Raw genomic sequence first — 72,089 nt, 5'->3', positions numbered from 1 at the left:
CCCACGGGTCCCTCTCCAGGCCATCGAGAAGGTCCTCATAGGCCTTCTCTTTAGCCTGCCTGATCGCAGACTGGAGAGCCCTCTTTCGGTCATAATATACCGTTCGAAGGCCCTCCATTACTTCAGGCGTATCGCCTCTCCGACGCCGACTCCGCAGATAGGCCCTACGGGCCCCTATGCTTTCGGTGCGTAGGACGGCTAGCTCCTGTGACCACCAGAAAACAGCCGTCCTGCGCGGGGCCCTCTTCCAACGTGGCATCGAAGAGTCCGAGAGGGACTTCATCGCCCTCTTAAAGTCAAGAGCCAGCGCTTCCACGTCGTCTGTCATAGCTGGGCCTCCGGGCCTCAGCCACGATCTTATGATCGCCGCCTCCTCGGCCAATTCCCGATCAAGGTGAGTAATCACCCATCTCGGGAAGGCCGAGTTCACCCCCTCCGGTGGGATCCCAGGAGCCGGGCAGCAGCTAGATGTGAGGACCCCCAGTCGGATGTACCTATGGTCCGACAGGGTCTCCACATCCTCCACCACCCGCCAGCCAGTGACCCTGCACGACGCCTCAGGGGAGGCGAGGGTAATGTCAACTATCGATGCCCCCTGAGGCCTCACGCACGTCGCTACTCCCCCGGTGTTAAGAACGACGAGACCCAGCTCAGCCGCCCATGCCACCAAGGGAGCACCCCGCACTCCGGTCATGGTGTCGCCCCAACTGCGTGAGCGACAGTTGAAGTCCCCCATGACCAATATGAGGCGGGACCTGGCCCTCCTGATGGCCGGCCCAAGGCAGCCCAGGAAGCCCTCAAACTCCCACAGAGGTCTGTTAGGGGAAAAATATACCCCCACCACTGTTAGAGGGCCCCAGTCTGCTACGACAAAGCCATCCCCCCTTTCCCGAGCTATCAGGGGCGGACCCCCTGACCGTGCAACAATTGCGACCAGGCCATGAGAGTCCGCCGCCCAATTACTTCTCTCGGGAGGACTATATGGCTCCGCCGCTACCGCCACATCCACACCCCACTCGGCCATTGACTGCAGGAATAAGTCCTGTGCCCCAGCCGAGTGATTGAGGTTCCCCTGAAGGAGCTCGAACAGTGTCGTACCGTCCATTACGACGACATTTGTTCAAGCTCCCCCTGAGGAGCAACCGTACCCTCCAAACTGGTGGGCGCGCTCGGTGCGCTCGGTTCCATGGACATGGCGGGGGCCGGCACCCCCGTTCTCGATGTGGACCTTTTAACTAGCGGGGGGTGGCACCTCCGTCCCCCCATGCGGTGTCCTGCGGGTGCTCCGGCATCGGCACAGACGTCGCACCTTGGCTCCTCGGTGCAACTTATAGCGAGGTGCCCTGCCTTACCACAGCGACAACATAGGCCGCTGCGGTCCTTAGCAGTACACGTTGCACTGCCATGTCCGATGCCGTAGCACCGGAAGCACCGTAAAGGCCTAGCCTCAAGGAGGGTGACCCGTACGGTGCTCCATCCGATGCAAAGGCGATCCTGCGTGATCGCCTTTGCTGCTGTGGTGGGGCACTTTACTATCGTGCTGCCCATGGAGATACGCCCCGCACGCACATGTTCGCGGGGAACATTCCCCCTGGCAGCAACGGCCCCCACCACGTCATCTGGCGTCACGCTGTCTTCCAGCCCGCTGATCCGTATATCCACGGATTTCACAGGCCGGTTGACAGTCGCGATCCCTGCTAGTACCCCCCGTATTTCCTCAGCAAGCCTATCAGCTTGCTGAGACCGCTCGGGCCCCCCGATTTCGAGAATTCGGCTCCCCAGGGCCGTTTTCCGCGTGCGGACCTCCTTCACCCCTATGTCCGCCAAGCTGACCCGCTGCTTAGCAGCGGTGAGTGCCCAAGCATACGTCGCGCCCCCTGCTACCGCATCCTTCGACAGGGTGATGACCACCGCAGCAGTTGAAGGCGGCTTGAGGCTCACCTTTGCTTTGGGTGGTCCTGTCAGCCCATCACCCTTGGTCGGCTTCACCGGCTTCACCGGCTCCACTGGCTTGGTGGACTCAGTCGCGCGTATCCGGCGGACACCAGCACGCGCACACGGAGCCGGATTAGCTGGCGCGGTCAACGTCGTGTTGGCCGTTGGCGGAGCAGGCTGCGTTACCTTCTTCTTCCCCCTAGCCGCCACCTTGGTCCAAGAATCGGCTTGAGCATTTGCCGCTGGGACTTTAGGGGGGCCCTGGGGAGCTTCCACTGAAATAAGCACTGAGGTGTCCGCTCTAGTGCTCCGCTCGACCTGCCTGAGGGCAGCTGCCAGGGGCGGCCGGACCACCGGTGCCGGCAGCAACCGGTCTTCGATACCGGCCAGCTTGGCGTCCATCATCTCGCCGATGGTTCGCGCCAGGTCACCCTTCAGACCTTCGACCACCTTTTTGATGATGGCTGCCTCCGAGGATGGAGCCTCCGCCACCACTGTGTCCTCCACAGCCTTGCGTTCCGAGAACTCCCTGCGCATGGCCTTCAGGTCATTCTCAAGGTCGGTGACCCGCGCTCTCAGGCGATTGTTGTCGTTTGACAACCGCCGCGCTTCATCGCGGAGCTGCCGCGACTCCTCTTCTGCGGTCCTTAAAGTCAGGACCTCAACCATCTCCGCCATATCTTTGGCGGCAATCTTAAGGTCGCGCACGTAACCACCCTTCAGGTTGCCCGACTTTAAGGCGATGTCCACAATCTTTTGGGACCGCTTATTCGCACGTTGCAGGATTTCAAACCCCGCCATCCTCTCCAGGTCCTTGCCTAGAATCTCATCTGAGATTCCAGGCTCGGCATCAAGCTCAACAGCAGCAGGCTTCCGGAAAGCCTGGCTCCTGAGCTTCTTCTCTAACTCGTCTTCTACTTCTTTCTCCCTACTTTGTTTTACCAATCGTTTGGCCTGAGCCAACCCTGCTGTATGACCAGCAGCCTTTTTTTTGGCCTTATTGGCCCTCCTCTCCACGGATTCCTCGGTCTCAGTAGCCGAGGCTTGGTCGGAATTACTCGACCGCTTATAAAACGACCGTTTCCGGCCAGCACCGTATTCAGAGCAACTCGACTCATTTAAGCTATCCGTGTCCATTGTTGCAGGTTTACAGATTACAAGCAACAACGGAAACAGATAAACACACAAAAAATTTTATAACATAACTTATACACTATCAAAATATTAATTAGTAAATAAACTATCTCTAAGCACTAACCTACAATAGAGTATCTAACCACACAGTTCTTAATAACTACTTATATCTATTACGCTAGTGTCCTCTAAGTCTTCGACCTGTCGGCGTCACTGCTCGGCGTCACAGAGAGAAGCGCGAGCCGCGCTCGCCGCGCTCGCCACGAGTCTCGCGCGGGCGCGCGACGCTCTGCGGAGCGTCACCCACAACTCGGAACAAAGGAAATGGCTATTTCCCTTTGTATGGGTCCGATATTAACAAACGATATATCGTTGGATTCGTCTTAAAACGGCGATCTCAACGATATATAACACTTAACTGATAAATTGATACACAGTGAAGTAAAAGCATATAAAATTTACTTCAAATTAAAAATTCTCACGGCCGTATATGTGGTCCGATTTCGAATTTGAAAGCACTCACGTGTCTACCAGAGCCTGGTGCACCACACAAACACTAAAAACAGGGGGGTTACCGCGACTCCCAGCGAGTAAACCACACCCAAACTATGTGTCACTATCACTTCAGATGTCGAGGTCGATAGATAATTTACCGAACACTCGAAAGAAAAACTAATAACACCACTGTATTCGCCGTAAAAAGGCGCGTCTTTTGATATATAGCAAGTATATACATACAAGCTATAATCACACCAAAAGCCGTCGTGAACGCGGAGCGAGGTGAAAACGATGTTGCCACTACAACCGCACAACGACTTCAACCTAACCTAACCTAACCTAACCTAACCTAACCTAACCTAACCTAACCTAACCTAACCTAACCTAACCTAACCTAACCTAACCTAACCTAACCTAACCTAACCTAACCTAACCTAACCTAACCTAACCTAACCTAACCTAACCTAACCTAACCTAACCTAACCTAACCTAACCTAACCTAACCTAACCTAACCTAACCTAACCTAACCTAACCTAACCTAACCTAACCTAACCTAACCTAACCTAACCTAACCTAACCTAACCTAACCTAACCTAACCTAACCTAACCTAACCTAACCTAACCTAACCTAACCTAACCTAACCTAACCTAACCTAACCCAGTCGCAGTCTGATCACGGTCGTGTTAACAGCTAAATCGGATCGCTCCGCAGTCGAAAAATCTTAGAGGTGGTATTTTTGATGCGTACATAGTGTTGCTGTATATCATTTGACGCGTTTCAAAGTGGTGAATCCAATGATATAATTTGTTTGAAGATCGCAGTGTAAGAAGTGAGAAAAAGTGTAAAAAATCTTGTTGTTTAGGTTACAATTAGTGAAAAAGTGAACCACACAAAAAGTAAAGGGGTAACGTACTTATTTAAATTTATTTATCGTTAGGTCTCATTTAAACAAAGATTTTGATACCACAAACAGAAATTTCCGGCCACGCGCGACAATATAATAAGGATTTTTCCTAAAACCACGTGGCACGTGATTAGTGTTCCCGGAGAAGTAGCGGATCGTGCAATACCTTTTCAGGAAGCGCTTAACAAAATAATTCTGAAGCCGTTTAAAGCGTGGAGATCGGAGCATCCCACGTGAAGTTATCCCACCCGGAAGAATTGAAGAAGAAAATTCTAGGTTGTTTTTGCAACAATTAAGTGTAGTACACACACATCGAATAATAACAGTGCAGTACACTCACATCACATAATAACAGTGCACGATTTAAATAAATTTCAAACATGTCGTCGCCGATGAAAGCTAGAGAACGCTACAACGCTGCAATGGAAGTGCTTGACAAGTCCAAGAGTATCACACCAACAACCAAGAAGGTAATTTCTGATGCCCTGGTATACATTTATGACTATATTAAGGAAATCAATAGTGAATATCTTGCAGCAAAGAGGGAATTAGAAAAAACGAAGGAAATAAATACGGAGCTCTTAGACGCCCGTCAAAGTGAAGAAGTAAAAGCCCTCAAAAATTTAGACCAGCTCCTGCAAGGTGTAAAGGCCCTGGAGACAAAGAGTAATACGATCCATGAAAATATCGAGCGCATCGCCGCAAAAACAGTGCAGATGTCGGATGCACCGCGGGCAGCCGCTGTACCGCTGACTTATGCGGGAGCAGTTGCCAGGGGCCTTAGAACACCCAGCCACTCATTGATTGTCAGTAGCACTTCAACATCTGATACGAGTGAAAACGTTCTGAACAAAATACGAACTGCAGTGGATCCCACCAAAACCGGAGCAAGGGTCGATGGCGTCCGCCGAGTTCGCAACCAGCGAGTTGTTCTGACATGTGCGTCGAGGGAAGAGGTGGAATTTGTAACTAGTAGGCTCAAGAGCAACCCGGAACTTACATTTCAGGAAGCTAAGGGGAGAAATCCACTTATCATTATTAAAGACGTACTGGCAGACCTCAAGGACGAAGACGTCCTTGGGGCATTAAAGGCCCAAAACAAAATGATATTTTCCGGGCTCTCCGAAGAAGAGCAGTCAATCGAGATTAAGTTCCGTCGAAGAAACCGAAACCCGAACATTAACCACATTGTGATGCGAGTTGCTCCAAAGCTGTGGCAGCGACTGACAGCCGAAGGTTCTGTCCACATTGACCTCAAGCGGTCAACCGTGGAGGACTTCTCGCCTGTCATCCAATGTACCCGATGTCTTGGCTTCGGGCACGGACGACGTAATTGCAAAGAGACTGCCAGCCTCTGCAGCCACTGTGGAGGCCCTCATCTACGACACGACTGCCCTCACTACCTTGTGGGAGAACAGCCGTGTTGCTCTAATTGTCGGGCCGCAGGTCTCGAAAGGACAGACCACGGGGCCTTCAGTGACGAATGTCCGGTCCGTCGCAAATGGGATTCGATTGCCCGCATGAGCGTGGCATATTGTTGAAAGTTTTTATTTTTAAAACAATCTAATAATTATTATGGGCTATTAATTATCAAACTTGTAAAAATTATAAATGTAAGTTCATCTTTTAAAATAATAATATAATATCTATGTCATTGCCTTGTAATAAATTTATAGTCACATTAATCAAATAAATCATATGGAAAATTTAGTGTAAAGCACTGATTATATCTAATTAATTATTATAACTATGTAATGAAATGGCATAAATTCACATACTATAGCAACCTACTGGAATTTTAGTATCATAATAATATTAGTAGTCGTTATTCACAGTAGTAATATTAATTTAATTAATTTAATTACTTATATTAAAAATATTGTGTAGAATAGATATTGAAATTGTTAATAGTATTGTATTTTAAATATTACAATACTTATTGTATATACTTATAAACAACCTTCTAAGTTGTAACTGTGAAATAATTTAATGCATAATGCAATAATAATAATGTATTTAATTAACTGTATCACATAAAACACTAAGTTGTAAGAACTGATTATATCCAATTAATGATTATTATTATTATTAAATAAATAACGTTAGCATAAATATTATAATAACTCAGTGAAAAGTGTTAGCATCATTAAAAGAATAATTGTTGTTCGTTGTATATTAAAGGCAATTCCTTAAAGAAATGAAACGTTTATATAGATCACAGTTCATGGAAGTAAAGGCAAAGTAAACCAATTTGTTAAATATACATTTAAATTTGTAATAGTAGTAAATATAGACACAAGTGATTGAATAGTTAATAGTACTGTATAAATAAATAATCAAAATTTAAATATATTAAAACAGCGAATCGTCGTAAATAGTCTTGTAAGATACGTGGGTAAGCTCTTTTGTGTTAGATATAAGTGAACTATGCTTTCACCATATGTATATATATATATATGCATATTAGTATAGAATATTTAAATATTATTACATATAGAATGTATTATATTATAATCGTACGTATAGGATTAACGGAAATGCTATCACATCTATGTTCATAGATGGACCAAGCATACCCATGCCGATGATATTAAGTGTTATGTACATAATTAATTTTTTTTAGACCTACGTAAAAATTAAATTGTGTATTTATACATAATCTTTATATTTTGTATTTCATTAGGGTAGCCGCAACGTATAAAAAAAAAACAATTAATAAAAGTAATCAAAAAAATAATAATAATAATAATAATAAAAAAAAAAAAAAAATAAGTCGAAATGGCACCCTTATTTTCAATTAATCATTTAGAAATTATTGTCATTGTCAATGTTCGTTACTAGTAAATGTATTATATCTTTTGTCTAAATATTTATATAGTGAAAACGTTACGTATATGTAAATATATTGTAATATTAATCATTGTCAAATTTCAGTATGAATGTATAAGTATCATGTAAGACACAAAGTTTGCAAGTTAGCGACTCTATTGTATAAAATTAATTGATCAGCAAGATCTTAAGGAATAAGGTATCATAAACATTAGCTATATTCTTAACGTGATCAGCACAAAAATGTAGGTAATTTCAAAAACAGGATCACAATTCCTTCCGCGTGATGGGAGGAGAGCACTGGGAGACATCATCCCTTGGTGGGTGCTTGTCTATTTAAAAAAAAAAAAAAAAAAAAAAAAAAACCTAACCTAACCTAACCTAACCTAACCTGACCTGACCTGACCTGACCTGACCTGACCTGACCTGACCTGACCTGACCTGACCTGACCTGACCTGACCTGACCTGACCTGACCTGACCTGACCTGACCTGACCTGACCTGACCTGACCTGACCTGACCTGACCTGACCTGACCTGACCTGACCTGACCTGACCTGACCTGACCTGACCTGACCTGACCTGACCTGACCTGACCTGACCTGACCTGACCTGACCTGACCTGACCTGACCTGACCTGACCTGACCTGACCTGACCTGACCTGACCTGACCTGACCTGACCTGACCTGACCTGACCTGACCTGACCTGACCTGACCTGACCTGACCTGACCTGACCTGACCTAACCTAACCTAACCTAACCTAACCTAAAATAACCTAACCTAAAATAACCTAACCTAACCTAACCTAACCTAACCTAACCTAACCTAACCTAACCTAACCTAACCTAACCTAACCTAACCTAACCTAACCTAACCTAACCTAACCTAACCTAACCTAACCTAACCTAACCTAACCTAACCTAACCTAACCTAACCTAACCTAACCTAACCTAACCTAACCTAACCTAACCTAACCTAACCTAACCTAACCTAACCTAACCTAACCCACTTTTCACCAAATCATTGCGTCGTCAACGTATCGCTCCGTTATAAAAATTAATAAAAGTGGTTAAAAGTGAACGTATCAGCCTGAAATTTGGTACAGTGTTGTGTTAGCCTACAATTCACCAGGATTAGTGTTTGTGGAAGTTTTGTGCAGCGCGCTCCAAAGATACGGGGCCTGGACTTTGTGTCAACTGCCCCGAGTCGCCGCTGCAACAATCAAGAAACGCAGCACTAATTCCTGTAGCGCTGAACAAAACCTAGCTATTGATCCAAGTTTGAATAAAATCGGCCGTTGGATTGCGGAGATATTGAAAGATTAAGGTGCATCCCATAACCTCGTCGGCATTGTATGGGAGAAGCAGCCACGCGGTGCCACGCGGTTTGGGAAAAATTCAGACAGCTCGAGCACCAGTGACAACTGACAGCCGTCAATTTCAATACTCCGCACCACTGAGAAGAAAACTAAATAGATCCGACGAACATCAGACATAGGAAGTCATCGAGGTGCAACATCGCGGCAAAACACCACAGGTATACGATATCCTCAGTAACCTTTAACCCCTGGTAATCGCCACAACTAACACACTAATTGCCATCTACCTTAGCTAACCCCCCCCCCCTCTAACAAAAAATATTTCCCTACCCTAATCATCTCCCCACGAAACTTCCCCCCCCCCTCCCCCCTCGGGTATACCTCACCCCCCTTGGTCATATCTTTGGAACCAAGGCACCTAGGGCAGTCGAGTTTGGGCTCGTCTGAACCGCGTTTGGAAGATCTCTCGATTGGCCCCTTCAGAATTTCAAAATTATTGTTTTTTTAATTAATTTATAGGGTTTTTTATATTTACAGAACTGTAATCGTCATAACTTCTTTGTTATTTAACCTAGAGCATCAGTGTTTGGGTTCGCCTTAATCGCAAAGCTGAGTTCTGTCGATTGGCACTAGTTAAAAGTTGTGTTTGTAAATTTTTATTTTTTTTGGTATTTTTTTTTTAATTTTGATACTTTATTGATTTTGTTTTATAATTATTGATTATTTAATAAACCTACGTGCTGCCGTTCCAGTAAGATGTCTTCAACATCGGCTAAGTCGTCACGCATTCTTAGAGCCGGAGACAAGGACTCTGTGACTTTAATGACAAAACGGCCATCATCAGACCCTGGAAAGGTACGGGCAGTAGTTAGCCGGAAAGTTGACGTGGAGGAGGGCTCCTTCACTGGAAGTGAGTTCGGCGCGGGCTCTGGAAGCAAACCAGGCAGTGGCACCCTCGCCCAAGCGTTCCAACGGGAAGCGGAGGTCGCTTTTCATACTCCGCCATCCGGAGGACGCCACAGCAATATAGGGGGACCCGAAAGCCCAACGGCTACAGTGCTCAAAACCGCCAACTCTGTGTACCAGCGAGCCAAAGAAGAATTGGAAAAATCTGGCAACCTGAAAGGCTCCATAAGAGCTACAGTGTTGGATGGCCTCAACTACCTGTATGGGGCCACCCTTGAAGTGAACAGTGCGCGGAGAGATGTCCTTTTACAGGTAGAACACCTGAAAAGGACACACGCAGAGGACATCTCCAGGAGGGAGTCCAGCCATGCGGAGCAGATCATGCTCCTCACGCAGAGGTTGGATAAGTCGGACGTCGGTGGACAGACTGCGGAGTTGAGAAAGGAGCTGGAGGCACTCCGCAGAATAGTCGAATTCGACCTAATCCAGCAGGTCAAACTGTTCCCTTCTCCACCCACTGCGGATCTGGGCTCCCTGCTGGGAGAACTTAAGTCAATGCGTCAAGAGGCAACCAACATGCTTGCTGAGGTGCGAGCTCTGGGGGCGAGAACAACGAAGCTCCTGGAGGAGCCTGTGCAGGTAAAAGCACCGCCTTCATATGCGGCGATGGCCGCTAAGGCGCCGGCAAAGTCCGGCCACTCAATCGTGGTGACAAGTAAGTCGCCCGATGATTCGAGCGACAACGTTGTCGCCAAAATAAGAGTGGCCGTCGACGCTACTAAAACTGGCGCCAAGGTGGACAGCGTCCGCAGAGTGCGCAATAGGAAGGTGGTGCTCACTTGCGGCACCAAAAGCGAGGTGGAGGCCGTGAAGACCCGGCTCGGGGCCAACTCGGGCCTCCAAGTTCAAGAGGCTAGGGGTAGGAACCCGATGATTATCATTAGGGACGTACTGGCTTGCCTCAAGGACGAGGAGGTCGTCGGAGCCCTAAGAGCTCAGAATAGGGAGCTATTCACAGGCCTCCAAAAAGACCACGAAACGGTGGAAACCTGTTTCCGCCGTAGGTGTCGCAACCCGCACCTCACTCATGTTGTCTTGCGTGTGGCGCCTCCGCTGTGGCGCCGTCTGACAGACGAGGGCTCCGTCCACCTAGACCTTAAGCGGTCAAAGGTGGACGACTTCTCACCATTAATACAGTGCTCAAAGTGCCTAGCCTTTGGGCACGGACGGCGCCACTGCAAAGAGTCCTCGGAACTTTGCAGCCATTGCGGGGGCCCACACGTGAGGGCCGAGTGCCCCGACTATGTCGTGGGGGAGCCGCCCAGCTGTGTCAACTGTCGACACGCCAAGCTGGACAAGACGGATCACGGTGCATTCAGCAGCGACTGTCCGGTGAGGCGGAAATGGGATGCCATTGCCTGCCTCGGCGTGAGTTACTGCTGAGGGCACCGCGGTCATAAATCCAGGTGGTCGCGGGCCCAGGGATGCTGCTTCGAGGCACATGATACAGGTAAACCTGCAGCGAAAGCGATTGGCAACCGATGAACTGATGGCAGAAGCTGTCAGTCAGAAGGTTAGCCTGGCACTGCTGCAGGAACCCTACACAGGTAATCAAGGTGCCTTGAAGCGGTATCCGGGGGTCCGCGTCTTTCAGATGGACCAGGGGATTAGTAAGACCAACCCCGCAAAGGCCGCAATAGCAGTCTTTGATAAAGATCTCCAGGTTAGGTGTGACCCGAGCCTCCAGTCGGAGAACATAGTGGCCATCACCATCGAGTTCTCCGACTGGACACTTGGAATAGTGTCCGCCTACCTGGAAGGGGACAAACCCCTGGATCCATACCTGGAACGTCTGTCCAGCGTCCGATCCAAGTTGGGAACCTTGAGTGTTGTGATCGGAGGGGATTTCAATGCGTGGAGCCCATGGTGGGGAAGCGCAGACGAGGACCACCGGGGAGCCGAATTGGCAGGATACTTCGACGACAACCAGCTGCACATCCTCAACACCGGTACCGAACCAACATTTCAAGTGGTTCGGGGAGGTCGGCTCTGTACAAGCAGAGTCAACATTACGGTGTGCAGCCGAAGTATCTTGTCAAGGATGGAGTCCTGGAAGGTGGACCCCGACATGGTCAGTTCCGATCACAACGCTCTAAGGATAGGACTCCGCGCTGGCCGTGCAAAAGCACCCGGCCCAGCACCAACCACTCGGATATATAATACACGCAAGGCAGACTGGGATAAGTTCCGAAAGGAACTTATCTTACAGCTCCAAAAGCGCCAGATCCGAGTGGAAAGAGTGACGGCCGCAACCGCCCCCGAGGACATCGAAAACGTTGTCCTCGAATACCAGGAGGCGGTTCGCCAAGCGTGTGAGGTCGCAATCCCAAAGCTGTCGCGAATGTTGAAATATGAACCTCCATGGATGACCTCCGAACTTCGGGCCCTGAAGCGTGATGCGGTTACTAAGAAGAATCCCATCCGCTGCGCGGCCCCAATTAGGAGGGAATTCGTCGTCCGCCAGTATCTCGACGCCCGGGAAAAGTATGAGTCTGCCGCACAAGCGGCACAGACCCATAGCTGGAAGGAGTACTGCACCGCGCAAACAGGCGAAAGCCTGTGGGACGGCATCTACAGAGTCCTCCGTCAAACCTCGAAAAAGCAAGAAGATAAACTTCTTGTGAGGGACGGAGTGACTCTTGATCCCAAACAAAGTGCAGAACTCCTTGCAGCTACGTTCTTCCCGGACGATAGAGTGGAGGACGACACTCCCGTACATTCCGCAATAAGGAGAGAGGTGGACCGCCCTCTGTGCGAGTTATCCTGCACAGAGGACGATCCGCCCTTCACCCTTGCGGAACTCAGGGAGGCGGTTCACGATTTCAGCGCTCGTAAAGCGCCTGGATCGGACGCGTTCACAGCTGACATCAGTGCCAAGAGCATTGAGGCAGATGAGCGGCTTTTCCTAGAGATAGCCAACAGGTGCCTCGCTGTGGGATACTTTCCGAGGCCGTGGAAGCGTGCGGCGGTCGTGACACTTCCCAAACCGGGAAAATCCGACTACCACCATCCAAAGTCTTACCGTCCGATTGGACTTCTGTCAGTCCACGGTAAGACTTTGGAAAAGATGATGGTACGCCGGATAAAGTGGCACGTACTGCCGACGATTAACCCAGGCCAATTCGGCTTTATGCCACAGCGGAGCACTGAAGATGCCCTCTTTGCCTTGATCGAGCACATCAGAGCTGAGGTCAAGGCAAAGAGGGTAGTATTGATGGTGTCTCTAGACATAGAGGGGGCATTCGACAGCGCCTGGTGGCCAGCTATTAAACATCAGCTGGCCGCCAGGAAATGCCCCCGAAATCTGTACTCCACCGTGTGCAGTTACCTCAATGACCGCGAGGTCCTTATTCGATACGCGGGCGCCGAGTGCGTGAGGCCCACGACCAAAGGGTGCGTTCAGGGATCGATTGGGGGGCCCATATTCTGGAACCTCCTGATCGATCCATTGCTGGGCGCCCTCGAGGAAGAGGGCCTACGCGTGCAAGCCTTCGCCGACGACGTAGTGCTCGTCTTCTCGGGCTCCTCTCCGGAGACTATCGCGCGGACCGCTAGCTCCGTCCTCCGTCGGGTCTACGACTGGGGCTTGGACAACAAGCTGCGATTTGCTCCACACAAGACCAACGCCATGGTGATTACCAAGAAACTGAAAGTAACACCTATTCAGATCACCATGGGCGGCGAAAGTATAAAGATGGTCACAGAAACCAAGATCCTGGGTCTTATTATTGACCACAGGTTGTCTTTTAAGCCGCACGTCGCTGACGTTTGCCGAAAGGCAACGGCCATTTATGGCCAATTGTCAAGGGCGGCTAAGACATCCTGGGGTCTGAACCCAGAGGTGGTCAGGACCATCTACATCGCCGCTGTGGAGCCAATCGTACTTTACGCTTCAAGCGTCTGGGTCCCAGCCGTAGATCAAGTCGGAGTGCGGAAGTTGCTGGACGCAGTTCAGCGAGGGTTCGCGCGGAAGATCAGCCGGGCCTACAAAACTGCCAGTTTGAGTGCGGCGCTGATCCTGTCAGGTATCTTGCCACTCGACCTGAGGGTCCGAGAGGCAGCAGAATTGTACCGATATAAAAGGGGTGAGGACATTGATGGTATGGCAGACAGGAAGGCTGAACAGCGGGTTAGCTTCCTGGATGCTCCCCATCCAGCCCTCGCTCCTGAGGTAGAGTTCTGTTGTCTCGAGGATACACAGGCCGAAACCGACGCGGTAGAGGTGCAGGATGACCCAAGAGAGGGAGAGGGTTACCTGCAAGTCTACACCGATGGAAGCAAGATACAGGGCAGGGTTGGAGCCGGAATATCATACAGGCGGCGAGGCTTGGAAGTCAGAGCAAGAAAACTCAAATTGGAGAATTATTGCTCTGTCTTCCAAGCCGAAATGTGCGCAATTTCGAAGGCTATCGAGGACATCTTGAAGATGCCCGACATGAAGGTCGAGATCCTTAGTGACTCCAGGTCGTCGCTGGAGCTGCTAAGGGATCGATCATCATTTAACCCGATAGCCTTCAAAATTAAAAACCTCATCCGGCGGGCCCGAAATATGGGTAAAACCATTCGGTTTCGCTGGGTTCGGGCGCATGTAGGCATTGAGGGGAATGAGAGGGCTGACCACTTGGCGAAGGATGCGGCGCTCCATTCGAAATTGAGGGCTGCATACGATGGAGTACCGATTTCAACTCTTCGTCGCATGCTTAGAGCCAAGACCCTCGAGGTCTGGCAGGAGCGCTACACCGCGGGTCAAACCGCGAGTGTTACGAAGGCGTTTCTGCCGGACGTCGCGGTGTCTTATAAGCTGGTCAGGGAGGAGCCTTTCTCCGCGTTGATGGCTCAGGTGATAACAGGCCATGGCGGGTTCTCAGCGTATCTCCACCGGTTCGGCCTGAAGGATAGCCCGGTGTGCATATGCGACGATCGTACAGATGAAAGCGCATTGCACCTGGTGCTCGAGTGCCCAAGGTTCGGCCGGTGGAGATGCGATCTTGAGACTGTAAGTGGAATGGCTGTCGTGGAGGTCAACCTTCCAACCTTTGTTGCAAAGCCATGGAGGACGGAATTTGAAAGATTCTGCCGAAGAATCCTCGCTGATGTTCTGCCGCGGAACGGTAGCACTTTTAAATTCTAAAATCATAATAATATGTACATAGTTCAAAAAGTAGAAATAAGAAATGAATAATTTTTTGAAAATTTTATAATATAGTTCCTTAGGTTATTAATCAAATTGTTTTAAGTACACTGTAGTTATCTAATGTATAGAAAGGTTCCCTATAATCAATTATAGGGACCTTATACAACCAGTAGAATATAAGATTGTGTGCCTAGTTTTAAGTAGCAGATAAGTACATAATATTATGTTAATAAATGGTAAAAAAAAAAAAAAAAAAAAAAAAAAAAAAAAAAAAAAAAAAAAAAAAATGTTAATGTAAGTATAAGACCTATAAAAATGTAACACCAAATTCCGGTTAGATTAAGTAAAATAATGTGGATTAAGTAACTAAAAATGTATTAAGTAATAAAAAATGTAGAATTAGTGTGATTAGTCGTAGGTGAAAAAAACTGTAATACGTTCTAAATAAATGATACGCCACCCCCAAACCCTGCAGCTCAATGGCAGGGAGGAAGTAGACTTAGCTAGCTCCTCGGCCCTGGGACGAAAGTTGCCAGGGATGTAGGCCACTAGTTAAAACAAAAAAAAAAAAAAAAACCTAACCTAACCTAACCTAACCTAACCTAACCTAACCTAACCGCATCTCATACAGGCGGCGAGGCTTGGAAGTCAGAGCAAGAAAACTCAAATTGGAGAATTTTTGCTCTGTCTTCCAAGCCGAAATGTGCGCAATTTCGAAAGCTATCGAGGACATCTTGAAGATGCCCGACATGAAGGTCGAGATCCTTAGTGACTCCAGGTCGTCGCTGGAGCTGCTAAGGGATCGATCTTCGTTCCACCCGATAGCCTTCGAAATTAAAAACTTGATCCGGCGGGCTCGAGAAATGGGTAAAACCATTCGGTTCCGCTGGGTTCGGGCGCATGTAGGTATTGAGGGGAACGAGAGGGCTGATCACTTGGCGAAGGACGCGGCGCTCCATTCGAAATTGAGGGCTGCATACGATGGAGTACCGATTTCTACTCTCCGCCGCAAAATTAGAGCCAAGACCCTCGACGTCTGGCAGGAGCGGTACACCGCGGGTCAAACCGCAAGTGTCACAAAGGCGTTTCTGCCGGACGTCGCGGCGTCTTACAAGCTGGTTAGGGAGGAGCCCTTCTCCGCATTGATGGCCCAGGTTATAACGGGCCACGGCGGCTTCGCGGCGTATCTCCACCGGTTCGGACTAAGGGATAGCCCAGTGTGCATTTGCGATGGTCAAACTGACGAAAGCGCAATGCACCTGGTGCTCGAATGCCCCAGGTTCGGCCGGTGGAGATGCGACCTAGAGGTGGAAAGCGGGGTGGCCGTTGCTGAGGCAAACCTCCCAGTTTTTGTCGAAAAGCCATTGAGGAAGTCCTTTGAAAGCTTCTGTTTAAAGATTCTGTCTGACGTGCTGCCGCGGAATGGCAGCAACACAAAATTTAAAACTTAATAGCTTAAGAATTGTAAATAATACGTGTCTCTTTAATCATAAAATATATTAGTTTAAAAATGTGTTGTAAACTTAATTAGAAAACTAAGTTATGGAAATTAAAATTAAATTTTATTGTAAATAATGTACAGAAAGGTTCCCTATATTAAGTATAGGGACCTTGATACAACACAGCGACTCTCTATAAAAATGTATGTGGACTTAGTTTAAGATAGATTGTAATAATAAATAATTAGTTGATTTGAGTAGGTTAATTGTAATTTTGCAGTAATTTGTAGTTAATAATAAAAATTGTGTATTTAGTCTTAGGTGTAAGGTAGTTGGGTGTAATTATATATAGTTCTTTACTTTTAAATAAAGCATAACCCACCTCCAAACCCTGCCGATCAATGGTAGGGAGGAAGTAGCCGTAGTAGCTCCTCGGCCCTGGGACGCGAGTTGCCAGGGAGGTAGGCCACTAGTTCGAAAAAAAAAAAAAAAAAAAAAAAAAAAAAAAAAAAAAAAAAAAAAAAAAAAAAACCTAACCTAACCTAACCTAACCTAACCTAACCTAACCTAACCCAGTTCCGCTGACGCCCCCTGAAGCTAGAACACACGTCCGTAGTTGCTCCGCATTCAAAGTGTTGAAAAAGTTCATAACGAAAATTCAAAGTGTGGTAAATTTTTCGCATACATAGGTGTACCATATATCAAAAGACGCAGAAAAGTGAGCTCTACACGGTTATTTAAATATTTTTAAAATCGGACAAAATTTGGAAGTACAGTGGGTGAAAAAGTGCAAAATTCAAAATTTTTAAATTTCAAAAAATTACGCTGCCGAAACCAGATCGGTAACATATACTTTTAAAAGTGGATTTGGAAGCGCTTCATTGAGATCTACATTGCTGATACCAAATTGGATTTTTATCGCTGAAAACCGAAGTAATATCAGCAAAAAAACAACTTCCACGTGGCCACGAGGTCATAGATCCACGTGTGCTAGATCGCTTCGGGTGACATCAAAAGGCGCGTCATTTGAAGAGAAGACACCAGCAATTTAGAAAAACAAAATCGCACCAGTAGTTTTTAAGTTATTAAATTTTAAAATTTTGGCAAATTTTCAAAAATTCATAACTCAGCAATACGATCGGCAACACCACTTTTTTAAAATTGCTTTATATAGATATTAATAAATTTAATACATATTCCAAATTTCAAAATTTTCTTTTTAAAAATAAAAAAGTTATGAATTTTTGAAATTTTGGGGTGAACACGAGGGGGTAGTTTCCCCTATAGCAGACACTTGGTTTGAATGTCATTAATTAAGTAAAAATAGTATTACTCGGTGTAAATATTTTCGGAATTTTTCATTGCGTTTTTGTATTTTTAAAATAATTTATTGTGTCAAAACTAAGGTTTTTTCAAAATTAAAAATCAGGGGGTAGAATTAAAAATCGTTCGTTCAAAAATTTTGAATCTCCTTAAAATTTCCTATAAAATAAGCCCAAACACGGACAATTTTGGAGTATTAATACAGAAGTTACTCAAAACCAGTTACTTGGTCGGCCATATTGGCCGCCATATTGGAAATTGAAAAATCGAAATATCTCGGCTCTCCGTGGTCGTACGGAACCGGGATTTTTTATAGTAATATTCCCCCCTTTAAATCTATATATCTAGGTTGTTTTTGACACAAAAAATTTGACAGCTCTACAAAGTAGAGTCAACATCATAGACACATAGAGCTAATCGAGCCGAGCTCGGGGAATTGTCGCACGGCCCTGTGCGGTGCCTGGAACGTGAGTTACAACCTATCTTGACTTATGGCCGCCATCTTGGCCGCCATATTGGATTATTAAAAGACGCGATATCTCGGCTTCCAGGTATCGTAGCGGGACGCGGTTTTCACCGTTGGACTTGGCATCGAATACTCTATATTTTAAGGGTATTAAATCGTCATATTATTATATTTGATTTCAAATAGCAGATTTGGAGATTTGTCTCAAGTTGTTATTATTATTGGTGTCTTATTGGGCTTCTTAATCACATATGACTATTGACATACTAGACAAACTCAGTATTTTATACCCATATTACTTATATTTATATATACTTTTAGTAACTCTCTCTTGACTGACTCAGTATACAGTATCTTTTGATCTTTATACTTAGACAATAAGACAGGTTTAATTCTAAACCAAGACAACAATTTTATAATATAACATTTACATTGACTGTAATCGCGACAAATAGCTGCAAGACTCTACAACTTATACAAACTGTGGCTATTTGTTGACTTGAATTGACGACTACCTCCAACGACACATATACAAAATGATCCGTACACCGGGAAAAACAAGGGAATCACTAGAAATAACCTCACCTAATGCCCCAACCGCATCGCAGAACTCGCTTTCGCCACCAAAGACTTCTCAAGTGAGAAAAAGCATTGGTGACTGGGAGACTAGACCCTTCGTATGTCAGGGTTCTTCCAAAATTACAGCGCCCCAAACCGTCCCAGAAGTTAAAACTACCACTAGTAAAATAAAATCCACTACACCAACGGCTGAAATAAAAAGACTGCAAAAACCTCAGTATAAAAACAAAACAGCCGAGGCTAAGGCTTACTTATCAAAAGCCAAATTGCACTTAAACAATAGTCGCAATTTAAAAAGTGAGATTAAGGCCGAAGTTACAGACGCCATAGAAAAGTTATATCTTATGGTAAAAGAACTCGAAGGGAAACTGGAATCACGAGAAACTCCAAAGAGCGACGAGACATCCAAGACTGAGAGATTGGAACAACATAGTATGCAGATATTGCAAGAAATTAGGGAAAACAGGAAACAAATTGAAAAGCTTACAGAAATTGTTATAGAAAAACGCGAAATACAAGAAGCATCTAATACTTATGCAAGCGTTACTGCTGCTGGGATCGCCAAACTTCACTCACCCAGAAAAACACTTCACTCAGTCGTGGTTACCTCAAAGGACGAGGGAGAAACCGGTGACCAGGTTCTCGATAGAGTTAGGAAAGCAGTAGATGCCAAGGAGGGTTGGGTCAGGGTTGAAAAAGTAAGAAAAGCCAAAGACAGAAAAATTATATTGGGTTTCAAAACAAAAGAGGAAAGAAAGAAAGTAAGAGACAGATTGGAAAGTAAAGGGATAAATCTCACAGTTGAAGAGGTAAAAAATAAGGACCCGCTTCTGATCCTCAAAGGCGTCCTAATGGCCAATACCGACGATGACGTCCTCAAAGCTATTAGGAACCAAAACCATCGCCTGTTCAAGGACCTAGGCGAGGACGAAGACAGGGTAGATATAAAGTATTCCCGTAAGGCAAGAAATCCTTATACTCGCCACATTGTAATAAGTGTCTCGCCGACCATCTGGCAAAGGGCAACTGAAAGCGGTTATCTGCATATAGATCTCCAAAGAATACGGGTAGAAGATCAAACCCCACTCATTCAATGTACGCGGTGCCTAGGGTACGGCCACAGCAAGCGGCACTGTAAGGATACAATCGACCTGTGTAGCCATTGCGGTGGTCCCCACCTAAGGACAACGTGTGCAGATTGGCTAGCAGGAGCGTTACCAAACTGCCGAAACTGTGTAAAGGCAAATCTGGGTCATGCAGAACATAACGCTTTCAGTACAGAATGCCCAATAAGGAGGAAATGGGACGAACTGGCCCGTTGCACTGTGGCATATTGCTAAAGGCACCCCAGGCAAACAAACTCGATTCGTAATCTTACAAGCCAACTTACAAAGAAAAAAACTGGCAACAAATGAATTACTTATCGAAGCCAAGAAACGTGGAGCGGCCATTGCACTCCTTCAGGAACCCTACGTGGGTGGGTTAAGAAGTATGAGATGCCACAAAGGCGTTCGTATCTTCCAATGTGCTGATGTAGGAAATGGCACGGTCAAGTCTGCCATAGCCATCTTTAATGCAGACTTGAACATAACACAGTATCCAAAGCTTACTACAAGCAACATCGTTGTGGTTGGGATTAAAACCAGCACTTGGGAGATGACACTCGCTTCTCTGTACTTTGAGCCGGACCAATCACTTGATCCCTTTTTAGCCCACTTAAAGAAAATAAAACGAGAGATTAAACCCCAAAAATGGTTAGTTGGCGGAGATATAAACGCGAAAAGCTTATGGTGGGGAAGCCAAACAACTGATAACAGAGGTGACGAAATATTGGGAGCGCTTACAGAGCTAGATCTGAACATAATGAACAAAGGGGAAACACTAACTTTTGATACAATCAGAGGAGGAAAGCGATTCAGTAGCTATGTCGATATTACGGCATGCTCGACAAACATTCTGGACCTGGTAGACGACTGGAAGGTAGTCGAGGGACTCACAAGCTCCGACCACAACGGCATCGCATTTCACATATACTTACAGAAACCACAAGATACACAGATAATTAGAACTACACGAATTTACAACACAAAAAAGGCGAATTGGACCCAATTTCATACGAAGCTGGGCCAGTTAAAAGCCGATAACCAAATGACTTTACACAAAATAGATCATATAAATAACACCAACCAACTAGAACAAATAATAAAAAACTACACAGATATTATAACACAAACATGTACACACATAATACCCAAAGTAAAACAAAAAACAACACTTGCGTTGCCGTGGTGGACGGAAGAACTAGCACAAATGAAAAGAGAAGTAGCTACCAGAAAACGAAGAATTAGATGTGCGGCTTCAGTTCGTAGAACAAAGGTCGTTGCCGAATATCTCGAACTAAAACAAAAATACGAATCGCTTGCAACCCGTTCCCAAATCGAAAGTTGGAAATCGTTTTGTGAGAAACAGGAGAGGGAGAGTGTCTGGGAGGGGATCTACAGAGTTATCGGGAGAACCACGCGCAGAGAGGAAGACTTGCCAATGGAAAGGGACGGAGAAATACTCGACGCAAAAGGATCTGTCGAGCTACTGGCAAATACTTTCTACCCCGATGACCTTGAAGATGGAGATAACCCTCATCATTCCCAGGTCCGTGAACAGGCCAACAGAGTAAACAGGGAAAGACAGGATAACTTTAACGATCCACCGTTTACAATGAGTGAACTGAAATGGTCGATGAAATCATTCAACCCCAAGAAGGCCCCAGGAGCTGATGGACTCACTGCAGATATATGCTGTCGGGCAATAGAAAATGATCCCGAATTATTCTTGCGGATCATAAATAGATGCCTCGAGCAGTGTTACTTCCCTGAAGCCTGGAAAGAAGCCGTAGTCATCGTGCTCAGGAAACCAGGGAAATCAAATTACTGCAACCCAAAGGCTTATCGGCCTATCGGCCTACTGCCACTGCTAGGTAAGATTTTTGAGAAGATGCTGGTGCGCCGCCTGAAGTTCCATTTATTGTCAAAAATGAGTACTCGCCAGTACGGATTCATGCCACAAAGGAGCACCGAGGACTCCCTCTATGACTTGATGCAATACATCCGCACCAAGCTGGATGAAAAGAAATTAGTAACACTCGTTTCCCTTGACATAGAGGGAGCCTTCGATAGCGCTTGGTGGCCAGCAATAAGGATCCGACTGGCTGAGGAAAATTGCCCCTTGAACCTGAGAAAAATTATAGATAGTTACCTTAGTAACAGAAAGGTAAGGGTCCGATACGCAGGAGAAGAGTTCTGTAAAGAAACAAAAAAGGGCTGCGTCCAAGGATCTATTAGCGGTCCACTATTATGGAACCTTCTATTAGACCCTTTACTCAAGGGCCTTGACAAAATTGGAATCTACTGTCAGGCCTTTGCAGATGATGTGTTGCTGGTATTCGACGGCAAAACAGCACTAGATATTGAAGTACAAGCGAATAGTGCTCTCAGGCTTGTTTGGGAGTGGGGTGTACAGAATAAGCTTAAATTTGCCCCACATAAGACCAATGCAATGACCATCACACGTAAACTTAAATACGACACCCCACGCCTGAACATGGGCGGGATCGATATTGCCATCTGCAACGAAATAAAAATTCTAGGTGTAACATTGGATGGCAAACTTACCTTTAACACGCATGTCTCCAATGTCTGCAGAAGGGCGATAGCCATATACAACCAACTATCCAGGGCAGCAAAAAGCACTTGGGGCCTTCACCCAGATATAATACGCATTATTTATCTCGCTACAGTGGAGCTAGTGGTTCTATACGCCGCTAGTGTATGGGCTCCTGCAGCTGCTAAATTGGGGGTAGTGAAGCATTTGGGTACGGTCCAACGGGGATTTGCCCAGAAGTGTCACGATTTTGAGTCGCTCCGCAGTCTTAAAATTCTATAAAAAGGTTTTTTCGCGAAAATATACGCGAGTGATATATCATCAGAAGCGCGCAAAAAATAGCCAGTGAATAGTGAAAGTGTGGTGACAATCGGTGCTTTTTTGGAGTTTTTTTTTTAGTAAAAAACCAAAAATCGAAACTATACAGTCAAATTGTGCCAAAACAAGATCTGTAACGTATTGTTTTAGATCTGTGGTTTTGTGCACCTTATCAGCCCTCATTCTTGGAGACCTTTTCCCAAATTTTCTGGAGAGGACCCGAGGAAGAGGAGGAAAAAATCTAATTTGCGGCTGAACAAGACTTGAAAAGTATCAAATTTTGATTGTGATCCTATGCACTACATCTGACTCCTTCGTTGGAGACCACTCCCAGACTTTTCTGGTGAGACATCGAAGTAGGAGAAGAAGAATACAAATTTGCGCTTAAACAGGATCGCCAATCCACAGTTAACAAAATACTATCCTGTGCCCCTCGTTAATACCTACCTTTTGAGACCCCTTACAGATTTTTGCGGCAAGGCCTCGAAGTAGGAGGGGCAAAAAAACATCATCCAGGTGTAAGCCATCTCAGCCATCTGAAGAGTCCCACTGGATCCAAAGGTATCAGAAGATCGGCCGTGACGAGCTCTCCACGAAGACATTTAAACTTTGAAATTTGAACAAAATTAACACTAAAAACAAGCTTTTTTGCGTTTTGAATACAAAAAACTTAAATTGGTAATTAATAAATTAACTGTAAAAATACATCAAAAAATTAAGTGCGGGATATTGTTGATAAGAGCTTTTTACACTCTTTTCAGCCATATCAATCAATCTGACGTATCTTTATAGACAAAGGTACAATTAGCATTACAAAGTTACAATTTGCAGTTTATAACAGCAGAATAGAACTTTGTAAAATTTTGTCCATCCCAGTTACCTGAAGAGTCCGACTAGATCAAAGGGTATCAAAAGATCGGCTGTGACGAGCTCTTCACGAACATATAAACCACCTGGAATTTAAACAAAATTTACACTGAAAACAACCCTTTTTGCGTTTTAATAATTGAAAACTTAAGTTTGTAATTGCTATATTAAGTGTAACATTAGTCTGGTGATCAATTGCTTGGTGTTGTTGAAAAGAACTTTTTACACTCTTTTTGGATACATCAAGCAATTTGACGTACCTTAATATACTTAGGTATAAACGGCTTTACAAAGTTACTATTTACAGTTTACAACAGCAAAATAGAACTTTGTAAAATTTTGATTAGATTATTTATAACGGGGGGTAATTTTGCGTTGACACTTCGAACTCTTTATTTTAGTGTTTTTTCTTTTTAATTACTTCAATTTAAAAATAGCAATAAGACATAATTAGTCTTTACCTTTTTTAGGTAAAACCAATTAGTTAGGTAAAGTTAGTTACATAAGTGTAAAACATTATATAGAATCATAGTTTTATGTTTTGCTGACTACAGCTATTGTCTGCAGTGCTTGTTTTTGTTTTTACTTTGTTATTTTTAGCGAACTAACTTTTGATGAGCACGGTGACGGACAAATATATATTTTAAATTTTTACATTTATTTGAATAAAACTATTGGACACACATTTAGACGACATAATTATACATACCTGGACGACATATTATTATAATATAATATTTATATTTAAACACTAAAACCTTATTTACAACTTTTACAAACTTATTTTATTAATATTTTTAAACAGTATTGACACTTACCTCCGGCATGTTTAGAACACCCAGCAAGCAATCTGGTAGCAATGACGAGGAGCAAAGGTCGCCCCCAAAGACAGTCACCTTAACATCAAAAGTGAGAAAAAGCATAGGACAATGGGAGGCGGCGGGCTCTGAACGATCCACGTCTCCTCCTATAAGTACCAATCAGGTAGAGTCTGCTAAAGCCAGGGCTTCCAGGACATTGTCTCTTGACGGCGAACCGAAAGCGAATAAAAAGACTGAATCCAGTATTACGCCAAAGACGAAGTTCACCGACAAGACATCGGAAGCCCGGGCCTACCTCAATAAGGCCAAGCTTCATTTAAGTAATTCAAGGAATTTGAAAGCAGAATTAAAGAATGGAGTTATTGAGGCGGTCGAAAAACTTTATCAAATAGTTAAGGAATTGGAAGCAAGATTAAAAGACGGTAAAAAGCAAGGAAAGGCTGATCAAAGTATAAATATAGAACATGAGATATCAACTGAGAGTACAACAACAATCTTGAAACAACTAGCGGATACGACCAAAAGCGTACAGGAAAATAATGAGAAACTGGATGAACTGCGTATCGTTATAGAAAGACAGACTACAAAGCAGACTCAACAAACGTACGCAAGTGTGACATCAAATGATATTAAGACAAGATACGAAAAGACAGCGTTGCACTCAATTATAGTAGCATCGGAGGACGTAAATGACACGGGGGAGACAGTCTTAAGTAAGATCAGAGATACCATAGATGCGAAGGATGGTTGGGTCAAGGTGGAAAGGATAAGGAAGGCAAAAGATAGAAAGATCATCATGAGCGTTGGGAGTAGAGAAGAGCGAGATCAAATAAAAGATAGACTAGAAAAAGCAGGCAACCACCTTACATGTGAAGAGGTGAAGAACAAAGATCCGCTCCTTATTTTGATGAACGTACTTTCGGTTCACAATGATTCCGATATTCTAAAAGCTCTTCGAAACCAGAATAGGAACATCTTTGGGACTCTGGAACAGACAGAGGACAGAATTGAAGTTAAGTATAGGAAGAGAGCAAGGAATCCCTTGACCAACCACGTTATCCTTAGGGTATCTTCAGCAATTTGGAAGCGGGCGACTGAAGCAGGGTCTATGCATATTGACCTGCAAAAGGTTAAGGTTGCAGACCAGTCCCCCTTGGTCCAATGCACGAGATGCCTGGGGTACGGTCACGGGAAACGTTACTGCAAAGAGACCATCGACTCTTGCAGTCACTGTGGAGGCCCGCACCTCAGAAATGAATGTGCTGACTGGTTGGCCGGGATAGAGCCCTCTTGTAAAAATTGTAAAACCGCGAGGCATGACCGCTCGGAGCACAATGCGTTCAGCCAGGACTGCCCAATTAGAAGGCGTTGGGATGGGTTGGCACGTTCATCGATAGCATATTGCTGAGGGCACCCAAAACAGAACAACTAAGTATCTTATTCTTCAGACAAATTTACAAAGAAAAAGGTTAGCAACGGACGAACTTGTAGTGGAAGCATGCAAGAGAGGGGCTGCACTTGCGCTACTACAGGAACCATATATAGGGGGATGCAAAAGATTAAAAAATTATAAAGGAGTACGAATTTTTCAGGACGCTGGCGAAGACACGGTTAAAGCAGCAATCGCCGTTTTCGACCCCAACATTCTAGTTACTCAACACCCACAATTAACAACACCTAATATTGTGGTGATAGGAGTACAAGCAGGTCCCTGGAAAGTCAAGTTCGTCTCCTTTTATTTCGAACCAGACAAATCTATTGACCCCTATTTGAAACACTTAAGGAAAATCAGAACACAAATCGGTGCGGACTTTCTCATCATCGGTGGAGACTCCAATGCCAAAAACCCCTGGTGGGGGGGAAATAGTATGGATATAAGAGGCGAAAATTTTTTAGGTACTCTAGACGAAATGGAATTACACGTACTAAACACTAACAACCAACCTACATTTGACACGATGCGAGGAGGACAGCGTTATACTAGCTTCATTGACGTGACAGCTTGCTCGACAAATCTAATAGATAAAATAGATGAGTGGAAAGTGGACGAAACCCTCACCAGCTCTGACCACAATGGTATATCTTTCGAAGCTAAGTTAATAAAATGTGATGCCGTTGGTGTTTCCAGGACAACGCGAATATTCAATACTAGAAAAGCCAATTGGAATCAGTTTCGTGAGAAAATGGTTCAATTGACGCAAAGCCGAAACTTAACTCCTGGAGGCATCAATGACATTAAAGCCACTGAACATCTAGATGGAATAGTAAAGACATACACGGATCTCATTACCATAGCGTGTAATGAAAACATTCCGAAAAAGAAAAATTACATTAAAGCGCACTTACCCTGGTGGTCTGAAGAGCTGAAAAGACTGAAGAGGGAGACAGCCACTCTGAAGAACAGGATTCCACGAGCAGCTCCTGTACGGCGAGCCAGAGTAGTCGAAGAGTACCTAAAAAAGAAAAAAGAATATGAGTCAGAAGTAATAGCAGCACAAATAACGAGTTGGAAGGAATTCTGCGGAAAACAAGATCGAGAAAGCGTCTGGGAAGGTATCTATAGGGTAATAAGTCGTACCAAAAAGCGTGAAGAGGATATCCCACTGGAGCTAGATGGACGCAGCCTAAACCCTGAAGAATCGGCACGGCTATTGGCCGATACCTTCTACCCGGAAGATAACGAGGAAGATGAAAATCAGGAACATCGACAAGTCAGATTCCTAGCGGACAGAATCAATGAGGTCAATAACAGCGGTGAAACAAAAGATCCACCTTTCACGCTAACAGAGTTAATAGCCGCAACGAATTCCTTCAACCCGAAGAAAGCACCTGGTTCAGATGGACTCACAGCTGACATCTGCAGGAATGCCATCAGCGCAAACCCAGAAATACTCTTGGCCATTATAAATAAGTCCCTTGAACTCGCCTACTTCCCAAAGAGCTGGAAAGACGCAGTAGTCATAATACTAAGAAAACCACAGCGGGGAAACTATAAAACACCAAAAGCATACCGACCTATAGGACTCTTACCGGTGCTAGGGAAAATATATGAGAAGATGGTCATGACAAGAATACGACATCACATAATACCCCACATGAGTACCCGCCAGTACGGCTTCATGCCCCAGAGGAGCACCGAGGATTCCCTCTATGACCTAATGAAATATATAAGAAAGCACTTGGAACTAAAGAAAATTATAAACATCGTATCATTGGACATAGAGGGAGCCTTCGACAGCGCATGGTGGCCGAAGATCAGAATTCGGCTGGCGGAAGAAATGTGCCCCATCAATATGAGACGTGTCATAGACAGCTATCTGAAGGACAGATACATCACAGTCAGATATGCAGACAAAGAGGACCGAAAGGCCACCCACAAGGGATGTGTTCAAGGTTCTATTGGAGGGCCACTGCTCTGGAATTTATTGCTTGACCCGCTTCTTAAAGGCTTGGAGAGTAGAGGGGATTATGGACAAGCGTTTGCGGACGACATAGTCCTAGCTTTTCACGGGGATACAGCTGCTGAAATACAAAAACAAGCCAACGACACTTTGGAATACGTCCGGACATGGGGTATCGCAAATAAGCTGAAATTTGCACCTCAAAAAACAAATTCGATGCTCATTACGAGAAAGCTAAAATACGATACCCCATGCCTGAGCATGGGAGGGAAACCTATAAATACTGTGAGGGAAATAAAAATTCTTGGGGTGATTATTGACGAGAAATTAACTTTCAATGAACATATAAATAAAGCATGTACAAAAGCAGTGGCTACTTACAAGCAATTAAATAGAGCGGCCAAAATATCTTGGGGGCTCCACACAGATGTTTTGAAAACAATATATAAAGCCACAGTAGAACCTATTTTATTATATGCCTCTAGTGTTTGGGCACCAGCAGTGAACAAGGCGTTCATAAAAAAGAAATTAAATAGTGTGCAAAGAGGTTTCGTTCAAAAAATTTGCAAGTCTTACAGAACCGTTTCCTTAAACTCTGCACTCGCATTAACCGGAATCCTACCCTTAGACATTAGAATAAAGGAATCAGCCACTCTTTATGAGGCAAAAAGAGGTCTACCAGTGGAGGAAATCGGTGACAGAGAGGTGGAAACCAGAGTTGCTGCAACCAGTCACCCGCACCCAGCCACACAGACAAGCCTGGAGTTCCGCACCCTTGAAGATCAGATCCAAGTAGATGAGAACAGCGATTTTGATGTGAGGATCTTCACAGACGGTAGTAAGATTGGCGGCAGGGTTGGAGCTGCCCTATCCTTATGGAATAGGGAATCTGAAATCAAAGCCGTCAAACTTAGTCTCGCACCGTACTGTACTGTGTACCAGGCGGAACTCCTTGCATTATGTGAGGCGACGAAACTAGCACTGCGAAGGACTGAAGGCAGCATTGCAATCTACAGCGACTCAATGGCAGCACTGCAAACCTTGACAAACCTAGATTCCACGCACCAACTCGCAGTCCAAGCCAGGAAGAACATGCAAACGTTATCTCAGGATAATAAAACTGTTGATTTATACTGGATAAAAGCGCATGCTGGCTAGGACGGCAATGAAAGGGCTGATCAACTCGCTAAGGAAGCAGCCCAAAAAATCAAAACGCGTCCTAACTACGATAAGTGCCCCACTTCCTACATAAAAAGGTGCATAAGAGGCAGGTCCCTAATAGAGTGGGACAATAGGTATAAACTAGAACACACTGCTCAAACCACAAAAATATTTTTTCCAGATACCTATATAGCTCATAAAATTGCGAGAAAAATCCAACCTACTGGAGTTCTGACACAAGTCCTTACTGGGCATGGTGGATTCTCAGCCTATCTGCACCGTTTTGGGTGCAAGGAGAGTCCATCATGCATCTGCCAACCCGATAGTGACGAGACCCCACTGCACGTGCTCATCGACTGTCCTGTTCACGACTTAGATCGATATAATATCGAACAAGAAATAGACAGCAAAATCACTCTAGAAAATATAAGTAATATAATGTTAGGAAATCATAGAGAAAAATTTATAAAATATTGTATTAATATAGTTATGAAAGTAATAAAACGCAATAAGACAGATTAAGTAATAGTATGTTAATAAAATATTATGTATATATTTTAAGATAACATATGAACAATATTAGAATAAGTAAAAATAAATGTAATATAGTTATAATCTAATAACGTAAGATAAAGAAAACTAGAAAGTATCCCTATTGAATTTCGATGGTTTACGAATGAACAACAACTGTAAAATAGTAATGTAAATAAAGAAAGTGTACCAATTATTATCCTAAAATAAATTAAGTATATATAGGAGCATAGGCGGCAATCCCAGCCGTAACAGTAAAAGTGATTGATGTATGAAAGAGTACGTATGAAGAATGAAAGTACGAGAGGTATAAAAGCGAGAACTTGTCTGAATGAGTCAAATAGATATAAAAAGACTGCGGCCTTCATTGCCGGAGGTATAAGAAAAAAAAAAAAAAAAAAAAAAAAAAAAAAAACTAACCTAACCTAACCTAACCTAACCTAACCTAACCTAACCTAACCTAACCTAACCTAACCTAACCTAACCTAACCTAACCTAACCTAACCTAACCTAACCTAACCTAACCTAACCTAACCTAACCTAACCTAACCTAACCTAACCTAACCTAACCTAACCTAACCTAACCTAACCTAACCTAACCGTCGCAGTCTGATCACGGTCGTGTTAACAGCTAAATCGGATCGCTCCGCAGTCGAAAAATCTTAGAGGTGGTATTTTTGGTGCGTACATAGTGTTGCTGTATATCATTTGACGCGTTTCAAAGTGGTGAATCCAGTGATATAATTTGTTTGAAGATCGCAGTGTAAGAAGTGAGAAAAAGTGTAAAAAATCTTGTTGTTTAGGTTACAATTAGTGAAAAAGTGAACCACACAAAAAGTAAAGGGGTAACGTACTTATTTAAATTTATTTATCGTTAGGTCTCATTTAAACAAAGATTTTGATACCACAAACAGAAATTTCCGGCCACGCGCGACAATATAATAAGGATTTTTCCTAAAACCACGTGGCACGTGATTAGTGTTCCCGGAGAAGTAGCGGATCGTGCAATACCTTTTCAGGAAGCGCTTAACAAAATAATTCTGAAGCCGTTTAAAGCGTGGAGATCGGAGCATCCCACGTGAAGTTATCCCACCCGGAAGAATTGAAGAAGAAAATTCTAGGTTGTTTTTGCAACAATTAAGTGTAGTACACACACATCGAATAATAACAGTGCAGTACACTCACATCACATAATAACAGTGCACGATTTAAATAAATTTCAAACATGTCGTCGCCGATGAAAGCTAGAGAACGCTACAACGCTGCAATGGAAGTGCTTGACAAGTCCAAGAGTATCACACCAACAACCAAGAAGGTAATTTCTGATGCCCTGGTATACATTTATGACTATATTAAGGAAATCAATAGTGAATATCTTGCAGCAAAGAGGGAATTAGAAAAAACGAAGGAAATAAATACGGAGCTCTTAGACGCCCGTCAAAGTGAAGAAGTAAAAGCCCTCAAAAATTTAGACCAGCTCCTGCAAGGTGTAAAGGCCCTGGAGACAAAGAGTAATACGATCCATGAAAATATCGAGCGCATCGCCGCAAAAACAGTGCAGATGTCGGATGCACCGCGGGCAGCCGCTGTACCGCTGACTTATGCGGGAGCAGTTGCCAGGGGCCTTAGAACACCCAGCCACTCATTGATTGTCAGTAGCACTTCAACATCTGATACGAGTGAAAACGTTCTGAACAAAATACGAACTGCAGTGGATCCCACCAAAACCGGAGCAAGGGTCGATGGCGTCCGCCGAGTTCGCAACCAGCGAGTTGTTCTGACATGTGCGTCGAGGGAAGAGGTGGAATTTGTAACTAGTAGGCTCAAGAGCAACCCGGAACTTACATTTCAGGAAGCTAAGGGGAGAAATCCACTTATCATTATTAAAGACGTACTGGCAGACCTCAAGGACGAAGACGTCCTTGGGGCATTAAAGGCCCAAAACAAAATGATATTTTCCGGGCTCTCCGAAGAAGAGCAGTCAATCGAGATTAAGTTCCGTCGAAGAAACCGAAACCCGAACATTAACCACATTGTGATGCGAGTTGCTCCAAAGCTGTGGCAGCGAATGACAGCCGAAGGTTCTGTCCACATTGACCTCAAGCGGTCAACCGTGGAGGACTTCTCGCCTGTCATCCAATGTACCCGATGTCTTGGCTTCGGGCACGGACGACGTAATTGCAAAGAGACTGCCAGCCTCTGCAGCCACTGTGGAGGCCCTCATCTACGACACGACTGCCCTCACTACCTTGTGGGAGAACAGCCGTGTTGCTCTAATTGTCGGGCCGCAGGTCTCGAAAGGACAGACCACGGGGCCTTCAGTGACGAATGTCCGGTCCGTCGCAAATGGGATTCGATTGCCCGCATGAGCGTGGCATATTGTTGAATGTTTTTATTTTTAAAACAATCTAATAATTATTATGGGCTATTAATTATCAAATAATATAAATAAATGTAAGTTCATCTTTTAAAATAATAATATAATATCTATGTCATTGCCTTGTAATAAATTTATAGTCACATTAATCAAATAAATCATATGGAAAATTTAGTGTAAAGCACTGATTATATCTAATTAATTATTATAACTATGTAATGAAATGGCATAAATTCACATACTATAGCAACCTACTGGAATTTTAGTATCATAATAATATTAGTAGTCGTTATTCACAGTAGTAATATTAATTTAATTAATTTAATTACTTATATTAAAAATATTGTGTAGAATAGATATTGAAATTGTTAATAGTATTGTATTTTAAATATTACAATACTTATTGTATATACTTATAAACAACCTTCTAAGTTGTAACTGTGAAATAATTTAATGCATAATGCAATAATAATAATGTATTTAATTAACTGTATCACATAAAACACTAAGTTGTAAGAACTGATTATATCCAATTAATGATTATTATTATTATTAAATAAATAACGTTAGCATAAATATTATAATAACTCAGTGAAAAGTGTTAGCATCATTAAAAGAATAATTGTTGTTCGTTGTATACTAAAGGCAATTCCTTAAAGAAATGAAACGTTTATATAGATCACAGTTCATGGAAGTAAAGGCAAAGTAAACCAATTTGTTAAATATACATTTAAATTTGTAATAGTAGTAAATATAGACACAAGTGATTGAATAGTTAATAGTACTGTATAAATAAATAATCAAAATTTAAATATATTAAAACAGCGAATCGTCGTAAATAGTCTTGTAAGATACGTGGGTAAGCTCTTTTGTGTTAGATATAAGTGAACTATGCTTTCACCATATGTATATATATATATATGCATATTAGTATAGAATATTTAAATATTATTACATATAGAATGTATTATATTATAATCGTACGTATAGGATTAACGGAAATGCTATCACATCTATGTTCATAGATGGACCAAGCATACCCATGCCGATGATATTAAGTGTTATGTACATAATTAATTTTTTTTTAGACCTACGTAAAAATTAAATTGTGTATTTATACATAATCTTTATATTTTGTATTTCATACGGGTAGCCGCAACGTATAAAAAAAAAAAAAAAAAAAAAAAAAAAAAAAAAAGTCGAAATGGCACCCTTATTTTCAATTAATCATTTAGAAATTATTGTCATTGTCAATATTCGTTACTAGTAAATGTATTATATCTTTTGTCTAAATATTTATATAGTGAAAACGTTACGTATATGTAAATATATTGTTAATATTAATCATTGTCAAATTTCAGTATGAATGTATAAGTATCATGTAAGAAACAAAGTTTGCAAGTTAGCGACTCTATTGTATAAAATTAATTGATCAGCAAGATCTTAAGGAATAAGGTATCATAAACATTAGCTATATTCTTAACGTGATCAGCACAAAAATGTAGGTAATTTCAAAAACAGGATCACAATTCCTTCCGCGTGATGGGAGGAGAGCACTGGGAGACATCATCCCTTGGTGGGTGCTTGTCTATTTTTATTAAAAAAAAAAAAAAAAAAAAAAAAAAAAAACCTAACCTAACCTAACCTAACTTTACGAATCCAAGATGGCCGCCGCTCAAAAGTATGATAACTACATTATGGGTATCGTATCCGAGGTTCTCGAGGGTGCAGAGAACGATTTTGTGATCATTTTTCAAATCCAATATGGCCGCCGCTCAAAAGTAAGATAACTAAATTATGGGTATCGTATCAGAGGTTTCGAGGGTGCTGAGAAAGATTTTGTGATCATTTTTCAAATCCAAGATGGCTGCCGCACAAAATTATGATTGTAGCAATATGGATATCGTGTCCGAAATTCTCGAGGGTGCAGAGAACAATTCTATGATCATTTTTGAAATCCAAGCCATCCTGGAATTGAAAAATGATCACAAAATCGTTCTCTGCACCCTCGATAACCTTGGACATGATATCCATATTGCTAAAATCATAATTTTTGCGGCGGCCATCTTGGATTTCAAAAATGATCACAGAATTGTTCTCTGCACCCTCGATAACCTTGGACACGATATCCATATTGCTAAAATCATAATTTTTTGCGGCGGCCATCTTGGATTTGAAAAATGATCACAAAATCGTTCTCAGCACCCTCGAGAACCTCTGATACGATACCTATAATGTAGTTATAACACTTTTGAGCGGCGGCCATCTTGGATTTGAAAAATGATCACAAAATCGTTCTCTGCACCCTCGAGAACCTCGGATACGATACCCATATTTTTGTACTCATAATCTTGCACGGCGGCCATCTTGGATTTAAAAATGATCCCAAAATTATTTTCTGCACCCTCGAGAACCTCGAACACGATATCCATATTGCTGAAAACATTATTGTATGCGGCAGCCCTCTTGGATTTCAAAAATGATCATAGAATTGTTCTCTGCACCCTCGAGAATTTCGGACACGATATCCATATTGCTACAATCATAATTTTGTGCGGCAGCCATCTTGGATTTGAAAAATGATCACAAAATCTTTCTCAGCACCCTCGAAACCTCTGATACGATACCCATAATGTAGTTATCTTACTTTTGAGCGGCGGCCATATTGGATTTGAAAAATGATCACAAAATCGTTCTCTGCACCCTCGAGAACCTCGGATACGATACCCATAATGTAGTTATCATACTTATAAGCGGCGGCCATCTTGGAATTGGTAAAATGATCACAAAATCGTTCTCTGCACCCTCGAGAACCTCGGATACGAAACCCATAATGTAGTTATCATAATTTTGAGCGGCGGCCATCTTGGATTTCAAAAATGATCACAAAATCGTTCTGTGCACTCTCGAGAACCTCGGATACGATACCCATAATTTTGTGATCATAATCTTGCACGGCGGCCATCTTGGATATGAAAAATGATCAGAAGATCGTTCTCAGCACCCTCGAGAACCTCGGATACGATACCCATATTTTTGTGATCATAATATTGTACGGCGGCCATCTTGGATTTGAAAAATGATCACGAAATCGTATTCAGCACCCCCGAGAACCTCTGATACGATACCCATAATGTAGATATCTTAATTTTGAGCGGCGGCCATCTCGGATTTCAAAATGATCCCAAAATTGTTTTCTGCACCCTCGACAACCTCGGACACGATATCAATATTGCTGAAAACATTATTATTTGCGGCAGCCCTCTTGGATTTCAAAAATGATCACAGAATTATTCTCTGCACCCTCGAGAACCTCGGACACGATATCCATATTGCTAAATTCATAAATTTGTGCGGCGGCCATCTTGGATTTGAAAAATGATCACCAAATCGTTCTCTGCACCCTCGAGAACCTCAGATACGATATCCATATTGCTGAAATCATAATTTTGTGCGGCGGCCATCTTGGATTTGAAAAATGATCACAAAATCGTTCTCAGCACCCGCGAGAACCTCGGATACGATACCCATAATGTAGTTATCATAATTTTGAGCGGCGGCCATCTCGGATTTAAAAATGATCCCAAAATTGTTTTCTGCACCCTCGAGAACCTCGGACACGATATCAATATTGCTGAAAACATTATTATTTGCGGCAGCCCTCTTGGATTTCAAAAATGATCACAGAATTATTCTCTGCACCCTCGAGAACCTCGAACACGATATTCGTATTGCTAAAATCATAAATTTGTGCGGCGGCCATATTGGATTTTAAAAATGATCACCAAATCGTTCTCTGCACCCTCGAGAACCTCAGGTACGATATCCATAATGCTGAAATCATAATTTTGTGCGGCGGCCATCTTGGATTTGAATAATGATCACCAAATCGTTCTCTGCACCCTCGAGAACCTCGGGTACGATACCCATATTGCTGAAAACATAATTTGGTGCGGCGGCCATCTTGGATTTGAAAAATGATCACAAAATCGTTCTCAGCACCCTCGAGAACCTCGGATACGATACCAATAATGTAGTTATAATTCTTTTGAGCGGCGGCCATCTTGGATTAGTAAAATGATCACAAAATCGTTCTCTGCACCCTCGAGAACCTCGGATACGAAACCCATAATGAAGTTATCATAATTTTGAGCGGCGGCCATCTTGGATTTCAAAAATGATCACAAAATCGTTCTGTGCACTCTCGAGAACCTCGGATACGATACCCATAATTTTGTGATCATAATCTTGCACGGCGGCCATCTTGGATATGAAAAATGATCAGAAAATCGTTCTCAGCACCCTCGAGAACCTCGGATACGATACCCATATTTTTGTGATCATAATATTGTACGGCGGCCATCTTGGATTTGAAAAATGATCACGAAATCGTATTCAGCACCCCCGAGAACCTCTGATACGATACCCATAATGTAGTTATCATAATTTTGAGCGGCGGCCATCTCGGATTTAAAAATGATCCCAAAATTGTTTTCTGCACCCTCGACAACCTCGGACACGATATCAATATTGCTGAAAACATTATTATTTGCGGCAGCCCTCTTGGATTTCAAAAATGATCACAGAATTATTCTCTGCACCCTCGAGAACCTCGGACACGATATCCATATTGCTAAATTCATAATTTTGTGCGGCGGCCATCTTGGATTTGAAAAATGATCACCAAATCGTTCTCTGCACCCTCGAGAACCTCAGGTACGATATCCATATTGCTGAAATCATAATTTTGTGCGGCGGCCATCTTGGATTTGAAAAATGATCACAAAATCGTTCTCTGCACCCTCGAGAACCTCGGATACGATACCCATAATGTAGTTATCATAATTTTTAACGGCGGCCATCTCGGATTTAAAAATGATCCCAAAATTGTTTTCTGCACCCTCGAGAACCTCGGACACGATATCAATATTGCTGAAAACATTATTATTTGCGGCAGCCCTCTTGGATTTCAAAAATGATCACAGAATTGTTCTCTGCACCCTCGAGAACCTCGGACACGATATTCATATTGCTAAAATCATAAATTTGTGCGGCGGCCATCTTGGATTTGATAAATGATCACCAAATCGTTCTCTGCACCCTCGTGAACTTCGAATATGATACCCATAATGTAGTTATCATAATTTTGAGCGGCGGCCATCTCGGATTCAAAAATGATCCCAAAATCATTCTCTGCACCCTCGAGAATCTCGGACACGATATCCATTTTGCTGAAATCATTATTGTTTGCGGCAGCCCTCTTGGATTTCAAAAATGATCATAGAATCGTTCTGTGCACTCTCGAGAACCTCGGATACGATTCCCATGTTGCTGAAAACATAATTGTTTGCGGCAGCCCTCTTGGATTTCAAAAATTATCACAGAATTGTTCTGAGCACCCTCGAGAACCTCGGATACGATACCCATAATGTTGTTATCATAATTTTGAGCGGCGGCCATCTCGGATTCAAAAATGATCCCAAAATCATTCTCTGCACCCTCGAGAATCTCGGACACGATATCCATATTGCTGAAATCATTATTGTTTGCGGCAGCCCTCTTGGATTTCAAAAATGATCATAGAATTGTTCTGAGCACTCTCGAGAACCTCGGATACGATACCCATAATGTAGTTATCATAATTTTGAGCGGCGGCCATCTCGGATTTAAAAATGATCCCAAAATTGTTTTCTGCACCCTCGAGAACCTCGGACACGATATCAATATTGCTGAAAACATTATTATTTGCGGCAGCCCTCTTGGATTTCAAAAATGATCACAGAATTGTTCTCTGCACCCTCGAGAACCTCGGACACGATATTCATATTGCTAAAATCATAATTTTGTGCGGCGGCCATATTGGATTTGAAAAATGATCACCAAATAGTTCTCTGCACCCTCGAGAACCTCAGGTACGATATCCATATTGCTGAAATCATAATTTTGTGCGGCGGCCATCTTGGATTTGAATAATGATCACCAAATCGTTCTCTGCACCCTCGAGAACCTCGGGTACGATATCCATATTGCTGAAATCATAATTTGGTGCGGCGGCCATCTTGGATTTGAAAAATGATCACAAAATCGTTCTCAGCACCCTCGAGAACCTCGGATACGATACCAATAATGTAGTTATAATTCTTTTGAGCGGCGGCCATCTTGGATTAGTAAAATGATCACAAAATCGTTCTCTGCACCCTCGAGAACCTCGGATACGAAACCCATAATGTAGTTATCATAATTTTGAGCGGCGGCCATCTTGGATTTCAAAAATGATCACAAAATCGTTCTGTGCACTCTCGAGAACCTCGGATACGATACCCATAATTTTGTGATCATAATCTTGCACGGCGGCCATCTTGGATTTGAAAAATGATCACAAAATCGTTCTCAGCACCCTCGAGAACCTCGGATACGATACCCATATTTTTGTGATCATAATATTGTACGGCGGCCATCTTGGATTTGAAAAATGATCACGAAATCGTATTCAGCACCCCCGAGAACCTCAGATACGATACCCATAATGTAGTTATCATAATTTTGAGCGGCGGCCATCTCGGATTTAAAAATGATCCCAAAATTGTTTTCTGCACCCTCGACAACCTCGGACACGATATCAATATTGCTGAAAACATTATTATTTGCGGCAGCCCTCTTGGATTTCAAAAATGATCACAGAATTATTCTCTGCACCCTCGAGAACCTCGGACACGATATCCATATTGCTAAATTCATAAATTTGTGCGGCGGCCATCTTGGATTTGAAAAATGATCACCATATCGTTCTCTGCACCCTCGAGAACCTCAGGTACGATATCCATATTGCTGAAATCATAATTTTGTGCGGCGGCCATCTTGGATTTGAAAAATGATCACAAAATCGTTCTCAGCACCCGCGAGAACCTCGGATACGATACCCATAATGTAGTTATCATAATTTTGAGCGGCGGCCATCTCGGATTTAAAAATGATCCCAAAATTGTTTTCTGCACCCTCGAGAACCTCGGACACGATTTCAATATTGCTGAAAACATTATTATTTGCGGCAGCCCTCTTGGATTTCAAAAATGATCACAGAATTGTTCTCTGCACCCTCGAGAACCTCGGACACGATATTCATATTGCTAAAATCATAAATTTGTGCGGCGGCCATCTTGGATTTGATAAATGATCACCAAATCGTTCTCTGCACCCTCGTGAACTTCGAATATGATACCCATAATGTAGTTATCATAATTTTGAGCGGCGGCCATCTCGGATTCAAAAATGATCCCAAAATCATTCTCTGCACCCTCGAGAATCTCGGACACGATATCCATATTGCTGAAATCATTATTGATTGCGGCAGCCCTCTTGGATTTCAAAAATGATCATAGAATCGTTCTGTGCACTCTCGAGAACCTCGGATACGATACCCATGTTGCTGAAAACATAATTGTTTGCGGCAGCCCTCTTGGATTTCAAAAATTATCACAGAATTGTTCTGAGCACCCTCGAGAACCTCGGATACGATACCCATAATGTAGTTATCATAATTTTGAGCGGCGGCCATCTCGGATTCAAAAATGATCCCAAAATCATTCTCTGCACCCTCGAGAATCTGGGACACGATATCCATATTGCTGAAATCATTATTGTTTGCGGCAGCCCTCTTGGATTTCAAAAATGATCATAGAATTGTTCTGAGCACTCTCGAGAACCTCGGATACGATACCCATAATGAAGTTATCATGCTTTTAAGGGCCAGCCATCTTGGATTTGAAAAATGATCCCGAAATCTTTCTCAGCACCCTCGAGAACCTCGGTTACGATACCCATAATGTAGTTATCAAGCTTTTAAGGGCCGGCCATCTTTGATTTGAAAAATGATCCCAAAATCTTTCTCTGCACCCTCGTGAACCTCTGATACGATACCCATAATGTAGTTATCATTATTTTGAGCGGCGGCCATCTTGGATTTAAATATGATCCCAAAATTGTTTTCTGCACCCTCTAGAACCTCGGACACGATATCCATATTGCTGAAAACATTATTGTTTGCGGCAGCCCTCTTGGAATTCAAAAATGATCACAAAGTCGTTCTCAGCACCATCGAGAACCTCTGATACGATACCCATAATGTAGCTATCATACTATTGAGCGACGGCCATCTTGGATTTGAAAAATGATCACAAAATCGTTCTCTGCACCCTCAAGAACCTCGGATACGACACCCATAATGTAGTTATCATAATTTTGAGCGGCGGCCATCTTGGATTTCAAAAATGATTCAGAATTGTTCTCTGCACCCTCGAGAACCTCGGACACGATTTCCACATTGCTAAAATCATAATTTTTTGCGGCGGCCATCTTGGATTTGAAAAATGATCACCAAATCGTTCTCTGCACCCTCGAGAACATCGGATACGATACCCATAATGTATTTATCATACTTTTGAGCGGCGGCCATCTTGGATTTGAAAAGTGATCACCAAATCGTTCTCTGCACCCTTGAGAATCTCGGACACGATATCCATATTCCTGAAATCATAATTTTGTGCGGCGGCCATCTTAGATTTGAAAAATGTTCACAAAAACGTTCTCAGCACCTTCGAGAACCTCAGATACGATACCCATAATGTAGTTAGAATACTTTTGAGCGGCGGCCATCTTGTATTTCAAAAATGATCACAAAATGGTTCTGTGCACTCTCGAGAACCTCGGATACGATACCCATATTGCTGAAAACATAATTGTTTGCGGCAACCCTCTTGGATTTCAAAAATTATCACAGAATTGTTCTCAGCACCCTCGAGAATCTCGGATACGATACCCATAATGTAGTTATCATTATTTTGAGCGGCGGCCATCTCGGATTCAAAAATGATCCCAAAAGCATTCTCTGCACCCTCGAGAATCTCGGACACGATATCCATATCGCTGAAATCATTATTGTTTGCGGCAGCCCTCTTGGAATTCAAAAATGATCACAAAGTCGTTCTCAGCACCATCGAGAACCTCGGTTACGATACCCATAATGTAGTTATGATGCTTTTGAGAGGCGGCCATCTCGAAATTGAAAAATGATCACATAATCGTTCTCTGCACCCTCGAGAACCTCGGATACGATACCCAAAATGTAGTTATCATAATTTTGAGCGGCGGCCATCTTGAATTTCAAAAATGATCACCAAATCGTTCTCTGCACCCTCGAGAACCTCAGGTACGATACCCAAAATGTAGTTATCATAATTTTGTGCGGCAGCCATCTTGGATTTCAAAAATGATCACAGAATTGTTCTCTGCACCCTCGAGAACCTCGGGCACGATATCCATATTGCTAAAATCATAATTTTGTGCGGCGGCCATCTTGGATTTGAAAAATTCTCACTAAATCGTTCTCTGCACCCTCGAGAAACTCGGTTACGATATCCATATTGCTGAAATCATACTTTTGGGCGGCGGCCATCTTGGATTTGAAAAATGATCACAAAATCGTTCTCTACACCCTCAAGAACCTCGGATACGATACCCATAATGTAGTTATCATAATTTTGAGCGGCGGCCATCTTGGATTTCAAAAATGATCACAGAATTGTTCTCTGCACCCTCGAGAACCTCGGACACGATTTCCACATTGCTAAAATCATAATTTTTTGCGGCGGCCATCTTGGATTTGAAAAATGATCACCAAATCGTTCTCTGCACCCTCGAGAACCTCGGATACGATACCCATAATGTAGTTATCATACTTTTGAGCGGTGTCCATCTTGGATTTGAATAATGATCACAAAATCGTTCTCAGCACCCTCGAGAACTTCGGTTACGAGACTCATAATGTAGTTATCATGCTTTTAAGGGCCGGCCAACTTGGATTTGAAAAATGATCCCAAAATCGTTCTATGCACCCTCGAAACCTCTGATACGATACCCATAATGTAGTTATCTTACTTTTGAGCGGCGGCCATATTGGATTTGAAAAATGATCACAAAATCGTTCTCTGCACCCTCGAGAACCTTTGATACGATACCCATAATGTAGTTATAATACTTTTGAGCGGCGGCCATCTTGGATTTTCAAAATGATCACAAAATAGTTCTGTCCACTCTCGAGAACCTCGGATACAATACCCATATTTTTGTGATCATAATCTTGCACGGCGGCTATCTTGGATATGAAAAATGATCACAAAATCGTTCTCAGCACGCTCGAGAACCTCGGATACGATGCCCATATTTTTGTGATCATAATATTGTACGGCGGCTATCTTGGATTTGAAAAATGATCACAAAATCGTTCTGTCCAATCTCGAGAACCTCGGATACGATACCCATATTTTTGTGATCATAATCTTGCACGGCGGCCATCTTGGATATGAAAAATGATCAGAAAATCGTTCGCAGCACCCGCGAGAACCTCGGAAGCGATACCCAAATTTTTGTGATCATAATCTTGTACGGCGGCCATCTTGGATTTGAAAAATGATCACATAATCGTAATCAGCACCCTCTAGAACCTCGGATACGATACCCATAATGTAGTTATCATACTTTTGAGCGGCGGCCATCTTGGATTTTAAAACTAATCACAAAATCGTTCTCTGCACCTTCGAGAACCTCTGATACGATACCCATAATGTAGTTATCATAATTTTGAACGGCGGCCATCTCGGATCCAAAAATGACCCCAAAATTGTTTTCTGCACCCTCGAGAACCTCGGACACGATATCAATATTGCTGAAAACATTATTATTTGCGGCAGCCCTCTTGGATTTCAAAAATGATCACAGAATTGTTCTCTGCACCCTCGAGAACCTCGGACACGATATCCATATTGCTAAAATCATACTATTGTGCGGCAGCCATCTTGGATTTGAAAAATGATCACCAAATCGTTCTCTGCCATCTTGGATTTGAAAAATGTTCACAAAATCGTTCTCTGCACCCTCGAGAACCTCGGATACGATACCCATAATGTAGTTATCATACTTTTGAGCGGCGGCCATATTGGATTTTAAAAATGATCACCAAATCGTTCTCTGCACCCTCGAGAACCTCAGGTACGATATCCATATTGCTGAAATCATAATTTTGTGAGGCGGCCATCTTGGATTTGAATAATGATCACCAAATCGTTCTCTGCACCCTCGAGAACCTCGGGTACGATATCCATATTGCTGAAATCATAATTATGTGCGGCGGCCATCTTGGATTTGAAAAATGATCACCAAATCGTTCTCAGCACCCTCGAGAACCTCGGATACGATACCAATAATGTAGTTATAATTCTTTTGAGCGGCGGCCATCTTGGATTAGTAAAATGATCACAAAATCGTTCTCTGCACCCTCTAGAACCTCGGATACGAAACCCATAATGTAGTTATCATAATTTTGAGCGGCGGCCATCTCGGATTCAAAAATGATCCCAAAATCATTCTCTGCACCCTCGAGAATCTCGGACACGATATCCATATTGCTGAAATCATTATTGTTTGCGGCAGCCCTCTTGGATTTCAAAAATGATCATAGAATTGTTCTGAGCACTCTCGAGAACCTCGGATACGATACCCATAATGAAGTTATCATGCTTTTAAGGGCCAGCCATCTTGGATTTGAAAAATGATCCCAAAATCTTTCTCAGCACCCTCGAGAACCTCGGTTACGATACCCATAATGTAGTTATCAAGCTTTTAAGGGCCGGCCATCTTTGATTTGAAAAATGATCCCAAAATCTTTCTCTGAACCCACGTGAACCTCTGATACGATACCCATAATGAAGTTATCATTATTTTGAGCGGCGGCCATCTTGGATTTAAATATGATCCCAAAATTGTTTTCTGCACCCTCTAGAACCTCGGACTCGATATCCATATTGCTGAAAACATTATTGTTTGCGGCAGCCCTCTTGGAATTCAAAAATGATCACAAAGTCGTTCTCAGCACCATCGAGAACCTCGGATACGATACCCATAATATAGTAATCATACTTTTAAGCGGCGGCCATCTTGGATTTGAAAAATGATCACAAAATCGTTCTCTGCACCCTCAAGAACCTCGGATACGATACCCATAATGTAGTTATCATAATTTTGAGCGGCGGCCATCTTGGATTTCAAAAATGATCACAGAATTGTTCTCTGCACCCTCGAGAACCTCGGACACGATTTCCACATTGCTAAAATCATAATTTTTTGCGGCGGCCATCTTGGATTTGAAAAATGATCACCAAATCGTTCTCTGCACCCTCGAGAACCTCGGATACGATACCCATAATGTAGTTATCATACTTTTGAGCGGCGGCCATCTTGTATTTGAAAAGTGATCACCAAATCGTTCTCTGCACCCTCGAGAATCTCGGACACGATATCCATATTCCTGAAATCATAATTTTGTGCGGCGGCCATCTTAGATTTGAAAAATGTTCACAAAAACGTTCTCAGCACCCTCGAGAACCTCTGATACGATACCCATAATGTAGTTAGAATACTTTTGAGCGGCGGCTATCTTGGATTTTAAAAATGATCACAAAATAGTTCTGTCCACTCTCGAGAACCTCGGATACAATACCCATATTTTTGTGATCATAATCTTGCACGGCGGCTATCTTGGATATGAAAAATGATCACAAAATCGTTCTCAGCACCCTCGAGAACCTCGGATACGATACCCATATTTTTGTGATCATAATTTTGTGCGGCGGCCATCTTGGATTTGAAAAATGATCACAAAATCGTTCTGTGCACTCTCGAGAACCTCGGATACGATACCCATATTTTTGTGATCATAATCTTGCACGGCGGCCATCTTGGATATGAAAAATGATCAGAAAATCGTTCGCAGCACCCGCGAGAACCTCGGATGCGATACCCAAATTTTTGTGATCATAATCTTGTACGGCGGCCATCTTGGATTTGAAAAATGATCACATAATCGTATTCAGCACCCTCTAGAACCTCGGATACGATACCCATAATGTAGTTATCATACTTTTGAGCGGCGGCCATCTTGGATTTTAAAACTGATCACAAAATCGTTCTCTGCACCTTCGAGAACCTCTGATACGATACCCATAATGTAGTTATCATAATTTTGAACGGCGGCCATCTCGGATCCAAAAATGATCCCAAAATTGTTTTCTGCACCCTCGAGAACCTCGGACACGATATCAATATTGCTGAAAACATTATTATTTGCGGCAGCCCTCTTGGATTTCAAAAATGATCACAGAATTGTTCTCTGCACCCTCGAGAACCTCGGACACGATATCCATATTGCTAAAATCATACTATTGTGCGGCAGCCATCTTGGATTTGAAAAATGATTACCAAATCGTTCTCTGCCATCTTTGATTTGAAAAATGTTCACAAAATCGTTCTCTGCACCCTCGAGAACCTCGGATACGATACCCATAATGTAGTTATCATACTTTTGAGCGGCGGCCATATTGGATTTTAAAAACGATCACCAAATCGTTCTCTGCACCCTCGAGAACCTCAGGTACGATATCCATATTGCTGAAATCATAATTTTGTGCGGCGGCCATCTTGGATTTGAATAATGATCACCAAATCGTTCTCTGCACCCTCGAGAACCTCGGGTACGATATCCATATTGCAGAAATCATAATTATGTGCGGCGGCCATCTTGGATTTGAAAAATGATCACAAAATCGTTCTCAGCACCCTCGAGAACCTCGGATACGATACCAATAATGTAGTTATAATTCTTTTGAGCGGCGGCCATCTTGGATTAGTAAAATGATCACAAAATCGTTCTCTGCACCCTCGAGAACCTCGGATACGAAACCCATGACACAACCGGTGACCAGGTTCTCGATAGAGTTAGGAAAGCAGTAGATGCCAAGGAGGGTTGGGTCAGGGTTGAAAAAGTAAGAAAAGCCAAAGACAGAAAAATTATATTGGGTTTCAAAACAAAAGAGGAAAGAAAGAAAGTAAGAGACAGATTGGAAAGTAAAGGGATAAATCTCACAGTTGAAGAGGTAAAAAATAAGGACCCGCTTCTGATCCTCAAAGGCGTCCTAATGGCCAATACCGACGATGACGTCCTCAAAGCTATTAGGAACCAAAACCATCGCCTGTTCAAGGACCTAGGCGAGGACGAAGACAGGGTAGATATAAAGTATTCCCGTAAGGCAAGAAATCCTTATACTCGCCACATTGTAATAAGTGTCTCGCCGACCATCTGGCAAAGGGCAACTGAAAGCGGTTATCTGCATATAGATCTCCAAAGAATACGGGTAGAAGATCAAACCCCACTCATTCAATGTACGCGGTGCCTAGGGTACGGCCACAGCAAGCGGCACTGTAAGGATACAATCGACCTGTGTAGCCATTGCGGTGGTCCCCACCTAAGGACAACGTGTGCAGATTGGCTAGCAGGAGCGTTACCAAACTGCCGAAACTGTGTAAAGGCAAATCTGGGTCATGCAGAACATAACGCTTTCAGTACAGAATGCCCAATAAGGAGGAAATGGGACGAACTGGCCCGTTGCACTGTGGCATATTGCTAAAGGCACCCCAGGCAAACAAACTCGATTCGTAATCTTACAAGCCAACTTACAAAGAAAAAAACTGGCAACAAATGAATTACTTATCGAAGCCAAGAAACGTGGAGCGGCCATTGCACTCCTTCAGGAACCCTACGTGGGTGGGTTAAGAAGTATGAGATGCCACAAAGGCGTTCGTATCTTCCAATGTGCTGATGTAGGAAATGGCACGGTCAAGTCTGCCATAGCCATCTTTAATGCAGACTTGAACATAACACAGTATCCAAAGCTTACTACAAGCAACATCGTTGTGGTTGGGATTAAAACCAGCACTTGGGAGATGACACTCGCTTCTCTGTACTTTGAGCCGGACCAATCACTTGATCCCTTTTTAGCCCACTTAAAGAAAATAAAACGAGAGATTAAACCCCAAAAATGGTTAGTTGGCGGAGATATAAACGCGAAAAGCTTATGGTGGGGAAGCCAAACAACTGATAACAGAGGTGACGAAATATTGGGAGCGCTTACAGAGCTAGATCTGAACATAATGAACAAAGGGGAAACACTAACTTTTGATACAATCAGAGGAGGAAAGCGATTCAGTAGCTATGTCGATATTACGGCATGCTCGACAAACATTCTGGACCTGGTAGACGACTGGAAGGTAGTCGAGGGACTCACAAGCTCCGACCACAACGGCATCGCATTTCACATATACTTACAGAAACCACAAGATACACAGATAATTAGAACTACACGAATTTACAACACAAAAAAGGCGAATTGGACCCAATTTCATACGAAGCTGGGCCAGTTAAAAGCCGATAACCAAATGACTTTACACAAAATAGATCATATAAATAACACCAACCAACTAGAACAAATAATAAAAAACTACACAGATATTATAACACAAACATGTACACACATAATACCCAAAGTAAAACAAAAAACAACACTTGCGTTGCCGTGGTGGACGGAAGAACTAGCACAAATGAAAAGAGAAGTAGCTACCAGAAAACGAAGAATTAGATGTGCGGCTTCAGTTCGTAGAACAAAGGTCGTTGCCGAATATCTCGAACTAAAACAAAAATACGAATCGCTTGCAACCCGTTCCCAAATCGAAAGTTGGAAATCGTTTTGTGAGAAACAGGAGAGGGAGAGTGTCTGGGAGGGGATCTACAGAGTTATCGGGAGAACCACGCGCAGAGAGGAAGACTTGCCAATGGAAAGGGACGGAGAAATACTCGACGCAAAAGGATCTGTCGAGCTACTGGCAAATACTTTCTACCCCGATGACCTTGAAGATGGAGATAACCCTCATCATTCCCAGGTCCGTGAACAGGCCAACAGAGTAAACAGGGAAAGACAGGATAACTTTAACGATCCACCGTTTACAATGAGTGAACTGAAATGGTCGATGAAATCATTCAACCCCAAGAAGGCCCCAGGAGCTGATGGACTCACTGCAGATATATGCTGTCGGGCAATAGAAAATGATCCCGAATTATTCTTGCGGATCATAAATAGATGCCTCGAGCAGTGTTACTTCCCTGAAGCCTGGAAAGAAGCCGTAGTCATCGTGCTCAGGAAACCAGGGAAATCAAATTACTGCAACCCAAAGGCTTATCGGCCTATCGGCCTACTGCCACTGCTAGGTAAGATTTTTGAGAAGATGCTGGTGCGCCGCCTGAAGTTCCATTTATTGTCAAAAATGAGTACTCGCCAGTACGGATTCATGCCACAAAGGAGCACCGAGGACTCCCTCTATGACTTGATGCAATACATCCGCACCAAGCTGGATGAAAAGAAATTAGTAACACTCGTTTCCCTTGACATAGAGGGAGCCTTCGATAGCGCTTGGTGGCCAGCAATAAGGATCCGACTGGCTGAGGAAAATTGCCCCTTGAACCTGAGAAAAATTATAGATAGTTACCTTAGTAACAGAAAGGTAAGGGTCCGATACGCAGGAGAAGAGTTCTGTAAAGAAACAAAAAAGGGCTGCGTCCAAGGATCTATTAGCGGTCCACTATTATGGAACCTTCTATTAGACCCTTTACTCAAGGGCCTTGACAAAATTGGAATCTACTGTCAGGCCTTTGCAGATGATGTGTTGCTGGTATTCGACGGCAAAACAGCACTAGATATTGAAGTACAAGCGAATAGTGCTCTCAGGCTTGTTTGGGAGTGGGGTGTACAGAATAAGCTTAAATTTGCCCCACATAAGACCAATGCAATGACCATCACACGTAAACTTAAATACGACACCCCACGCCTGAACATGGGCGGGATCGATATTGCCATCTGCAACGAAATAAAAATTCTAGGTGTAACATTGGATGGCAAACTTACCTTTAACACGCATGTCTCCAATGTCTGCAGAAGGGCGATAGCCATATACAACCAACTATCCAGGGCAGCAAAAAGCACTTGGGGCCTTCACCCAGATATAATACGCATTATTTATCTCGCTACAGTGGAGCTAGTGGTTCTATACGCCGCTAGTGTATGGGCTCCTGCAGCTGCTAAATTGGGGGTAGTGAAGCATTTGGGTACGGTCCAACGGGGATTTGCCCAGAAGTGTCACGATTTTGAGTCGCTCCGCAGTCTTAAAATTCTATAAAAAGGTTTTTTCGCGAAAATATACGCGAGTGATATATCATCAGAAGCGCGCAAAAAATAGCCAGTGAATAGTGAAAGTGTGGTGACAATCGGTGCTTTTTTGGAGTTTTTTTTTTAGTAAAAAACCAAAAATCGAAACTATACAGTCAAATTGTGCCAAAACAAGATCTGTAACGTATTGTTTTAGATCTGTGGTTTTGTGCACCTTATCAGCCCTCATTCTTGGAGACCTTTTCCCAAATTTTCTGGAGAGGACCCGAGGAAGAGGAGGAAAAAATCTAATTTGCGGCTGAACAAGACTTGAAAAGTATCAAATTTTGATTGTGATCCTATGCACTACATCTGACTCCTTCGTTGGAGACCACTCCCAGACTTTTCTGGTGAGACATCGAAGTAGGAGAAGAAGAATACAAATTTGCGCTTAAACAGGATCGCCAATCCACAGTTAACAAAATACTATCCTGTGCCCCTCGTTAATACCTACCTTTTGAGACCCCTTACAGATTTTTGCGGCAAGGCCTCGAAGTAGGAGGGGCAAAAAAACATCATCCAGGTGTAAGCCATCTCAGCCATCTGAAGAGTCCCACTGGATCCAAAGGTATCAGAAGATCGGCCGTGACGAGCTCTCCACGAAGACATTTAAACTTTGAAATTTGAACAAAATTAACACTAAAAACAAGCTTTTTTGCGTTTTGAATACAAAAAACTTAAATTGGTAATTAATAAATTAACTGTAAAAATACATCAAAAAATTAAGTGCGGGATATTGTTGATAAGAGCTTTTTACACTCTTTTCAGCCATATCAATCAATCTGACGTATCTTTATAGACAAAGGTACAATTAGCATTACAAAGTTACAATTTGCAGTTTATAACAGCAGAATAGAACTTTGTAAAATTTTGTCCATCCCAGTTACCTGAAGAGTCCGACTAGATCAAAGGGTATCAAAAGATCGGCTGTGACGAGCTCTTCACGAACATATAAACCACCTGGAATTTAAACAAAATTTACACTGAAAACAACCCTTTTTGCGTTTTAATAATTGAAAACTTAAGTTTGTAATTGCTATATTAAGTGTAACATTAGTCTGGTGATCAATTGCTTGGTGTTGTTGAAAAGAACTTTTTACACTCTTTTTGGATACATCAAGCAATTTGACGTACCTTAATATACTTAGGTATAAACGGCTTTACAAAGTTACTATTTACAGTTTACAACAGCAAAATAGAACTTTGTAAAATTTTGATTAGATTATTTATAACGGGGGGTAATTTTGCGTTGACACTTCGAACTCTTTATTTTAGTGTTTTTTCTTTTTAATTACTTCAATTTAAAAATAGCAATAAGACATAATTAGTCTTTACCTTTTTTAGGTAAAACCAATTAGTTAGGTAAAGTTAGTTACATAAGTGTAAAACATTATATAGAATCATAGTTTTATGTTTTGCTGACTACAGCTATTGTCTGCAGTGCTTGTTTTTGTTTTTACTTTGTTATTTTTAGCGAACTAACTTTTGATGAGCACGGTGACGGACAAATATATATTTTAAATTTTTACATTTATTTGAATAAAACTATTGGACACACATTTAGACGACATAATTATACATACCTGGACGACATATTATTATAATATAATATTTATATTTAAACACTAAAACCTTATTTACAACTTTTACAAACTTATTTTATTAATATTTTTAAACAGTATTGACACTTACCTCCGGCATGTTTAGAACACCCAGCAAGCAATCTGGTAGCAATGACGAGGAGCAAAGGTCGCCCCCAAAGACAGTCACCTTAACATCAAAAGTGAGAAAAAGCATAGGACAATGGGAGGCGGCGGGCTCTGAACGATCCACGTCTCCTCCTATAAGTACCAATCAGGTAGAGTCTGCTAAAGCCAGGGCTTCCAGGACATTGTCTCTTGACGGCGAACCGAAAGCGAATAAAAAGACTGAATCCAGTATTACGCCAAAGACGAAGTTCACCGACAAGACATCGGAAGCCCGGGCCTACCTCAATAAGGCCAAGCTTCATTTAAGTAATTCAAGGAATTTGAAAGCAGAATTAAAGAATGGAGTTATTGAGGCGGTCGAAAAACTTTATCAAATAGTTAAGGAATTGGAAGCAAGATTAAAAGACGGTAAAAAGCAAGGAAAGGCTGATCAAAGTATAAATATAGAACATGAGATATCAACTGAGAGTACAACAACAATCTTGAAACAACTAGCGGATACGACCAAAAGCGTACAGGAAAATAATGAGAAACTGGATGAACTGCGTATCGTTATAGAAAGACAGACTACAAAGCAGACTCAACAAACGTACGCAAGTGTGACATCAAATGATATTAAGACAAGATACGAAAAGACAGCGTTGCACTCAATTATAGTAGCATCGGAGGACGTAAATGACACGGGGGAGACAGTCTTAAGTAAGATCAGAGATACCATAGATGCGAAGGATGGTTGGGTCAAGGTGGAAAGGATAAGGAAGGCAAAAGATAGAAAGATCATCATGAGCGTTGGGAGTAGAGAAGAGCGAGATCAAATAAAAGATAGACTAGAAAAAGCAGGCAACCACCTTACATGTGAAGAGGTGAAGAACAAAGATCCGCTCCTTATTTTGATGAACGTACTTTCGGTTCACAATGATTCCGATATTCTAAAAGCTCTTCGAAACCAGAATAGGAACATCTTTGGGACTCTGGAACAGACAGAGGACAGAATTGAAGTTAAGTATAGGAAGAGAGCAAGGAATCCCTTGACCAACCACGTTATCCTTAGGGTATCTTCAGCAATTTGGAAGCGGGCGACTGAAGCAGGGTCTATGCATATTGACCTGCAAAAGGTTAAGGTTGCAGACCAGTCCCCCTTGGTCCAATGCACGAGATGCCTGGGGTACGGTCACGGGAAACGTTACTGCAAAGAGACCATCGACTCTTGCAGTCACTGTGGAGGCCCGCACCTCAGAAATGAATGTGCTGACTGGTTGGCCGGGATAGAGCCCTCTTGTAAAAATTGTAAAACCGCGAGGCATGACCGCTCGGAGCACAATGCGTTCAGCCAGGACTGCCCAATTAGAAGGCGTTGGGATGGGTTGGCACGTTCATCGATAGCATATTGCTGAGGGCACCCAAAACAGAACAACTAAGTATCTTATTCTTCAGACAAATTTACAAAGAAAAAGGTTAGCAACGGACGAACTTGTAGTGGAAGCATGCAAGAGAGGGGCTGCACTTGCGCTACTACAGGAACCATATATAGGGGGATGCAAAAGATTAAAAAATTATAAAGGAGTACGAATTTTTCAGGACGCTGGCGAAGACACGGTTAAAGCAGCAATCGCCGTTTTCGACCCCAACATTCTAGTTACTCAACACCCACAATTAACAACACCTAATATTGTGGTGATAGGAGTACAAGCAGGTCCCTGGAAAGTCAAGTTCGTCTCCTTTTATTTCGAACCAGACAAATCTATTGACCCCTATTTGAAACACTTAAGGAAAATCAGAACACAAATCGGTGCGGACTTTCTCATCATCGGTGGAGACTCCAATGCCAAAAACCCCTGGTGGGGGGGAAATAGTATGGATATAAGAGGCGAAAATTTTTTAGGTACTCTAGACGAAATGGAATTACACGTACTAAACACTAACAACCAACCTACATTTGACACGATGCGAGGAGGACAGCGTTATACTAGCTTCATTGACGTGACAGCTTGCTCGACAAATCTAATAGATAAAATAGATGAGTGGAAAGTGGACGAAACCCTCACCAGCTCTGACCACAATGGTATATCTTTCGAAGCTAAGTTAATAAAATGTGATGCCGTTGGTGTTTCCAGGACAACGCGAATATTCAATACTAGAAAAGCCAATTGGAATCAGTTTCGTGAGAAAATGGTTCAATTGACGCAAAGCCGAAACTTAACTCCTGGAGGCATCAATGACATTAAAGCCACTGAACATCTAGATGGAATAGTAAAGACATACACGGATCTCATTACCATAGCGTGTAATGAAAACATTCCGAAAAAGAAAAATTACATTAAAGCGCACTTACCCTGGTGGTCTGAAGAGCTGAAAAGACTGAAGAGGGAGACAGCCACTCTGAAGAACAGGATTCCACGAGCAGCTCCTGTACGGCGAGCCAGAGTAGTCGAAGAGTACCTAAAAAAGAAAAAAGAATATGAGTCAGAAGTAATAGCAGCACAAATAACGAGTTGGAAGGAATTCTGCGGAAAACAAGATCGAGAAAGCGTCTGGGAAGGTATCTATAGGGTAATAAGTCGTACCAAAAAGCGTGAAGAGGATATCCCACTGGAGCTAGATGGACGCAGCCTAAACCCTGAAGAATCGGCACGGCTATTGGCCGATACCTTCTACCCGGAAGATAACGAGGAAGATGAAAATCAGGAACATCGACAAGTCAGATTCCTAGCGGACAGAATCAATGAGGTCAATAACAGCGGTGAAACAAAAGATCCACCTTTCACGCTAACAGAGTTAATAGCCGCAACGAATTCCTTCAACCCGAAGAAAGCACCTGGTTCAGATGGACTCACAGCTGACATCTGCAGGAATGCCATCAGCGCAAACCCAGAAATACTCTTGGCCATTATAAATAAGTCCCTTGAACTCGCCTACTTCCCAAAGAGCTGGAAAGACGCAGTAGTCATAATACTAAGAAAACCACAGCGGGGAAACTATAAAACACCAAAAGCATACCGACCTATAGGACTCTTACCGGTGCTAGGGAAAATATATGAGAAGATGGTCATGACAAGAATACGACATCACATAATACCCCACATGAGTACCCGCCAGTACGGCTTCATGCCCCAGAGGAGCACCGAGGATTCCCTCTATGACCTAATGAAATATATAAGAAAGCACTTGGAACTAAAGAAAATTATAAACATCGTATCATTGGACATAGAGGGAGCCTTCGACAGCGCATGGTGGCCGAAGATCAGAATTCGGCTGGCGGAAGAAATGTGCCCCATCAATATGAGACGTGTCATAGACAGCTATCTGAAGGACAGATACATCACAGTCAGATATGCAGACAAAGAGGACCGAAAGGCCACCCACAAGGGATGTGTTCAAGGTTCTATTGGAGGGCCACTGCTCTGGAATTTATTGCTTGACCCGCTTCTTAAAGGCTTGGAGAGTAGAGGGGATTATGGACAAGCGTTTGCGGACGACATAGTCCTAGCTTTTCACGGGGATACAGCTGCTGAAATACAAAAACAAGCCAACGACACTTTGGAATACGTCCGGACATGGGGTATCGCAAATAAGCTGAAATTTGCACCTCAAAAAACAAATTCGATGCTCATTACGAGAAAGCTAAAATACGATACCCCATGCCTGAGCATGGGAGGGAAACCTATAAATACTGTGAGGGAAATAAAAATTCTTGGGGTGATTATTGACGAGAAATTAACTTTCAATGAACATATAAATAAAGCATGTACAAAAGCAGTGGCTACTTACAAGCAATTAAATAGAGCGGCCAAAATATCTTGGGGGCTCCACACAGATGTTTTGAAAACAATATATAAAGCCACAGTAGAACCTATTTTATTATATGCCTCTAGTGTTTGGGCACCAGCAGTGAACAAGGCGTTCATAAAAAAGAAATTAAATAGTGTGCAAAGAGGTTTCGTTCAAAAAATTTGCAAGTCTTACAGAACCGTTTCCTTAAACTCTGCACTCGCATTAACCGGAATCCTACCCTTAGACATTAGAATAAAGGAATCAGCCACTCTTTATGAGGCAAAAAGAGGTCTACCAGTGGAGGAAATCGGTGACAGAGAGGTGGAAACCAGAGTTGCTGCAACCAGTCACCCGCACCCAGCCACACAGACAAGCCTGGAGTTCCGCACCCTTGAAGATCAGATCCAAGTAGATGAGAACAGCGATTTTGATGTGAGGATCTTCACAGACGGTAGTAAGATTGGCGGCAGGGTTGGAGCTGCCCTATCCTTATGGAATAGGGAATCTGAAATCAAAGCCGTCAAACTTAGTCTCGCACCGTACTGTACTGTGTACCAGGCGGAACTCCTTGCATTATGTGAGGCGACGAAACTAGCACTGCGAAGGACTGAAGGCAGCATTGCAATCTACAGCGACTCAATGGCAGCACTGCAAACCTTGACAAACCTAGATTCCACGCACCAACTCGCAGTCCAAGCCAGGAAGAACATGCAAACGTTATCTCAGGATAATAAAACTGTTGATTTATACTGGATAAAAGCGCATGCTGGCTTGGACGGCAATGAAAGGGCTGATCAACTCGCTAAGGAAGCAGCCCAAAAAATCAAAACGCGTCCTAACTACGATAAGTGCCCCACTTCCTACATAAAAAGGTGCATAAGAGGCAGGTCCCTAATAGAGTGGGACAATAGGTATAAACTAGAACACACTGCTCAAACCACAAAAATATTTTTTCCAGATACCTATATAGCTCATAAAATTGCGAGAAAAATCCAACCTACTGGAGTTCTGACACAAGTCCTTACTGGGCATGGTGGATTCTCAGCCTATCTGCACCGTTTTGGGTGCAAGGAGAGTCCATCATGCATCTGCCAACCCGATAGTGACGAGACCCCACTGCACGTGCTCATCGACTGTCCTGTTCACGACTTAGATCGATATAATATCGAACAAGAAATAGACAGCAAAATCACTCTAGAAAATATAAGTAATATAATGTTAGGAAATCATAGAGAAAAATTTATAAAATATTGTATTAATATAGTTATGAAAGTAATAAAACGCAATAAGACAGATTAAGTAATAGTATGTTAATAAAATATTATGTATATATTTTAAGATAACATATGAACAATATTAGAATAAGTAAAAATAAATGTAATATAGTTATAATCTAATAACGTAAGATAAAGAAAACTAGAAAGTATCCCTATTGAATTTCGATGGTTTACGAATGAACAACAACTGTAAAATAGTAATGTAAATAAAGAAAGTGTACCAATTATTATCCTAAAATAAATTAAGTATATATAGGAGCATAGGCGGCAATCCCAGCCGTAACAGTAAAAGTGATTGATGTATGAAAGAGTACGTATGAAGAATGAAAGTACGAGAGGTATAAAAGCGAGAACTTGTCTGAATGAGTCAAATAGATATAAAAAGACTGCGGCCTTCATTGCCGGAGGTATAAGAAAAAAAAAAAAAAAAAAAAAAAAAAAAAAAACTAACCTAACCTAACCTAACCTAACCTAACCTAACCTAACCTAACCTAACCTAACCTAACCTAACCTAACCTAACCTAACCTAACCTAACCTAACCTAACCTAACCTAACCTAACCTAACCTAACCTAACCTAACCTAACCTAACCTAACCTAACCTAACCTAACCTAACCTAACCTAACCTAACCGTCGCAGTCTGATCACGGTCGTGTTAACAGCTAAATCGGATCGCTCCGCAGTCGAAAAATCTTAGAGGTGGTATTTTTGGTGCGTACATAGTGTTGCTGTATATCATTTGACGCGTTTCAAAGTGGTGAATCCAGTGATATAATTTGTTTGAAGATCGCAGTGTAAGAAGTGAGAAAAAGTGTAAAAAATCTTGTTGTTTAGGTTACAATTAGTGAAAAAGTGAACCACACAAAAAGTAAAGGGGTAACGTACTTATTTAAATTTATTTATCGTTAGGTCTCATTTAAACAAAGATTTTGATACCACAAACAGAAATTTCCGGCCACGCGCGACAATATAATAAGGATTTTTCCTAAAACCACGTGGCACGTGATTAGTGTTCCCGGAGAAGTAGCGGATCGTGCAATACCTTTTCAGGAAGCGCTTAACAAAATAATTCTGAAGCCGTTTAAAGCGTGGAGATCGGAGCATCCCACGTGAAGTTATCCCACCCGGAAGAATTGAAGAAGAAAATTCTAGGTTGTTTTTGCAACAATTAAGTGTAGTACACACACATCGAATAATAACAGTGCAGTACACTCACATCACATAATAACAGTGCACGATTTAAATAAATTTCAAACATGTCGTCGCCGATGAAAGCTAGAGAACGCTACAACGCTGCAATGGAAGTGCTTGACAAGTCCAAGAGTATCACACCAACAACCAAGAAGGTAATTTCTGATGCCCTGGTATACATTTATGACTATATTAAGGAAATCAATAGTGAATATCTTGCAGCAAAGAGGGAATTAGAAAAAACGAAGGAAATAAATACGGAGCTCTTAGACGCCCGTCAAAGTGAAGAAGTAAAAGCCCTCAAAAATTTAGACCAGCTCCTGCAAGGTGTAAAGGCCCTGGAGACAAAGAGTAATACGATCCATGAAAATATCGAGCGCATCGCCGCAAAAACAGTGCAGATGTCGGATGCACCGCGGGCAGCCGCTGTACCGCTGACTTATGCGGGAGCAGTTGCCAGGGGCCTTAGAACACCCAGCCACTCATTGATTGTCAGTAGCACTTCAACATCTGATACGAGTGAAAACGTTCTGAACAAAATACGAACTGCAGTGGATCCCACCAAAACCGGAGCAAGGGTCGATGGCGTCCGCCGAGTTCGCAACCAGCGAGTTGTTCTGACATGTGCGTCGAGGGAAGAGGTGGAATTTGTAACTAGTAGGCTCAAGAGCAACCCGGAACTTACATTTCAGGAAGCTAAGGGGAGAAATCCACTTATCATTATTAAAGACGTACTGGCAGACCTCAAGGACGAAGACGTCCTTGGGGCATTAAAGGCCCAAAACAAAATGATATTTTCCGGGCTCTCCGAAGAAGAGCAGTCAATCGAGATTAAGTTCCGTCGAAGAAACCGAAACCCGAACATTAACCACATTGTGATGCGAGTTGCTCCAAAGCTGTGGCAGCGAATGACAGCCGAAGGTTCTGTCCACATTGACCTCAAGCGGTCAACCGTGGAGGACTTCTCGCCTGTCATCCAATGTACCCGATGTCTTGGCTTCGGGCACGGACGACGTAATTGCAAAGAGACTGCCAGCCTCTGCAGCCACTGTGGAGGCCCTCATCTACGACACGACTGCCCTCACTACCTTGTGGGAGAACAGCCGTGTTGCTCTAATTGTCGGGCCGCAGGTCTCGAAAGGACAGACCACGGGGCCTTCAGTGACGAATGTCCGGTCCGTCGCAAATGGGATTCGATTGCCCGCATGAGCGTGGCATATTGTTGAATGTTTTTATTTTTAAAACAATCTAATAATTATTATGGGCTATTAATTATCAAATAATATAAATAAATGTAAGTTCATCTTTTAAAATAATAATATAATATCTATGTCATTGCCTTGTAATAAATTTATAGTCACATTAATCAAATAAATCATATGGAAAATTTAGTGTAAAGCACTGATTATATCTAATTAATTATTATAACTATGTAATGAAATGGCATAAATTCACATACTATAGCAACCTACTGGAATTTTAGTATCATAATAATATTAGTAGTCGTTATTCACAGTAGTAATATTAATTTAATTAATTTAATTACTTATATTAAAAATATTGTGTAGAATAGATATTGAAATTGTTAATAGTATTGTATTTTAAATATTACAATACTTATTGTATATACTTATAAACAACCTTCTAAGTTGTAACTGTGAAATAATTTAATGCATAATGCAATAATAATAATGTATTTAATTAACTGTATCACATAAAACACTAAGTTGTAAGAACTGATTATATCCAATTAATGATTATTATTATTATTAAATAAATAACGTTAGCATAAATATTATAATAACTCAGTGAAAAGTGTTAGCATCATTAAAAGAATAATTGTTGTTCGTTGTATACTAAAGGCAATTCCTTAAAGAAATGAAACGTTTATATAGATCACAGTTCATGGAAGTAAAGGCAAAGTAAACCAATTTGTTAAATATACATTTAAATTTGTAATAGTAGTAAATATAGACACAAGTGATTGAATAGTTAATAGTACTGTATAAATAAATAATCAAAATTTAAATATATTAAAACAGCGAATCGTCGTAAATAGTCTTGTAAGATACGTGGGTAAGCTCTTTTGTGTTAGATATAAGTGAACTATGCTTTCACCATATGTATATATATATATATGCATATTAGTATAGAATATTTAAATATTATTACATATAGAATGTATTATATTATAATCGTACGTATAGGATTAACGGAAATGCTATCACATCTATGTTCATAGATGGACCAAGCATACCCATGCCGATGATATTAAGTGTTATGTACATAATTAATTTTTTTTTAGACCTACGTAAAAATTAAATTGTGTATTTATACATAATCTTTATATTTTGTATTTCATACGGGTAGCCGCAACGTATAAAAAAAAAAAAAAAAAAAAAAAAAAAAAAAAAGTCGAAATGGCACCCTTATTTTCAATTAATCATTTAGAAATTATTGTCATTGTCAATATTCGTTACTAGTAAATGTATTATATCTTTTGTCTAAATATTTATATAGTGAAAACGTTACGTATATGTAAATATATTGTTAATATTAATCATTGTCAAATTTCAGTATGAATGTATAAGTATCATGTAAGAAACAAAGTTTGCAAGTTAGCGACTCTATTGTATAAAATTAATTGATCAGCAAGATCTTAAGGAATAAGGTATCATAAACATTAGCTATATTCTTAACGTGATCAGCACAAAAATGTAGGTAATTTCAAAAACAGGATCACAATTCCTTCCGCGTGATGGGAGGAGAGCACTGGGAGACATCATCCCTTGGTGGGTGCTTGTCTATTTTTATTAAAAAAAAAAAAAAAAAAAAAAAAAAAAAACCTAACCTAACCTAACCTAACTTTACGAATCCAAGATGGCCGCCGCTCAAAAGTATGATAACTACATTATGGGTATCGTATCCGAGGTTCTCGAGGGTGCAGAGAACGATTTTGTGATCATTTTTCAAATCCAATATGGCCGCCGCTCAAAAGTAAGATAACTAAATTATGGGTATCGTATCAGAGGTTTCGAGGGTGCTGAGAAAGATTTTGTGATCATTTTTCAAATCCAAGATGGCTGCCGCACAAAATTATGATTGTAGCAATATGGATATCGTGTCCGAAATTCTCGAGGGTGCAGAGAACAATTCTATGATCATTTTTGAAATCCAAGCCATCCTGGAATTGAAAAATGATCACAAAATCGTTCTCTGCACCCTCGATAACCTTGGACATGATATCCATATTGCTAAAATCATAATTTTTGCGGCGGCCATCTTGGATTTCAAAAATGATCACAGAATTGTTCTCTGCACCCTCGATAACCTTGGACACGATATCCATATTGCTAAAATCATAATTTTTTGCGGCGGCCATCTTGGATTTGAAAAATGATCACAAAATCGTTCTCAGCACCCTCGAGAACCTCTGATACGATACCTATAATGTAGTTATAACACTTTTGAGCGGCGGCCATCTTGGATTTGAAAAATGATCACAAAATCGTTCTCTGCACCCTCGAGAACCTCGGATACGATACCCATATTTTTGTACTCATAATCTTGCACGGCGGCCATCTTGGATTTAAAAATGATCCCAAAATTATTTTCTGCACCCTCGAGAACCTCGAACACGATATCCATATTGCTGAAAACATTATTGTATGCGGCAGCCCTCTTGGATTTCAAAAATGATCATAGAATTGTTCTCTGCACCCTCGAGAATTTCGGACACGATATCCATATTGCTACAATCATAATTTTGTGCGGCAGCCATCTTGGATTTGAAAAATGATCACAAAATCTTTCTCAGCACCCTCGAAACCTCTGATACGATACCCATAATGTAGTTATCTTACTTTTGAGCGGCGGCCATATTGGATTTGAAAAATGATCACAAAATCGTTCTCTGCACCCTCGAGCACCTCGGATACGATACCCATAATGTAGTTATCATACTTTTGAGCGGCGGCCATCTTGGATTAGTAAAATGATCACAAAATCGTTCTCTGCACCCTCGAGAACCTCGGATACGAAACCCATAATGTAGTTATCATAATTTTGAGCGGCGGCCATCTTGGATTTCAAAAATGATCACAAAATCGTTCTGTGCACTCTCGAGAACCTCGGATACGATACCCATAATTTTGTGATCATAATCTTGCACGGCGGCCATCTTGGATATGAAAAATGATCAGAAGATCGTTCTCAGCACCCTCGAGAACCTCGGATACGATACCCATATTTTTGTGATCATAATATTGTACGGCGGCCATCTTGGATTTGAAAAATGATCACGAAATCGTATTCAGCACCCCCGAGAACCTCTGATACGATACCCATAATGTAGATATCTTAATTTTGAGCGGCGGCCATCTCGGATTTCAAAATGATCCCAAAATTGTTTTCTGCACCCTCGACAACCTCGGACACGATATCAATATTGCTGAAAACATTATTATTTGCGGCAGCCCTCTTGGATTTCAAAAATGATCACAGAATTATTCTCTGCACCCTCGAGAACCTCGGACACGATATCCATATTGCTAAATTCATAAATTTGTGCGGCGGCCATCTTGGATTTGAAAAATGATCACCAAATCGTTCTCTGCACCCTCGAGAACCTCAGATACGATATCCATATTGCTGAAATCATAATTTTGTGCGGCGGCCATCTTGGATTTGAAAAATGATCACAAAATCGTTCTCAGCACCCGCGAGAACCTCGGATACGATACCCATAATGTAGTTATCATAATTTTGAGCGGCGGCCATCTCGGATTTAAAAATGATCCCAAAATTGTTTTCTGCACCCTCGAGAACCTCGGACACGATATCAATATTGCTGAAAACATTATTATTTGCGGCAGCCCTCTTGGATTTCAAAAATGATCACAGAATTATTCTCTGCACCCTCGAGAACCTCGAACACGATATTCGTATTGCTAAAATCATAAATTTGTGCGGCGGCCATATTGGATTTTAAAAATGATCACCAAATCGTTCTCTGCACCCTCGAGAACCTCAGGTACGATATCCATATTGCTGAAATCATAATTTTGTGCGGCGGCCATCTTGGATTTGAATAATGATCACCAAATCGTTCTCTGCACCCTCGAGAACCTCGGGTACGATATCCATATTGCTGAAATCATAATTTTGTGCGGCGGCCATCTTGGATTTGAAAAATGATCACAAAATTGTTCTCAGCACCCTCGAGAACCTCGGATACGATACCAATAATGTAGTTATAATTCTTTTGAGCGGCGGCCATCTTGGATTAGTAAAATGATCACAAAATCGTTCTCTGCACCCTCGAGAACCTCTGATGCGATATCCATAATGAAGTTATCATAATTTTGAGCGGCGGCCATCTTGGATTTTAAAAATGATCACCAAATCGTTCTGTGCACTCTCGAGAACCTCGGATACGATACCCATAATTTTGTGATCATAATCTTGCACGGCGGCCATCTTGGATATGAAAAATGATCAGAAAATCGTTCTCAGCACCCTCGAGAACCTCGGATACGATACCCATATTTTTGTGATCATAATATTGTACGGCGGCCATCTTGGATTTGAAAAATGATCACGAAATCGTATTCAGCACCCCCGAGAACCTCTGATACGATACCCATAATGTAGTTATCATAATTTTGAGCGGCGGCCATCTCGGATTTAAAAATGATCCCAAAATTGTTTTCTGCACCCTCGACAACCTCGGACACGATATCAATATTGCTGAAAACATTATTATTTGCGGCAGCCCTCTTGGATTTCAAAAATGATCACAGAATTATTCTCTGCACCCTCGAGAACCTCGGACACGATATCCATATTGCTAAATTCATAAATTTGTGCGGCGGCCATCTTGGATTTGAAAAATGATCACCAAATCGTTCTCTGCACCCTCGAGAACCTCAGGTACGATATCCATATTGCTGAAATCATAATTTTGTGCGGCGGCCATCTTGGATTTGAAAAATGATCACAAAATCGTTCTCAGCACCCGCGAGAACCTCGGATACGATACCCATAATGTAGTTATCATAATTTTTAACGGCGGCCATCTCGGATTTAAAAATGATCCCAAAATTGTTTTCTGCACCCTCGAGAACCTCGGACACGATATCAATATTGCTGAAAACATTATTATTTGCGGCAGCCCTCTTGGATTTCAAAAATGATCACAGAATTGTTCTCTGCACCCTCGAGAACCTCGGACACGATATTCATATTGCTAAAATCATAAATTTGTGCGGCGGCCATCTTGGATTTGATAAATGATCACCAAATCGTTCTCTGCACCCTCGTGAACTTCGAATATGATACCCATAATGTAGTTATCATAATTTTGAGCGGCGGCCATCTCGGATTCAAAAATGATCCCAAAATCATTCTCTGCACCCTCGAGAATCTCGGACACGATATCCATATTGCTGAAATCATTATTGTTTGCGGCAGCCCTCTTGGATTTCAAAAATGATCATAGAATCGTTCTGTGCACTCTCGAGAACCTCGGATACGATTCCCATGTTGCTGAAAACATAATTGTTTGCGGCAGCCCTCTTGGATTTCAAAAATTATCACAGAATTGTTCTGAGCACCCTCGAGAACCTCGGATACGATACCCATAATGTTGTTATCATAATTTTGAGCGGCGGCCATCTCGGATTCAAAAATGATCCCAAAATCATTCTCTGCACCCTCGAGAATCTCGGACACGATATCCATATTGCTGAAATCATTATTGTTTGCGGCAGCCCTCTTGGATTTCAAAAATGATCATAGAATTGTTCTGAGCACTCTCGAGAACCTCGGATACGATACCCATAATGTAGTTATCATAATTTTGAGCGGCGGCCATCTCGGATTTAAAAATGATCCCAAAATTGTTTTCTGCACCCTCGAGAACCTCGGACACGATATCAATATTGCTGAAAACATTATTATTTGCGGCAGCCCTCTTGGATTTCAAAAATGATCACAGAATTGTTCTCTGCACCCTCGAGAACCTCGGACACGATATTCATATTGCTAAAATCATAAATTTGTGCGGCGGCCATATTGGATTTTAAAAATGATCACCAAATCGTTCTCTGCACCCTCGAGAACCTCAGGTACGATATCCATATTGCTGAAATCATAATTTTGTGCGGCGGCCATCTTGGATTTGAATAATGATCACCAAATCGTTCTCTGCACCCTCGAGAACCTCGGGTACGATATCCATATTGCTGAAATCATAATTTGGTGCGGCGGCCATCTTGGATTTGAAAAATGATCACAAAATCGTTCTCAGCACCCTCGAGAACCTCGGATACGATACCAATAATGTAGTTATAATTCTTTTGAGCGGCGGCCATCTTGGATTAGTAAAATGATCACAAAATCGTTCTCTGCACCCTCGAGAACCTCGGATACGAAACCCATAATGTAGTTATCATAATTTTGAGCGGCGGCCATCTTGGATTTCAAAAATGATCACAAAATCGTTCTGTGCACTCTCGAGAACCTCGGATACGATACCCATAATTTTGTGATCATAATCTTGCACGGCGGCCATCTTGGATATGAAAAATGATCAGAAAATCGTTCTCAGCACCCTCGAGAACCTCGGATACGATACCCATATTTTTGTGATCATAATATTGTACGGCGGCCATCTTGGATTTGAAAAATGATCACGAAATCGTATTCAGCACCCCCGAGAACCTCAGATACGATACCCATAATGTAGTTATCATAATTTTGAGCGGCGGCCATCTCGGATTTAAAAATGATCCCAAAATTGTTTTCTGCACCCTCGACAACCTCGGACACGATATCAATATTGCTGAAAACATTATTATTTGCGGCAGCCCTCTTGGATTTCAAAAATGATCACAGAATTATTCTCTGCACCCTCGAGAACCTCGGACACGATATCCATATTGCTAAATTCATAAATTTGTGCGGCGGCCATCTTGGATTTGAAAAATGATCACCATATCGTTCTCTGCACCCTCGAGAACCTCAGGTACGATATCCATATTGCTGAAATCATAATTTTGTGCGGCGGCCATCTTGGATTTGAAAAATGATCACAAAATCGTTCTCAGCACCCGCGAGAACCTCGGATACGATACCCATAATGTAGTTATCATAATTTTGAGCGGCGGCCATCTCGGATTTAAAAATGATCCCAAAATTGTTTTCTGCACCCTCGAGAACCTCGGACACGATATCAATATTGCTGAAAACATTATTATTTGCGGCAGCCCTCTTGGATTTCAAAAATGATCACAGAATTGTTCTCTGCACCCTCGAGAACCTCGGACACGATATTCATATTGCTAAAATCATAAATTTGTGCGGCGGCCATCTTGGATTTGATAAATGATCACCAAATCGTTCTCTGCACCCTCGTGAACTTCGAATATGATACCCATAATGTAGTTATCATAATTTTGAGCGGCGGCCATCTCGGATTCAAAAATGATCCCAAAATCATTCTCTGCACCCTCGAGAATCTCGGACACGATATCCATATTGCTGAAATCATTATTGATTGCGGCAGCCCTCTTGGATTTCAAAAATGATCATAGAATCGTTCTGTGCACTCTCGAGAACCTCGGATACGATACCCATGTTGCTGAAAACATAATTGTTTGCGGCAGCCCTCTTGGATTTCAAAAATTATCACAGAATTGTTCTGAGCACCCTCGAGAACCTCGGATACGATACCCATAATGTAGTTATCATAATTTTGAGCGGCGGCCATCTCGGATTCAAAAATGATCCCAAAATCATTCTCTGCACCCTCGAGAATCTGGGACACGATATCCATATTGCTGAAATCATTATTGTTTGCGGCAGCCCTCTTGGATTTCAAAAATGATCATAGAATTGTTCTGAGCACTCTCGAGAACCTCGGATACGATACCCATAATGAAGTTATCATGCTTTTAAGGGCCAGCCATCTTGGATTTGAAAAATGATCCCGAAATCTTTCTCAGCACCCTCGAGAACCTCGGTTACGATACCCATAATGTAGTTATCAAGCTTTTAAGGGCCGGCCATCTTTGATTTGAAAAATGATCCCAAAATCTTTCTCTGCACCCTCGTGAACCTCTGATACGATACCCATAATGTAGTTATCATTATTTTGAGCGGCGGCCATCTTGGATTTAAATATGATCCCAAAATTGTTTTCTGCACCCTCTAGAACCTCGGACACGATATCCATATTGCTGAAAACATTATTGTTTGCGGCAGCCCTCTTGGAATTCAAAAATGATCACAAAGTCGTTCTCAGCACCATCGAGAACCTCTGATACGATACCCATAATGTAGCTATCATACTATTGAGCGACGGCCATCTTGGATTTGAAAAATGATCACAAAATCGTTCTCTGCACCCTCAAGAACCTCGGATACGACACCCATAATGTAGTTATCATAATTTTGAGCGGCGGCCATCTTGGATTTCAAAAATGATTCAGAATTGTTCTCTGCACCCTCGAGAACCTCGGACACGATTTCCACATTGCTAAAATCATAATTTTTTGCGGCGGCCATCTTGGATTTGAAAAATGATCACCAAATCGTTCTCTGCACCCTCGAGAACATCGGATACGATACCCATAATGTATTTATCATACTTTTGAGCGGCGGCCATCTTGGATTTGAAAAGTGATCACCAAATCGTTCTCTGCACCCTTGAGAATCTCGGACACGATATCCATATTCCTGAAATCATAATTTTGTGCGGCGGCCATCTTAGATTTGAAAAATGTTCACAAAAACGTTCTCAGCACCTTCGAGAACCTCTGATACGATACCCATAATGTAGTTAGAATACTTTTGAGCGGCGGCCATCTTGTATTTCAAAAATGATCACAAAATGGTTCTGTGCACTCTCGAGAACCTCGGATACGATACCCATATTGCTGAAAACATAATTGTTTGCGGCAACCCTCTTGGATTTCAAAAATTATCACAGAATTGTTCTCAGCACCCTCGAGAATCTCGGATACGATACCCATAATGTAGTTATCATTATTTTGAGCGGCGGCCATCTCGGATTCAAAAATGATCCCAAAAGCATTCTCTGCACCCTCGAGAATCTCGGACACGATATCCATATCGCTGAAATCATTATTGTTTGCGGCAGCCCTCTTGGAATTCAAAAATGATCACAAAGTCGTTCTCAGCACCATCGAGAACCTCGGTTACGATACCCATAATGTAGTTATCATGCTTTTGAGAGGCGGCCATCTCGAATTTGAAAAATGATCACATAATCGTTCTCTGCACCCTCGAGAACCTCGGATACGATACCCAAAATGTAGTTATCATAATTTTGAGCGGCGGCCATCTTGAATTTCAAAAATGATCACCAAATCGTTCTCTGCACCCTCGAGAACCTCAGGTACGATACCCAAAATGTAGTTATCATAATTTTGTGCGGCAGCCATCTTGGATTTCAAAAATGATCACAGAATTGTTCTCTGCACCCTCGAGAACCTCGGGCACGATATCCATATTGCTAAAATCATAATTTTGTGCGGCGGCCATCTTGGATTTGAAAAATTCTCACTAAATCGTTCTCTGCACCCTCGAGAAACTCGGTTACGATATCCATATTGCTGAAATCATACTTTTGGGCGGCGGCCATCTTGGATTTGAAAAATGATCACAAAATCGTTCTCTACACCCTCAAGAACCTCGGATACGATACCCATAATGTAGTTATCATAATTTTGAGCGGCGGCCATCTTGGATTTCAAAAATGATCACAGAATTGTTCTCTACACCCTCGAGAACCTCGGACACGATTTCCACATTGCTAAAATCATAATTTTTTGCGGCGGCCATCTTGGATTTGAAAAATGATCACCAAATCGTTCTCTGCACCCTCGAGAACCTCGGATACGATACCCATAATGTATTTATCATACTTTTGAGCGGCGGCCATCTTGGATTTGAAAAGTGATCACCAAATCGTTCTCTGCACCCTCGAGAATCTCGGACACGATATCCATATTCCTGAAATCATAATTTTGTGCGGCGGCCATCTTAGATTTGAAAAATGTTCACAAAAACGTTCTCAGCACCCTCGAGAACCTCTGATACGATACCCATAATGTAGTTAGAATACTTTTGAGCGGCGGCCATCTTGGATTTCAAAAATGATCACAAAATAGTTCTGTCCACTCTCGAGAACCTCGGATACAATACCCATATTTTTGTGATCATAATCTTGCACGGCGGCCATCTTTGATATGAAAAATGATCAGTAAATCGTTCTCAGCGACCGCGAGAACCTCGGATACGATACCCAAATTTTGTGATCATAATCTTGTACGGCGGTTATCTTGGATTTGAAAAATGATCACATAATGGTATTCAGCACCCTCGAGAACCTCGGATACGATACCCATAATGTAGTTATCATACTTTTGCGCGGTGTCCAACTTGGATTTGAAAAATGATCCCAAAATCGTTCTATGCACCCTCGAAACCTCTGATACGATACCCATAATGTAGTTATCTTACTTTTGAGCGGCGGCCATATTGGATTTGAAAAATGATCACAAAATCGTTCTCTGCACCCTCGAGAACCTCGGATACGATACCCATAATGTAGTTATAATACTTTTGAGCGGCGGCCATCTTGGATTTTAAAAATGATCACAAAATAGATCTGTCCACTCTCGAGAACCTCGGATACAATACCCATATTTTTGTGATCATAATCTTGCACGGCGGCTATCTTGGATATGAAAAATGATCAGAAAATCGTTCTCAGCGACCGCGAGAACCTCGGATACGATACCCATATTTTTGTGATCATAATCTTGCACGGCGGCCATCTTGGATATGAAAAATGATCAGAAAATCGTTCTCAGCGACCGCGAGAATCTCGGATACGATACCCAAATTTTTGTGATCATAATCTTGTACGGCGGTTATCTTGGATTTGAAAAATGATCACATAATCGTATTCAGCACCCTCGAGAACCTCGGATACGATACCCATAATGTAGTTATCATACTTTTGAGCGGTGTCCATCTTGGATTTGAATAATGATCACAAAATCGTTCTCAGCACCCTCGAGAACTTCGGTTACGAGACTCATAATGTAGTTATCATGCTTTTAAGGGCCGGCCAACTTGGATTTGAAAAATGATCCCAAAATCGTTCTATGCACCCTCGAAACCTCTGATACGATACCCATAATGTAGTTATCTTACTTTTGAGCGGCGGCCATATTGGATTTGAAAAATGATCACAAAATCGTTCTCTGCACCCTCGAGAACCTTTGATACGATACCCATAATGTAGTTATAATACTTTTGAGCGGCGGCCATCTTGGATTTTCAAAATGATCACAAAATAGTTCTGTCCACTCTCGAGAACCTCGGATACAATACCCATATTTTTGTGATCATAATCTTGCACGGCGGCTATCTTGGATATGAAAAATGATCACAAAATCGTTCTCAGCACGCTCGAGAACCTCGGATACGATGCCCATATTTTTGTGATCATAATATTGTACGGCGGCTATCTTGGATTTGAAAAATGATCACAAAATCGTTCTGTCCAATCTCGAGAACCTCGGATACGATACCCATATTTTTGTGATCATAATCTTGCACGGCGGCCATCTTGGATATGAAAAATGATCAGAAAATCGTTCGCAGCACCCGCGAGAACCTCGGAAGCGATACCCAAATTTTTGTGATCATAATCTTGTACGGCGGCCATCTTGGATTTGAAAAATGATCACATAATCGTATTCAGCACCCTCTAGAACCTCGGATACGATACCCATAATGTAGTTATCATACTTTTGAGCGGCGGCCATCTTGGATTTTAAAACTAATCACAAAATCGTTCTCTGCACCTTCGAGAACCTCTGATACGATACCCATAATGTAGTTATCATAATTTTGAACGGCGGCCATCTCGGATCCAAAAATGACCCCAAAATTGTTTTCTGCACCCTCGAGAACCTCGGACACGATATCAATATTGCTGAAAACATTATTATTTGCGGCAGCCCTCTTGGATTTCAAAAATGATCACAGAATTGTTCTCTGCACCCTCGAGAACCTCGGACACGATATCCATATTGCTAAAATCATACTATTGTGCGGCAGCCATCTTGGATTTGAAAAATGATCACCAAATCGTTCTCTGCCATCTTGGATTTGAAAAATGTTCACAAAATCGTTCTCTGCACCCTCGAGAACCTCGGATACGATACCCATAATGTAGTTATCATACTTTTGAGCGGCGGCCATATTGGATTTTAAAAATGATCACCAAATCGTTCTCTGCACCCTCGAGAACCTCAGGTACGATATCCATATTGCTGAAATCATAATTTTGTGAGGCGGCCATCTTGGATTTGAATAATGATCACCAAATCGTTCTCTGCACCCTCGAGAACCTCGGGTACGATATCCATATTGCTGAAATCATAATTATGTGCGGCGGCCATCTTGGATTTGAAAAATGATCACCAAATCGTTCTCAGCACCCTCGAGAACCTCGGATACGATACCAATAATGTAGTTATAATTCTTTTGAGCGGCGGCCATCTTGGATTAGTAAAATGATCACAAAATCGTTCTCTGCACCCTCTAGAACCTCGGATACGAAACCCATAATGTAGTTATCATAATTTTGAGCGGCGGCCATCTCGGATTCAAAAATGATCCCAAAATCATTCTCTGCACCCTCGAGAATCTCGGACACGATATCCATATTGCTGAAATCATTATTGTTTGCGGCAGCCCTCTTGGATTTCAAAAATGATCATAGAATTGTTCTGAGCACTCTCGAGAACCTCGGATACGATACCCATAATGAAGTTATCATGCTTTTAAGGGCCAGCCATCTTGGATTTGAAAAATGATCCCAAAATCTTTCTCAGCACCCTCGAGAACCTCGGTTACGATACCCATAATGTAGTTATCAAGCTTTTAAGGGCCGGCCATCTTTGATTTGAAAAATGATCCCAAAATCTTTCTCTGAACCCACGTGAACCTCTGATACGATACCCATAATGAAGTTATCATTATTTTGAGCGGCGGCCATCTTGGATTTAAATATGATCCCAAAATTGTTTTCTGCACCCTCTAGAACCTCGGACTCGATATCCATATTGCTGAAAACATTATTGTTTGCGGCAGCCCTCTTGGAATTCAAAAATGATCACAAAGTCGTTCTCAGCACCATCGAGAACCTCTGATACGATACCCATAATGTAGTAATCATACTTTTGAGCGGCGGCCATCTTGGATTTGAAAAATGATCACAAAATCGTTCTCTGCACCCTCAAGAACCTCGGATACGATACCCATAATGTAGTTATCATAATTTTGAGCGGCGGCCATCTTGGATTTCAAAAATGATCACAGAATTGTTCTCTGCACCCTCGAGAACCTCGGACACGATTTCCACATTGCTAAAATCATAATTTTTTGCGGCGGCCATCTTGGATTTGAAAAATGATCACCAAATCGTTCTCTGCACCCTCGAGAACCTCGGATACGATACCCATAATGTATTTATCATACTTTTGAGCGGCGGCCATCTTGTATTTGAAAAGTGATCACCAAATCGTTCTCTGCACCCTCGAGAATCTCGGACACGATATCCATATTCCTGAAATCATAATTTTGTGCGGCGGCCATCTTAGATTTGAAAAATGTTCACAAAAACGTTCTCAGCACCCTCGAGAACCTCTGATACGATACCCATAATGTAGTTAGAATACTTTTGAGCGGCGGCTATCTTGGATTTTAAAAATGATCACAAAATAGTTCTGTCCACTCTCGAGAACCTCGGATACAATACCCATATTTTTGTGATCATAATCTTGCACGGCGGCTATCTTGGATATGAAAAATGATCACAAAATCGTTCTCAGCACCCTCGAGAACCTCGGATACGATACCCATATTTTTGTGATCATAATATTGTACGGCGGCCATCTTGGATTTGAAAAATGATCACAAAATCGTTCTGTCCAATCTCGAGAACCTCGGATACGATACCCATATTTTTGTGATCATAATCTTGCACGGCGGCCATCTTGGATATGAAAAATGATCAGAAAATCGTTCGCAGCACCCGCGAGAACCTCGGATGCGATACCCAAATTTTTGTGATCATAATCTTGTACGGCGGCCATCTTGGATTTGAAAAATGATCACATAATCGTATTCAGCACCCTCTAGAACCTCGGATACGATACCCATAATGTAGTTATCATACTTTTGAGCGGCGGCCATCTTGGATTTTAAAACTGATCACAAAATCGTTCTCTGCAC

General features: G+C 42.2%; 1 protein-coding gene across 1 annotated transcript; it reads left to right on the top strand.

Annotated features, from left to right (window-relative positions):
• The first annotated feature begins 13,441 nt into the window (after window positions 1-13,441).
• On the top strand, window positions 13,442-16,189 carry LOC126976573 (uncharacterized). Its single transcript, XM_050824961.1, has 2 exons — window positions 13,442-14,051; window positions 15,500-16,189. Exons 1-2 carry the CDS (start codon window positions 13,690-13,692, stop codon window positions 16,170-16,172), a joined length of 1,035 nt encoding a protein of 344 aa, XP_050680918.1. The 5' UTR covers window positions 13,442-13,689; the 3' UTR covers window positions 16,173-16,189.
• Window positions 16,190-72,089: the final 55,900 nt, after the last annotated feature.

The sequence above is a fragment of the Leptidea sinapis genome, chromosome 41 (genome assembly GCF_905404315.1).
Source record: "Leptidea sinapis chromosome 41, ilLepSina1.1, whole genome shotgun sequence".
Taxonomy (NCBI): Eukaryota; Metazoa; Arthropoda; class Insecta; order Lepidoptera; family Pieridae; genus Leptidea; species Leptidea sinapis.
This window is presented reverse-complemented; position numbering and strand designations above follow the sequence as displayed.

What these genes read in the sequence shown, in the direction of transcription:
- LOC126976573 (XM_050824961.1), top strand. Translation starts at nt 13,690, where the DNA reads ATGGCAGACAGGAAGGCTGAACAGCGGGTTAGCTTCCTGGATGCTCCC. An exon ending in GAGATCCTTAGTGACTCCAG is followed by an intron (nt 14,052 to 15,499) that starts GTCGTCGCTGGA and finishes TAGTGACTCCAG; the next exon opens with GTCGTCGCTGGAGCTGCTAA.